Source organism: Phacochoerus africanus, chromosome 7, assembly GCF_016906955.1.
Source record: "Phacochoerus africanus isolate WHEZ1 chromosome 7, ROS_Pafr_v1, whole genome shotgun sequence".
NCBI lineage: Eukaryota > Metazoa > Chordata > Mammalia > Artiodactyla > Suidae > Phacochoerus > Phacochoerus africanus.
The window spans coordinates 24,560,070-24,632,158 of record NC_062550.1 but is presented as its reverse complement, the minus strand read 5'-3'; the positions used below and the strand labels follow the sequence as shown (position 1 = coordinate 24,632,158).

Sequence of the window (72,089 nt, the reverse complement as noted above, 5' to 3'; positions counted from 1 at the left end):
TTCTCATTGACCTGTATGACGGTCCATTTCAGCCCCTCCCAGGAGTTTTAAGCTGCCTTGTACTCTAATTTATATTATTTCAGGAATCCCATTAGAGGCTCAGGAAATTCCCCTCTCCTTCATGTCAACATTTACCTGCACAGGAGATTCATATTTCAAGCAACTTACTCTCAGGTCTCCATCCTGTAAAAGAAAATGAGTAAATGCGTTCTTACCAGGGATATCAGTTCTTTACAATAATGTAAAATACTGATCTGTAATAGGCACTAGAGTTTTATTAGGGAGGTTTATTATTATTAAAGGAGCAAATTTAGGAATAATGCAAAAGTCTGCAGGGAAACCCTACACACTTCTACATAAGAGGAAGAACTGATTTCTTATGTGTGCAAACAGTTGCTCCAACTGACCCAATGTGTGCATTCTGAGTAGAGAATAAAAAAATACTCGAGGTTCCTCTTATTTCCTATTGTCCAGTGAAACAACCTACATTTATTCATTCAAATAATTCATGAAGCTTGTTAAATTAAACAGTGCTTCTCGCATTGCAGTCAAGCCTGTGGTAACAGATCCTTTGACTATACGACTGCCTTTTTTTCGTGTTTATCCCCAGTCATACCAATATTCTGCATTGTCTTGGGAAGATTTCCCTGGGAGAATGAGAATACTTCTTTTGAATTTGGATCAACTTGGTAACTATTTCATTGAATACATGATGAATTTTACTACCTTCCTCCCATAATTAATGTTTTTCAATTAACATTAACATGGAGGGTTTGAAGACAACCTGTGCAAAACTGCCTCCTCTCACTGTCACTGTGGGACCTAGAAGAGTGATTGAGATTTGGGTTTTTCCTTCATCAATTCCCTATTTAATGAATTAAAACAATATATTTGAGACACTTTGAACTTACGTATGGAACAAAGCTCAGTCAGACTTCATTCGGGACAGAGATTCGAGAAGCGAATCTGTGCCCCCCATCCCCGCAGCTTCCACCAAACAGTGGCCAAAAGGACTTAAATAACAGGTAATAAGATGAAGTAACTTATAATACTGATATTATTTGATTTCTATGATGCTAGAGTGTATTATTGGGTCGTGGTATCTTTTCAGTCACCTCTTTTTCTTCTGTCTCTCTAGCAGTAACAGCTCCCTAACTGATGGTTATGTCTGTGCCTTCCAAAGGCTAAAGCGACCATGGCAGGAAAATTCTAATTTCATGTCCCTTCAGAATAACAACATATCAGAAATGAGTGTGGTTTACCTTTCTGCATAATTATAATAAACGGAAATTCACATTTTAAGACTGACTGAACTCACTCTCTGCCTATAGTTAGAGAATATGGAAAAAGCCATCATGACAAATTACACACTTCCTTTTCTGATAGCTTTTTAGCAGAGGCTTTTGAGGGAACCACAGTCTGAGGAGCACTGTGTTGGAGAGGAGGTTCGTGTCCACTTCTGCTTCCACTTTCACAGTCCACCTGCCCCAGCTCCCAGTCTCACCCTCCGTACAAGCCCATGTGAACACACACACACACACACACCCCCTCTCACAGGCAAGTTTGACAAACGACAGAATTCTCCTGGATTTTCAAGGCCTCTGGTGTAATGAGCCCTGTCTCCGTTTTCTCTTCCTTCACCAAGCCTAAAACTACACCTGACACTACAATTCCTAGTTTTTCTGCTAACTCAAGGGGAAAAAAAGATGGTGCAGAGATAAGGAAGCTTTCTCTTGAGTTTTGAGGGCCTAGCCGATCTTCCTGGGCAGGGAGGCAGGCCTCCCTGCAAATTCTGTAATTGCAACATTTCTTTTATAGGTTTAGTCTGCTAGGAGTGTGCAGGGAACCTCTGAGTTCACAACGAAATAGTCCTTAGTGACCCAGTTGCAAAAGGTACTAATGAATTGGCAGCAGTCTAATAAACAATGTAAAACACAGGTAGCAATGGGAACAGTGTCCTCAGAGACACTGTGGGTGGTCTGACATCTGAATGCCATTTTGATTTCTTTGTGGAATCTCTTTTGTTGTTGTTGTTGTTGTTGTTGTTGTTGTTGTTGTTGCTATTTCTTGGGCTGCACCCGAGGCATATGGAGGTTCCCAGGCCAGGTGTCGAATTGGAGCTGTAGCCACCGGACTACGCCAGAGTCACAGCAACGCGGGATCCGAGCCGCGTCTGCAACCTACACCACAGCTCACGGCAACGCCAGATCGTTAACCCACTGAGCAAGAGCAGGGACCGAACCCGCAACCTCATGGTTCCTAGTCGGATTCGTTAACACTGCGACACAACGGAACTCTATGTGTGTTCCTAGAATCAGACAGTTTGGGCATTTTCTATATGTTATTTACCTTTGACGTAAATATCAGATAAAATGAAAAATAAAAACCCCTCCCTCGTTTCACAGATGAGGAAACTAAGGATCAGAGAAATGAATGGTCAAGATGCCCCATGGGGCTGTGGCAGGTTTTGTTCAAAAGTTTATCTGAATTCAAAGATCCTGCTTCTTCCTCCATACTACCCTAGATAGGGTAGTATGCAACATTTAAGAGCCTCCATAGCATTTAATTTTCAAACTTGACGTTCTAGTGCTAACCCACCTCTATTTTCACCCTTTCTCCTTCTACTTATGACTTTCTAGATAGGCAAAGAAACTACTCCTGGTATTTGAATTAATGCAAAGTTTGTCCTCCCACATACTGGATAAAACCTGCCTGGTTCCAGGATCTGTTTCTCATTTTGCTGTGCCTTATTCCCGACCCATGAATATGAATAAAGCTTTTCCTTTGACTATCTCTGCTGTCATTTCTGAACGTTCTTGCTCTTGCTGCTCATGTTGATCCTGGTGTCAAATGATGGAGCAGAGGTAGGAACGGCCTCTAGTGGAGCAGGTGTCTCTGCTGTCCCCCTCCTCAGGCTGCTCATTACTTTACAGGGGTTTCTCACACGGAATAGACACGTCCCATCACACCTCTCTGTGATCCTTCTATTGGCCCTACTTGGCCCACATGTGCCCTACACTGAATGAAGTAGAAATTCCAGAACTTTCTCCGTATGCTATTGAGGAAAGCATCCAAAGTCTCTACTGGAGAAGATTTATTATGCAAGACTTGCTTGTCTACTCTTTAACAAAAGTCCAGGAAATTCCAAGGGATATTCCATTCAGCAGCCTTTGAGAAATACATTGTTGACCAGGGACTTGGCTTCCTGAAGTCCTCTGTAGTGACTATTCTTAAAAGTCCAGGAATGACAACTGGGAAACAGTGGTTTTGAAAAGAGCTCCTTAAATTCAGTGGGATGAGGGGACTCTAAGAGAGTAGGGGCCAGGTGGTGGCAGCACTTAAACTCGAGAGATAAGTGTGGTTGCCATGGTGTCCAATAGGGCTTGAAAGATTTGATCTGTAGTGATGTCTGGTGTTGGCTAAATTATCATGCTGCCTCTAGGACTAAAATAGATGGGCAGTCACAATGGGGAAAGAATAGTCTCTTCAATAAACTGGTGGGATAAATTGGATATCTACATGCAAAAGAATGAAACTGGACCCTTATTTTACACCATATATAAAAATCAACTCAAAATTAATTTAAGACTTAAATCTTAAGACCTGAATATATAAAACTCCCAGAATAAAATGTAGTGAAAAACTCCTTGACATTGGCTTTGGAAATAATTATGTTTGGATATGACACCAAAAGCTCAAGCAACAAAAGCAAAGTTAAACAAGTGAGACTAAACAAACTAAAAAGATTCTGCACAGCTAAGGAAACAATCAATAATAAAATGACAACATAGTCTATGGAATGGGAGAAAATAATTGCAAACCATATATCAGATATCCAATATATATAAAGATTTCTTAAAATTCAATAACAAACCCCCCAACAACCTGATTTAAATGAAGGCCAAAGAATCTGAATAGACATTTTCCCAGAGAAAACATTAAAAAGGCCATCAGAGAGTTTCCATTGTGTTGCAGCAGAAATGAATCTGACTAGGAACCATGAGGTTATGGGTTTGATTCCTGGCCTCGCTCAGTGGGTTAAGGATCCAGCATTGCCGTGAGCTATGGTGTAGGTCGCAGATGTGGCTCGGATCTGGTGTTGCTGTGGCTGTGGTGTAGGCTGGAGGCTACAGCTCTGATTCGACCCCTAGCCTGGGAACCTCCATATGCCACAGGTGCAGCCATAAAAAGACAAAAAGCCCCTCCCCCCAAAAAGGCCATCGGGTACATAAAAAGATGTGGAATATCAATAATTTTCACAGAAATGCATATGGAAACCCCAGTGAGATACAGCCACACACCTGCTGCAATAAAAATATTACAGTTGTTGATAACAAGTGTTCATAAGTATGTGGAGAAAAGGGAACCCTGGGACTCTGTTGGTGGGAATGAGTAAAATGGTACAGCCATTACAGAAAACAATGTGGAGTACTCTCTAAAAACTAAAAATAGTACTCTCATATGATATAGCAGTATTTCTTCTGGGTATATACTCTAAGGCAACAAAAATCACTATTTCAAAGAGATATCTGCCCTCCCATGTTTATTGCAGCCTTAGTAAATAAACCAAGCATGAGTAAACAGCCAAGATATGGAGACCAGTTGAGTCATAGATGGATAAATGGGTAAAGAAGAGGAAGTATATACAAAGGAATATCATTCAGCCAAAAAAATAAGAAAATTCTACCATTTTTGACAACACAACTAGATTTTGAGGACAGTATGTTAAGTAAAATAAGCCAGACAGAGAAAGACAGAATCTTAAAAAATGCATAGGAACAGAGACCAGATTTGTAGTTGCCAGTGGCTGGGGGAAATGGGTGAAGGTGGTCAAAGACACAAATTTCTGGTTATAAGATAAATAAGTCCTGAGGTTGAAATGTAAAGCATGATGATTATAGTTAATGATACTCTATTGTACTTAACGAAAGTTACCAAGAGACTAGATCTTAAAAAATTCTCACACAAGAAAAAAATTGTACAGCCATTATAGAAAACAGAGGTAACTGGTGTTAACTAAACTTATGATAATCACTTTGTAATATACACACATGTAAAATCTCTATGGAGTACACCTTAAGCTTATACAATGTTATTTGTCAATTATATCTAATAAGATTGCAAAAAATAAAGGTCTATAATGTCAAAAATAAAAAAAATGTTTCAGTTTAATAATAAATTAGTTCCATCTTAGTCTGTAGCAAGGTGGTTTGTATTAAAAAAAAGAGAGAGAGTCAAATTACATCTACCCATTATCCTGTTTTTGAAATAGTGGATTCTAGGAAAGAATCCCAAGAGAAATAATTTTTGACCTGGAAGAACTTAAATTTAAAGAAATGAATGGAAAAGGACAGCTCTTTTTTTTTTTTTTTTTTGTTACTGCATTTTTGTGTTTCAGATGTAAGGAAGATGAGGTACTACTTGGACCTTCTGGAAATTTATATTCATGCTCACTTATAAAAGTGAACAACAGTGGAAGTTCTATTTTTTAAGTTTTATTGAAGTAAAGTTGATTTACAATGTTGTGATCATTTCTGCTGAAAAACAAGTGACTCAGTTTTTATACATATACCCACAGCCATTATTTTTCAGAAAGGTCTATTTGAATTAAGGCTACAGTGCTTTCTTCAGTCCATGGTTCTCAGAGTAATAGAAAAGAAACTTTGGTGGTAAGTTAGGCTCTAAATTCAGGACTGTACGGTTGATTTGAATTAGAACACAGTAAAAGATGAAATGTTTATATGTGTAAATTTTAAATTTACACAATCATTGCCTAACTCTTTGAAAGAAAAGCCATCTTTTTTATTGAGTCCCTTGAGGCTTGTTTGACTTGCTTATTCCGTAGCGTATAAATGAAAGGGTTCATCAGAGGAATAACCGAAGTGTTGAGCAGGGACACCGCCTTATTAATGGCCACTCCTTCCTTTGCCGGTTTGATGTAGATAAAGATGCAACTTCCATAGGTGATGGAGACCACAATGATGTGGGAAGAACAGGTGGAGAAAGCCTTTTGTCTCTGCTGGGCTGAAGGGAGCCTTAAAATGGACTTGATGATGCAGGTGTAGGACACAATCACACAGACGAGTGTGACCATGAGGGTCAGCACAGCCATGATTAAAACAAGTTGTTCTACAAACTGAGTGTCTGAGCACACGATCTTTAGAAGAGGAGATGCATCACAGCCAAAATGGTCAAGGAGATTGGAGTCACAGAAATCTAGCTGAACTCCTAGGCTGAGAGGTGGGAGTACGACAATTAACCCAATCAGCCAACAGCCAAGGACAAGAGTGGTGCATATCCTTCCATTCATGATGGCGGTGTAGTGCAGGGGCTTGCAGATGGCCACGTAGCGGTCATAGGACACGGCCGTTAGGAGAAAAAATTCTGTTGCCCCGATAAGGATGACAAAAAATAACTGGATGGCACAGGCATTATAGGTCACGCTTTTGTCCCCAGTTGTCATGCTATACAGGAATCGAGGAACACAGACAGTTGTAAATATTATCTCTAGGATGGAGAAATTCCGAAGGAAAAAGTACATGGGTGTTTTAAGGTGAGAGTCCACCAGAGTGAGGAGGATGATGACCAGATTTCCAACAACAGTGAAAATGTAGGTCAGAAACAGGAATACCGAAAGAAACACCTGGAGTCGTGGGTCATCTGTTAATCCTAGTAGGATGAAGGAAGTGATAGCCGAACGATTTTTCATCACAGTCTTCAGATACATAAGAAGTCTGTATTATAAATCATAAATGTTGAATCTGAGGAATAAAATATAAAAATAATATCTCAATAAGCTATATATAGAAAAGTAGCGAAAGAAGCCTGTAGAAGCACATTTTAGAGCTTTTACTTGATCATCAATGATCACGGTGTAAGTGAGCACATCATGCTTCATTTCCCTGGACTCTGTTTTCCCTTCCTTGCTCTTCAGACTGTAGTTTATGAAAAATACTCATCTGAAATTTCATGTCTGCTCCCGCAAATTTAAATATAGATCTCACAGTCCCTGGAGATTTGGCAGCCATCCTGGTGTCTCCGGTCCTCGGTGTAGAGTAGGAGATCCACAAATGACCATTAATAGAAAAAAATGGATGAAAATTTGTTTTATCCACTTGCCATTAAAGCCTGTCAACGTATCATTCTCATACCTCAGGGTCATAAAATACCACCAATGGCTTATTCACACTATTTTCTGTGCTTTGCAACACGTGTCCCCTTCAAATGATTTCTTAATCCCTCAACATCCTAGAGAAGCTTTTATTGTTTGGGTGACTTGGGAGCAGTATCACGAGTCATCATGAAATTTCCTGAGTCCCATCCTCCTCCAGAACTTCTTCTTTGCACTCCTTTCATGATAGATAACATGCTGAAATAATAGCATATTCGTGTTTTTCTTGTGACGTTTGTGTTTCTCTTGCGAATCAGTTTGACCAGCCTCTGTTTTTTGGCCTTTCTTGAATTCCTGTTTCAACGTTCATCCATTGTCTAAGGTCCCACCTGTCCTAAGCTTTCCCAGAACCCTAACAAATTGAATGTTTTGATCGTTTTCCCCAGGGAACAGAGTCCTGCCCTTAGGCTTTGCACAATCCTTACAGAACCTCCTATTTCAGCTCCCAAATGCCTTCTGAGGCTGTTTTCCAGCTCCCTAATAACATAGAATCTATATCCTCCAAGATGTAGATGAGGGAGGATATTTCTTGGGGAAAGCGCTGCTTTCTTTGCCATGATTTCTTTCACTGAAGACACACCTTACCATTGGGAATGGCTTTAATCACTGCTACCCTATCAATGCTTGAGGACATCTCTGTTCTCAGCAGCCTGGCCCAAGAAGAGACTCACATTCTGTGCTTATTCCTTCAAAGAACGGGTATTGTCAGGCATTAACATTAACAAGGACTAAATATGACACAGAGAATAAATAAACCTTGCTATTAAGTGTGACTGTTCTTAAAAGCTGAAAACCCACAATCCATCCTTAGGCGCTTCCCTACAAGGTTGCCTCCCTGTGTTGCTTCCTTTGAGGATCATGGCAAACAGCCATCATTTCATCACCTTCCAGGAAAAAAACTGCCCTTGAGCAGTTTTTCATTTCTCACATTTCTCATCTATTCACTCACTCTCTCAGGGATGAGGGTATATTGAACTTTTAAAAAATATCAGCGCTGGAATTTAAGCCAGTTCAAATTGGATCCAAAGATTCCATGTTTCCAGGAAAGTTGTCATTTTAGGATGTGGGGCAACTGCTCATCCTTTGTCAATTCTCATAGTCACAAATTAATTAAAATGTTAGCTTTTCAAATGTTTCCTAGCTGCGAATGGTACCTCCAGGGCATATGGGTTACTTCAGTAAGTGACTAGAATGGTATTTCCTTAGGAGATAAATTCCTTTGCAATGTGAACGTTTTTTATGTGATGTTTAAGATATTCCCCACGAAATACCTTGTGTGCTGTTTCCCTCCTGGCCCGGGAAAGGTATCCTGTCTTGTCTGTTAGGCGGGTTGCCAGAATGTGATAGGACACCTTCCTAGGAAAAGTCTGCTGACCTTCGCTTACAGCATAAAGGGTTTGCCTACGTGTTGACAACATTTAAATAAGGTGTGCCTGTGCAGGGATTGCTCTCTGAGGCTGATGTGGTGGTTTCCTGAGAGCCACATATCTTCCCACTTAGTGCCTCCAAAGTTGTCCTCAGCTCCTTCTACCAGTGGACCCCAATGCTCATGCTGCCCAATACACTGACTCTCACTTAACATTGCGGGGTGGTACACCGCTGCATACCATAAAAATATATAACCTTGTGCCTCAGTTCAGAGGACATGGTGGAATGAGATTCGCAATTGAACTTCACATTACTGTTTGAATGACTGCTTTAAGAGGAAAATCATAATAGAAAGAAATTATATTTAATTCTGTAGTTTTAGGCTATGACTGTTTCACTTCCTGCTATCAAGGAATCATTTTAAATTATGGAGAATTGTTATTTATTATTTTTGTCTTTTGAGATAATAACATTACCTTAATCCCTCACAATAAAATAAAAATATGTATTTATTCTCTACATTCACCTAGAACTGAGACAAATATAAGAAAGAAAGCAAGATTTCCTAGAATCACCTCGTACAGAGTTCATCATTTTTCATATCTTGTTGAATTTATTTACAATCTGTTTGTACATATATTAGTTATGTACAAAGGCAGTTATATATAGTTTGTGAAATTAATTTCATATGTAAATAACATTTGATATTTTCCTCACTTAACCTCACCTTTATTCATGCAATTGTTTTTACAGTACTTAGAGTGTATTTCCTCATGTCATTAAATATTCTTTAAAAACACAACTTTGCTTATTATATCCAAACATATAAAGGAGAAAACGATAAAGTTAGTAGTTTTAATATTGATCATCAAAATTTCTTCCATTTGTTATAAAATAATCTTTTAGTGGGCATTCTTATATATAAAACTTTTTTTTTTTTTTAACTCATCAGATTTCACATTTAAGAACTGGTCAAAAAGAAACACTGAATAAAGGGCTCCCCATATTTACTGCTAAGCCAGTCCTTTAGGAAATTTGTCCTCATGTATAGTTCCACTATTTGTAAGTGAGAATCTCTATTTTCTGAAGCCTTAGGGATTTGAGAATTACTGCTTTGGATTTTTTTTGGTCTTTTTGCCTTTTCTAGGATTCCCAGGCCAGGGGTACAAACGGAGCTGTAGCCGCCCGCCTACACCAGAGCCACAGAAACGCGGGATCTGAGCCGCGTCTGCAACCTACACCACAGCTCATGGCAACGAACCTTAACCCACTGAGCAAGGCCATGGACCGAACCTGCAACCTCATGGTTCCTAGTCGGATTCGTTAACCACTGCGCCACGATGGGAACTCCTGGATATTATTTTCAATACTTTTACTAACAAGATAATCCTGATTTTTTTAAATTGGTATTCTTCTTGTGAAGTTTGCCACTTTATTCTAACTCATAGTCATTTCACTTCAAAATCATCACCATTATGTTTATCTGACCTTATGATGTTTTCAATTAATAACAAACATGCTTATTTTACATTCCTTTTTTTTTTTTTTTTTTTTGCGGCACTTGCTTCATTTGGAAGTTCCTGGGCCACAGCAATAACCAGAGCTACAGCAGTGACAATGCTGGATCCTTAACCCACTGAGCCACCAGAGAACTCCTTTACTTTACTTTTTTTGTTTGTTTTTATATATTTACTTATGTGAGTTATTTGAGTGCACTAGTAAAAGAACAATTAACATCAGAGGCTCTAAAATCCTAGAATGTAGTCTGACCTAATTAATGTGACTTTAATTATTATGGATTTGGACAGGACTGAGGCAGCCCAAGGGATGCACTGGAAATGTTTAAGGATAAGTTAAATAACCATTTAGCAGAGTGATGGAAAGGGGTGGTTGCCCCTTTGAGGCTGTTTCTAACCCTCATGTTGCAAGGGTCTTTGAAAACATGAGGAATGTTTTTTGAGATTCATTTTTGGCCCCTCTCCTTATGCCATGGCAGTGCCAACACTGCTGTGTACGTATCTGGTCTTACCTTTAAGTCTAATCTCTTCCAAGATCACAGCTCAAGAGTCATGTTCAGATTTATTATCATGTTATATAGAACAAAGTGGCAGCTTGAAGATTACTTTTCAAATCCTCTCTGAACACAAAGGTACTTCTTATATTCACATTTTCCAGCAGAAAGTTTTAAACTCAGTGCCTTTCCCCAAGGGCTGCTTTTACACAATTTCCGTGGTTCCAGTTTTTGAACTTTTAGGCACATAAATGACAAACATTTCATACTTACTTTCTGATGGTTCCCTATGACTTTTCAGGACATTTAACCCAAAGTTCCTTCATGAGTCTGAGAAATACTGGGTGCTAGTGCCTATAATTTTGAGCTAAGTTTGCCCTGCATACTCTTCCAGGTAAGAGTGTCTGCAAATGCAAGGTAATGGGCAGTGAGCTACCAAACATCACCACATCACAAATGGAATCTGATGAGAGTGCCTGTCTCTCATGTGACTATTATAAATACTTCTTTAAATTCTGTGATTGAAAGAATGGAAAACAATGGTAAATAAATGCTAGCAACTCTCCCTGGCTGTGAAGTGAAGATGCACTGAGCTTTTTTTGCAAAGATATGGATTACTCTATACATTTTCATTAGTAGAAATGGCAGGTGTTTTCTTGGTTTTATCTGCTTAAGTGCATGGGCATCAATTGAGGGAACAAACAAAAATGTTCTTGGTGACCCTATTCAAACCACCAATGAACCTATAGTAAAATTAACTTTGGCAGAAAAAAAAGTTAACACCTGTATGGCAGTGTCCACAGAGATGAGAAATGAAATCATAATAGCATCAGTTGCAGGGCAAAAAGAAAGTCAAATGATAAAATGACAATCAGATTCTCATAGTGTTCTTTTTACATGATTAAATGCTGGGGGTCAGCCGACGAATTTTGTTATAAGACACCCTTAAGTGATCTACTCAAGTCAGCCCTCCAGATATCTGCTTATTAATTTTTTTTTAATGGCTGCGCCTGTGTCACATGGAAGTTCCCAGGCTAGGGGTCCACATGGAAGTTCCCAGCTGCCAGCCCACACCACAGCCACAGCAACGCCAGATCTGAGCTACTTATGCGACCTATGCTACAGCTCACTGCAATGCCTGATCCCCAACCACTGAGCAGAACCAGGGATCCAACCTATGTCCTCATGGATACCAGTCAGGTTCATTTCTGCTGAGCCCCAATGGGAATTTCCTGCTCATTTTTTTTTGTTTTGTTTTGTTTTTTTTGGTAAACTGTCTTATTTCAGTGGGTAGGAGTGTTGATATTTAATTATTTCATTCTACTGATCATGTAATACAATTCATCCATTGGTCCTGTTTTAAGGTAGAACTGATTAATATTTACATATTCATTGATCACTGTAATTTCATGTTCAAAACATTCTGGGACCATGTTCAGTCCACAGGTGTCATGCTGAGTATCAAGAATGCAGGATCTGGGTGTATTAGGTTTATGCATATACACTGTTTAATCATAAATCCAGAGATGGAACCCATCTTTCCATGGTGCTCAGCAGGGCCAGCTTTTCATGAAGCTCGTTAGCTGAGAACTCAGATGTCTGAGCTGCAGTCATGTCACCACCTGTGCTGCCCTGGAGCCTCCTCCCCATCCCAAGGTGAACAGTAAAAATTCGATAGGTCCTGAATCATCACAGTCATCATACCTACTGTGGAAATAGCTTCAGATCTTTTATAAATGTGGGTCAGCTATTGACAGAGAAGGGTGGGTCCTTCCAAAGCAGCAATAGGGGAGATTTTCCTGGGCAGAGGGAAATATGGGCTGAAGTAGGAAAGGAGAGGGCAAGAGTGTCAGGGATTCAGAGAAAGACAGGCTTGGAGAAACAGAGGCAGGGGCACATTTACATGGGTGTCTTTCTGCACTTCCTGTCCTAGTCGCTCCATCTGTTTTTCTATGCTGTTATCAGTATAGTTTTCCTCTTTTTCAGGGGAGTGGCTTTGTTTGTTTGTTTGTTTGTTTTTATTCTTGGGCCTCTGTATTTCCATATAAATTTTAGAATCAGATTGTCAATTTACACAAAAATAATCTGCAAGGATTTTGGTGGAGTTTGTTTTATATCAAAGGATTGATTTGAAAACAATTTACATTTTAGAGTATTGAATCTTCAATCCATTAACATGGCATCCCCACGCATTTAATTTCTTTTAATATTTCGTAGGATTTTCTTTGAGGTGCGTATGGGTCCATGTCTGGCTGTGGGCTGTGGTGATCTGGCCACCGTCAGAGGTAACTGCCCCTTCCCTGCTCAGATGTTGCTTTGAGTCTGGGCCACCTCTGTATCTCCCGGCTGAGCTCTCTGCTCCACCATGGAGCTGCCTTGTGAAGCAAGGGGGGCTGGAGAGTTCGCTGGGCTCAGGCTAGGGCACCTGCCATCCTCAATGTGTTCTCACTCCCCCTCCCCACCCTGCCTCGGGAGCATCCACGCGTCGTGCAGGCCTCATAAGCAGAGTCTAAGCTTCCCAAAGCCTCTTGTTAGTCCCACGTGTCCTCCTAGATAGGCAAGGGCTTGTCTTCCCTGTCAGACCCCAGGGCTGGGGCCCCCAACATGTGGCTCGCACTGCCCACTCCCAGGGAGGATCTCTGCCCACGTAATCTGCCCTCTCTGAACTCTCCCAGGGGCACAGGTCCCAACCTGATGATCACTTTTCTTCCCTTCCTCCTCAATTCTGGGTGGTTCTTTCTTTAGTTTTTGTACAGGAGTCTTTCTGCCAACCTCCAGTTAGTTTTCAATGAGATTTGTTCCACATGTAGATGTGTTTCTGGTGTATTCATGGGGGAGATGAATTCTGCGTCCTCCTACTCCACCATGTGATCCAATTCCCCGTAGCAAGTAACTTCTGAATACAAGGAGAGAGCAGAGGTACTTAACAAATAGTAAAGTGGAGCCATTGAAGATGAATCCGTAAATTCTAGTATCCATGCATTGTGCTCTCCAGAGAAAGAATAGCTGGGAAAAAAATTAGATGCAATTATAGAGAAAAAATTTCCCCTTCGGTCAATAAGATTTTAATTACCAAGTGAGAATCAAAAAAAAGGAGGGGGAATGATTACATAATGGTAAATTAAGAATAAATTTAAATAGAAAAAAAAGCTAAACACTTTACAGAGAACTCTACCCAATATTCTGTGATAATCTATGTGGGAAAAGAAACTGAAAGAGAATGGATATGTGTATGTACAATTGAATCACTTTGTTGTACAGCAGAAATTATCACAACCTTGTAAATCAACTGTACTTCAATAAAACTTTAAAATATAACATTAAAAATTAAAAAAATCCCTAAACACTTCTTAAGAATAATTATCTCTCAATGTATTTTATTTCATTGCATTAATGGATCAATATATGCCATAGGTTCATCACTGGAATTCCTAGTAAAGACGAAATTGCTCCAGGAGATTATTTCTCGTAGAAAATTATACAGTTGAGAAAGGAACCATTCAAGTTTGAGACCAAATTAATTCAATTTAAGAAATAAAAACAATCAAAATGTTTTACTTTTATTGTAACCAATAGAATTAGGTAATGGTATATTCCAGCAAGAAAGAAAAAAATGCATTCACCCAAGAGAGGAAAATATATTTAGGGTAACAGGAGTAGGGTAGTTACAGATATGAATAACACTTATTCTTAAAACTAAAATAACATTGGTAATAAAAGGAAAATATTACCATCTCTCTCATAAGACATCAGTTAATAGTCTCTAATAAAACAGTCCAAAACAAGTGGAAGAAGAAAAAAAATAAGGCCAAGTGATTCACCTTATTAGCAATGGAGGCCTAGATATCAACTCTTCCTAGATATTACAAGAAAAATCAAAATTAAATATGTGTGTCAAAGTATTAAGGGTAGGAGTTCCTGTTGTGGCGCAGTGGTTAACAAATCCGACTGGGAACCATGAGGTTGTGGTTCGATCCCTGGCCTTGCTCAGTGGTTTAAGGATCCGGCGTTGCTGTGAGCTGTGATGTAGGTTGCAGACGCGGCTCAGATCCCGCGTTGCTGTGGCTCTGGCATAGGCTGGTGGCTACAGCTCCAATTCAACCCCTAGCCTGGGAACCTCCATATGCTGCAGGTGCGGCCCTAGAAAAGTAAAAAAAAAAAAAAAAAGAAATATTGCTTAGTTCCCCAAATGATGATGCGAATTTATAATTATTGAGATAAAAAAGTTTATTCAAATTTTTAATTATAAATTAGTTTGATGAACAACTTAAAAGTTTCACATTTGTGAATATACCAATTAATATGAATAATCTTACACAGGAAATTTCTAGAAAGGTATAATCCGAGATATTATGGGTGGTTATTGTATTGGGTTTACCTTTTCTATTTTTGTTAGTTTAATTTTATTTATTTCGCATTTTATTATTTTTTTATTTTTTGGCCACAACTAAGGCACATGGAAGTTCCCAGGCCAGGGATCAAATACGAACCAGAGTGGTGACCTGTGCCACATCTGTAGCAATGCTGGATCCTTAACCCACTGCCCCACAATGGGAACTCCATAAATAGCAATTTTAAACAATAAATAGAAATTACTTTACTCTTTATAATAAAAAGCAATTACTAGATATTGCAAGAAAAAATATGTGTGTTAAATATGAAGGGTAATACACAATAATAGGAATGCGCTTAATACTACTGAACTGTACCTTTAAATTGAGATAGTAAATTTTATGTTATGTATAAATTAACACAATTATAAAAAATAGAACAAGAAAGTATAAACAAAAACCAAAAAATATATATTGAGGGCAACCCCAAATAAAATAAAATTTTGTATCTACTTTATAATAAATAGCAATTACTTAAGGTAAAAATAATTAAATGAAGGAAGAGAAAATTATTCCATTAGCAGCTATTAGTTAACTATAGATGTTTTTGAACAAGAGGAAGAGAATGTAGACTTATTCTTTGTTGTTTTAGTTTTATTTTATGTAAAAGTCCTGTGTCGAATTCATCGTGGAATCTTCAGCTCTCTGAGGACACTGTCCCCATGGCTGCATGTTTCAGGATTTTTGCCAAATGATTGCTCAGAAGATTGATAAGTGATTTTAACACCCAGTTTACCCAGGATTCATGTTTATTCACTTGGTTTCATGTTTGGCACATGAAACGATCATCAATCTTCTCACTGTCAGAAATTCTCATTTTTGTCTAGGAAGGTTCAGTTATTGTGTTTCTCCAAACTGGAGAGAGTTCTCGATATTCCTCCAGACCTTGCATCCGCAATAACCTTTCAAAATAACACAAATACTTTGGTAGGAAAGTCTTGGCCACAAGGTGGACATGAAAGAATCTGATAAATCAGTGCCATCCCAGAGTTGCCTGTGAGGTGAGTATGGGTGAATGACTAAGAGTGACCCCTAGAAGTCCACATACAAGCCTATGCATAGTTTTCATCCTTCTAAACCTCAGGAATAAATAACCAAGTGAAACCATTATGTCTGTGGTCTTGGAGAGACTTAGAAAATTATTTTTTCTTTTCTTCTTTCTTTCTTTTTTAATGGATGCACCTGTAGCATATGGAATTTCCCAGGCCAGGGACAAAATCCAAGCCACAGCTGCAACCTCTGCTGTAGCTGTGGCAATGTCAGATCCTTTAACCCACTGTGCTGGGCTGGGGATGGAACCTGCACCTCTGCAGCAACTCTAGCTGCTGCAGTCTGATTCTTAACTCATTGCACCTCGGCAGGAACTCTGAAAATTATTATTTCTTAAAAACGGTTTGATGTTTATGACCAAAATTAGAAAGATGTGGATAGTTAATCAAATTTTGATTATAAGAAACAATAATTCATAATGTTGAATTGATTGAGGCGACTAAGGCTGGGTTGATGCATTAATAAATAGCAGACAACCTAAAAGCAAGTGCAACGAGGGACTTCTAGAAGCAGCCTTGAACTGGAAATTATCTGCCGATATGATTAAGAACCTTGCCTCTTTAAAATGTTCAGTAGTCTAAAAGGCAAGGGAAGTAAAACATACCAAACAATTGCGTCAACTTAATTTTCAATATATTTAGGAGCAGGGACAGGGCCTGAAGTTTTCAGAGCTGTGTAAGTCTAGAAGTCTCAAGACTGAAGCAGAGAGAGATAGGTGGGCTGTATATACAATCTTCTTCTACATTTGAGTCCATTACAGCTCACGACAACACCATTTCCTTGACCCACTGAGCGAGGCCAGGAATTGAACCCGCAACCTCATGGTTCCTAGTCGGATTTGTTAACCACTGAGCCATGATAGGAACTTCAAATAATATATATATATATTTTTTTACATCCTCTCTAGAGCATAAGGTGTGACAAAACACATAGAAAGGTCTTAATGTGGTTTGGGAGATTTGGAGACTCCTCTGAAGAGTCTAAATAGAAAACAGAGGAACAAGTCCCTGGATGCTGGGTATAGATCAGAATCAGCAGGGGGAGTGAGAGACACAAATGGTTAGATGACAATACTTTCCAGACAGGTAGTCCATGTAAGATGACTACAATCCCTGACTTTCACCATGGTGTGCTTTTAGAGCTACTCTCCATAACTTCAAGACCGACCGACCAACCAACCAACAGACAAAACCTCCCCCTGTTTGAGTCAGGGAAACAGCAAAATTAAGTGAAAGTACCTGCATTGTCAATAGAATTGCAAGATACTGTTACACAAAGAGAATGATAGCTTGTTCTCAGTTGTTAATGTAGGGCAATCAGTGTTGACTTTGGTTTTAGTGTAGTGAGCAAGGAGTATGGCAGGAGTTATGGCAAGAGGAGCAGTTGATGAGGCATTCCATTGTGAACATGTTCACTTAGAGAGAGGGTGAAATTAGCAGGTGAAGACGTTTAACATTTGAAGAGATGACATCTAAGATGCAACGGTTAGGAGTTCCCATGGTAGTGCAGTGGGTTAAGAATCTGACTGCCGTGGTTCAGGTTGCTGTGGAGGTGCAGGTTTAATCCCTCGCCCAGGAACTTCTATATGCTGCGAGTGTGGCCATAAAAAAAAAAAAGATGTATGACATTGCAACTCAATATTTTTATAGATCATATAGAAAATGTCAGAAAGCAGAACATCTAATTTTATTGACATTTTCACTTCAGACATATGTAAGTATACATTGGTGTGTGTGTGCATGTACACTGGACTGTCACATAAAATGTCTATCTTACTATATGTTGTGGTCAAAACTGTTTGAAAGCCAATTTTCTAACCTATCAAATGACATATCAACAGAGCTGAAAGCATGAATTATTTTAAACCATCAAGTAAAACAAAATGCATGTAAAATACATTGCCCGGCTTTTCTAAACAAAAGTCATTGTACACGTTTTTCTCACTCTCTTCTCAGATCTTACCTTCCTCAGTTCTACATGCAGATTGGGCAGAACTCGGGACCCAGCAATGAGAAACCACACGTCACTAACCTGTTTCATTCTCCTAGGATTGACAGATGACCTGCACATGCAGATTTTGATTTTTCTATTTCTCCTTCTCACCTACATGTTGAGTCTAACTGGCAACCTGATCATCCTCCTCCTCCTCCTCGTATTAGTGGATTCTCATCTCAAAACTGCCATGTACTTTTTTCTCCAAAATTTTTCCTTCTTAGAAATCTCCTTCTGCCTGCATTCCTAGATGCTTGTACAGTATATCAACAGGTGACAGGGCCATTACCTATAACGCGTGTGCATGCCAACTATTTTTCACAGACGTGTTTGCAGTAACAGAATTTTTTCTCTTGGCCGCCATGTCTTTTGATCGCTACGTGGCCATCTGCAAACCCCTGCATTACGTGACCATCATGAACCACAGGGTCTGCCGAAGGATCGTCTTCTGCTGTCGGATGGCCACCTTGTTGATCATCTCCCCACCGTTTAGCTTCGGACTGGCCCTGGACTTCTGTGACTCTAATGTCATTGACCACTTTGTCTGTGATGTTAATCCACTCCTGAAGATCGCCTGCTCAGAGACAAGGTTCATTGAACAGATGACTCTTGCTGGCTCTGTGCTGATCTTTATCCTGACGCTCGTGTGTGTGGTTTTGTCCTACGTGTATATCATCAGAACAATTCTAGGATTCCCCTCTGCCCAGCAAAGGACAAGAGCCTTTTCGACCTGTTCTTCCCACATGATTGTGGTTTCCATCACCTACGGCAGCTGCATCTTTGTCTACATCAAACCTTCAGCAAAAGATGAAACGACCCTTAATAAGGGAGTGACGATACTCGCTACTTCCATTTCCCCCATGTTAAACCCATTTATTTATACTCTGAGGAACAAACAAGTGAAACAAGCCTTTAATGACTCAGTCCAAAGAATTATATCACTCTCAAAGAACTAGGGGAATGCTGAAGTCAGGATCCCTAAGAAGTTTTCTTGTGTGTCTGTCCTATCCTGTCTCTTTCTGAAATATAGTTAGACTTCCATTCTATACTGATCTTGATCAAGTCACTCCTATTGTCCTCTTATAACCCAACCTCTTTGAGAATGATAACCTTTATAAAAAAATGAAAACAGTTGTTTCAGGAAATCTAAGGATGACCTCACTCTTAACCTTTCCTTATGAGTGCTGAAAGGATTACACATCATTTCTCAAAAAAAAACAAAAAACAAAAAACAAAAACCAAAAAACCAAAAAACATAAAACAAAAAAACTTACGGAATTATTTTTCCTTATGGAGAGAAATAATGTTAAAAAGAAAGAATAATTTTTTTTTTGTCTTTATCAGAATTTTCTAGGGCCATACCTGTGGCATATGTAGCTTCCCAGGCTAGGGGTCTAATTGGAACTGTAGCTGCCGCCTATGCTAGAGCCACAGCAATGCCAGATGCGAGCCCTGTCTGTGACCTACACTACAGCTCATGGCAACGATGGATCCTTAACCAACTGAGCGAGGCCGGAGATTGAACCCACAACCTCATGGTTCCTATTCAGATTCATTAACCACTGAGCCATGACGGGAACTCCAAGAAAGAATAATATTAAAGCGGGCGCTTTGCACAGGCGGCAAGAGCAGTGGCTGGGCGGTGAGGGTCTGTGTCCGGCCGAAGGCGACGAGGCGGGGACGACATGGAAGTGAAGGACGCCAATTCTGCGCTGCTCAGTAACTACGAGGTGTTCCAGTTACTGACTGATCTGAAAGAGCAGTGCAAAGAAAGCAGCAAGAATAAACACTGTTCTGGGCAGCAGAACTTGAATACTATCACATAGGAAACATTAAAATACATATCAAAAACACCATGTAGGCACCAGAGTCCTGAGATTGTAAGAGAATTTCTCACAGCAGTGAGGAACCACAAGTTGACCAAAGCTGAAAAGCTTCAGCTGCTGAATCACTCAACAGCTATGACTGCTGCTGAGATCCGGCAGCTGGTGGAGGAGAGCGAAGAACGGATGGCAGAGGAGCAGATCGAAGCTCTGCTCCACACCGTCACCAGCATCCTGCCTGCGGGGCCAGAGGCTGAGCCGAAGACAAATACCAGCGATGACGTGACAATGGACGAAGAGGACCCGGCCTAGAAGAGCACAGTTGGCTCCAGGGTCTTGTGAAGTCGAAAGGCCCAGCAGCCATTTCCCAGACATTCAAAAGATTATTTATTTGGTTTTACCTTCTGTCCCAACAGGCCTGATTTTGTGGCTGCTTTGGTAAACCGCAAAAATAAGCCTTCCTCAAAAAGAAGCTAAAAAGAAATTCTTGTGCTTTGGAGAAGAGACCTGGTAAAGACAGGCTGAGGTAGTGGTCAGGGCAGAGAGCTAAAGAAAGGAGGACAGGGTTGAGGAGGACAAGGACGGGGAACCCCCTGTGGTAAAAATCCTTCCATGGTCTTTGGCGTGCCCGGGGCAAGGTCCTTGCGCGTAGCTGGTAGAATACTTCCTTGTTGCCTCTGATGGGCTCTTGCCTAATTAATTCCATCTGCTTCCCTGGGCGCTTCCCTAAAGGCCGAGGAGCACTGCTGGGATGAAAGCTGAGTTAGGAGAATCCCAGTAGGTGGCTAAAAATGCGCAAAGCAGCAGATTTTTGCTCTAAATTAAAATAAGCTACTGACCTTGGCTTACCTCTGAGGACTCTTTTCCTTGAGAGAAACAGAGATAAAAGAACAGCCTGGCCAGCCCTTCCTCAGGTCCAAAGGCCCCTTTCCTCTCTCTGCTAGCATGGGCCCTGTGAGCCGGCTCACTAGTTAGTCCTAAGTGTTAGAGCACCGGCTCCCTCCAGTTGAAAAGAGGCGTCCAGGCCAAATGACCGCGTCGCCTGCCTTTCTGCCCACCTTCGGTTTCCTGCCCCGTGACAGGCGCTGCTTGTTGAGGCCAGCAGGTGAGCTTCATGTGCACAACGGGCACATTGCGTCTTTTTAAAGGGCACAGTTATGTCGCTCCTTTTGTGGACAGAATAGGCAGAACTAGAGGTTGATTAATAAGACTTTAAATTTGTTGGCTCTTGCAAGGTTGCATCAGTTTTTGAAAATTTAAAATATGAGAATAATTACCGTGTGAAGAACTTCTTCATGTTCATGCTTTGGAGAGTGTAGTAGCCCCAGACGTGTCGTTGCCCTTAGGTCCTAGGAATATTGTTAAAAATTAATTCCCCCATTCACTCTGCTCCCTATTTGGGGAAGAAAATGCCCATAGACATTAATTTTTCAAATTGGCACTCGTTTTGTTGTACGATTACATATTTTCAGTGCTTCTGTTAATTGGATTACTTCCCGCCTCTTGCTATTCCCAGGTTATTTCAGCCTCCCCACCACCCCTGCCAGCGGGCAGTTACGTTCATCTTAACCTTATCTTCTAAGGATCAGTTGAGATCTGCTCACAGGCAATGTTGAAATGAACAGGGCATTTATTTTTAAATCTCCTTCAAGTATCAGGAATTTTGCCAGGAGCTACTGATTTGTCAAGACAGGTATTTAGGTGCTCATATCATTGTTGTTGCATTTTTGAGGTGCTTTTTTTCTTCATGGATTTAAGGCTTGATTAGTTGATGATAAATTGTTTCCAGGTGACTGCCAACTTGTGCTATTTTTATCTCTCAAGAGTTTATTTTGCCTTGATTAGGAAAAAAAAGAAATCTGACTTAGAAAACATATATAAAATATATACATATTAGTATTTTTCTTAAATTGAATCTATTTAGATCCGAATTTAGCCTCAGCTTCTAAGTCAAACTTACTCTTTATAAGAAATATGGTCTGTGTAATATCCCCATCACATTAATAATATTTCAGAAATAAAAAGTTGTAATTTACACAGGATCACATCTGGGAAGGAGAGCTGGGAGACTGGGAGACTTGCTTTTTATTTTATATCCTTCTGTATGGTTTTAATGTTTGACCAGGTGATTGTTTTATTCTTTCAAAAGAAAAAATGTTTGTTTGCATGTTAAAAAAAAAAAAGAATATTAAAAAGAATTTAAGTGTAACAAGGAAAAAAATTTCTCAAAATCCCCAAAAAATATATATATATATATATTTTTTGTCTTTTTGTTGTTGTTGTTGTTGTTGTTGTTGCTATTTCTTGGGCCGCTCCTGCGGCATATGGAGGTTCCCAGGCTAGGAGTCTAATCGGAGCTGCAGCCACTGGCCTACGCCAGAGCCACAGCAAAGCGGGATCCGAGCCGCGTCTGCAACCTCCACCACAGCTCACTGCAACGCCGGATCGTTAACCCACTGAGCAAGGCCAGGGACCGAACCCACAACCTCATGGTTCCTAGTCGGATTCGTTAACCACTGCGCCACGACGGGAACTCCCCAAAATATATTTTAAAACTAGGAATAAGTAGAAAGATTTAGGATTTCAAAAAAGCATTTAGTAATGAGGTAACTTTAGAATCACAATTTACATATTTATCAAATGGATCCAATTCAATATAAAAGTTACTCAAAAATCATTAGCAGGATATGTATTAAATTAAAATAATCAACAAGTCAAATATACAGGAGATGGAGAAAAAAGATTATAATATGAATACTAATATCAATGAAATGATTTGCTTTTTTGAAAAAATTGAAGGGTAGTTGATTTACGATATTTCAGGTGTATATAAAAGTGATTCAGTTATATATACATCTATTCTTTTTCAGATTATTTTCCATTATATGTTATTACAACATACTGAATATAGTTCCCTGTGCTATACAGTAGGTACTTATTTTTTTAATCTATTTTATACATAGTAGTGTGTATCAGTTAATCCTGACTTGCTAATTTATCCCTCTCTCCCTTCCCCCTTTCCTAACCATAAGTTTGTTTTCTATGCCTGTGAGTCTATTTCTGTTTTGTAAATAAGTTCCTTTGTATCACTATTTTTAGATTTCACATATGTGATATCATGATAGTTGTCTTTGACTTACTTCACTCAGTATGATAATCTCTAGATCCATCAATCTTGCTGCAAATGACATTATTTCATTATTTTTTGTGGCTGCATAATATTCCATTGCATATATGTCCCACACTTTCTTTATCCATACATCTGTCAATGGACATTTAGGTTGCTTCCATGTCTTGGCTATTGTGAATAGTGCTACAATGAATTTTGGGGTGCATGTATCTTTTCGAATTAGAGTTTTCCTGTTTTTGATATATATGTCCAGAAATGCGATTGCTAGATCATATGGTAGCTATATATTTAGTCTTTTTAAGGAATGTCCATACTACTTTCCATAGTGGTTACACCAATTTACATTCCCACCGAGTGTGTATGAAGGTTCCCTTCTCTCCACACCCTCTGCAACATTTATTGTTTATAGACTTTTTTTGATGATGGCCATTTTGACCAGTGTGAGGTAACACCTCATTCCAGTTTCAATTTGTATTTCTCTAGTAATTAACCATGTTAGGCATCTTTTCATGTGCTTGTTGATCATCTGTTTGTCTTTGGAGAAATGTCTATTTAGATCTTCTGCCTCTTTTGATTTTTTTTTTTTTGTTGAGCTGTATAGGCTATTTGTACCCTTTGGAAATTAATCCTTTGTTGGTCTTATTGTTTACAAATACAAAATGATTTCTTTCTTGAAAATGAAAACTTTAGTCATTTCAAGAGTTCAAATTTGCACCCAGACACAGCCCTCAAAGAAAAATCAGCACTTAATTACTCGTTAAATTCTTCACCAACTTGAACTTCTATAGGCCAGCATATTTAAACTTCCTTTGATAGTTGCTCTCTTACTTGAGGCTCCTGATCATATGATGCCCTGGTAGGCAGGAATTTTCCACTTATTTCAAACACCCAATCTCAGGGTCCTCTGGTTTAAATGGCATTGCCACAGGGGCTCTTCGGTGTCCTTGTGTTACTAATCCTCTACCAACACTACCAGAAAGCCTGGATTAGTCCTACTCATCCACATTTACGTTATCGCTTATCTGATGCTCTCATATCGCTTACGAAACTACAATTTCATGTTTGCTTATCCTTATTCTAATTTAATATAGTAAATACCTTGGAGAAGTCTATCTAGTATACCAGGTTCTAGGATGCTTTATGCCTGACATTCAGACAAATATTAGTTATGCAATAGATAGTTTTTCAACATGATGTTTGATACTTTAAAAATTTTTTATTAAAGTATAGCTGATTTACAATGTTCTGTCAATTTCTGCTGTACAGCAAAGTGACCCAGTCATACATAGATATGATGTTTGATACTTCCGATAATGCAAAATGAGAATTTTTATGTGAAAATAAAAAATACGAACGTTAACATTTGGCATTAATCTGTGAACAAAAGATGAAAGAAAGGCATGGTAATGGTATGTATCTTATTCAATTATTTAAAAAATTTCTTTAAATTTAAATCGAAATAGAAAAAAAGCCAAAATGTATTAAAAACTCATAATAATAATTAAGCTAAAAATTATCCTAAAAGTGATGTATAGTCATAATTTACACTGGAAAAATGTGGAGAAATAAAAGTTTAAAAAAGTGAACTATTGCTAGCAAGTGGCATAACCAGGATTTATGACTCATTTTATTGATTTTGAAAGGAACCAGTTGTTCAACTAAATGTATCTGCTTCTCCAGAGGCATCGGGATGATTTCAAGGAACAGCTCAAGAAATACCTACTAGTATGAGTTCCTGTTGTGGGTCATCAGGTTGAGAATCCAACTGGCATCCATGAGGATGCAGGTTCTATCCTTGGTCTTGCTCAGTAGGTTAAGTGGCAAGCTGTGGTGTGGGCTGCAGATGCGGCTTGGATCCTGCATTTCCGTGGCTGTGTGTAGGCTGGCAGCTGCATCTCTGATTTGACCCCTAGCCCTTAACTTCCATATGCCATAAGTGCGACCCTAAAAAGAAAAACAAACAACCCCTACTTGTACTAAAATTAAGCAAGATGCATATCATAAAGTGCAAAGATAAAATTAAAATGTAATGCATTTATACACATATTAGTACTATGGTAATAACCAGTGGTATTAATTATTATAATTGAATAATATACTGTAAAACTATGATTCTATTATAAATAAGATTACCAATATTCAGAATTAAAGAGCAACTGAACATGAAAAATAAAGTAAAAGCAAGAGTAGAGGGAAAAATATAAGCTGGCCTTATAATTTGGATCTTCAACCTCATTGAGGATAGTCTGGCTTCAGGCAATTTTTTTGGTGCTAATCTGTTCTCTATGACTCAGACTTCTAATGTGAGTCCATGAACACACTAGAAAGTCCTCCAGGACTTTTTCAAAATCTTAAGAGTGCTCAAGAAAGCCATTCCAAGTTCAGGCCCCTTCTGACCAAAAATATTCAGTGGCCTTCCAGATTTCAACCAGAAAAAAAGCATGTGGGCAGGTATTCTAACCTTGTGCTTATGGCCGTAGTTTAATTTCATATTTCTAAAATGTTTAGCTTCTCTGATTCTTTTATTTATTTATTGTTTTTGTTTAGGGCTGCACATGTGGCATATGGAAGTTCCCAGGCTAGGGGTCAAATTAGAGTCACAGCTGCCTGCTTATACCACAGCTATAGCAACGCAGGATATGAGCTGCACCTGTGAGGTACACACCTCACCGCAATGCAGGATCCTTAACCCACTGAGCAAGGCCAGGGATTTCATCTGCATCCTCACAGACAATAGTCGGATTTGTTACTGCTGAGCCACAAGGGGAACTCCTGAGCTTCTGTGATTCTGCTCTAATTTATGCTACTAATCCAGTTTAAATCTAGGATTATCTATCTAGCTAGCTAGCTATCATCTATCATCTCTCTACCTATTTACACACACACTTTAGTTAAGATTTAATCTTTGCTTTTTTTTCTCCAGGAGAGAGTTCCTTAGCTTACCTACACCACTAAGATGGAAAGTATAGAATTTGCCTTCTGAATATCAAGTCCTCAGTGGTATCAGCTTATGTAACTATGGTCACACCGCTGCTTTCTGACTTTTTCTTCTTCCTTTTTTTTTTTTCCTTTTCGTGCCGCATCTGCAGCACATGGAACCTCTCAGGCTAGGGGTTGAATCAGAGCTGCAGCTGCTGGCCTACGCCACAGCCATAGCAATGCCAGATCCATGTCTGCGGCCTACCCCACAGCTCATGGCAACACTGGATCCTCTAACCCACTGAGCGAGAACAGAGATTGAACCCATGGATAAGTATCATAATTTTTTAATTTCCTTTTCTTCTGACATGTAAAGGTGTTTCAGATTCAGTTTGTGTGCCTCCTACTCCTAACCTGGAAAATTCTTCTCCTAGAAGCCCTGCTCCCTCTCAACAGGAAATAGCTTTTAGAAGCTATAACCTGCTGTCGGAATTGCTTGCAATCTAACATGAATGATGGGCCCCAATTAGTGCCAAAGAATCTACGTGTTTAGTTTCTTCCCTTAGAATGAAAATGGACTCAGAAAATGGGTTATCTTCATGCTTCTACCTATTAACAAGCAGCTCAATATGTGAGATACATATGCCAAACTTTATAGCTGCTACATTTTCAATAATTTCTGAAAATGTCTCCATTATTTATTAACTAGTATAAGGCATGGGCTGTTTCAGTTGTAAATTTTCTGCCTCTGTATATGGTCCAACTCAAGTTTGTGTGCCTAATGTGCAATCAGGCCAAACAAACAAAAAGTCAGGGGTCGGACTGAAGAAAGTTTTATTGGAGGGCCAAGCAAGAGGAACTTGGCAGCTTGAACATCAGTGGGGTTCAGGGAAGCATTTTTTTCTTTTTAGGGCTACAGATGCGGAACATGGAGGTTCCCAGGCTAGGGGTCAAATCAGAGCTGCAGCCACCAGCCTATGCCACAACCGTGCCAGATGCAAGACTCGTCTGCCACCTACACTGCAGCTCATGGCAATGCAGGATCCTTAACCCACTGAGTGGGGCCAGGGATCAAACCTGCATCCTCTTGGATACTAGTCAGGTTCATTACTACTGAGCCACAACGGGAACTACAGGGAAGCATTTTTAAAAGGCAAGGTGAAAGGTGGGTGAGTAATAAGGTGTGTGACGTGTTTGTGCTCCTCTCTGATTGGTTGATGGTGAAGTAACAGGGTAGTATGGCAGGGGTTAATAGTGTCAATCCTCAGGCACCAGTAGGTCTGGGGGCTGTGTGCTTCTGGCCATCAAGTAGTTAACTTCTTCCATTTGGTGGGGGCTTTATCACCTGTGAAGCAGCTTTGGAAATGTACATCAGATACTGTTATCTAAGTATTTCAGGGAGGAACTAAAGATTGTGTGACTGCCCTATGGCTGATTTACTGTTTAAATTCTTATCACTTCTCCTGGTACAACTGCTGTTGTTATCACTGTATGTTCACATCCTTCCAATCATTAATTCTTGAGTCAGGCTTCTGGGACTCAGGGGATACCTGGAAGGTTACAGCTTTTCTACAAATAAGTGGCAGGCAGATGACCTGGAAGGAGGGATCTGTCCTGAGACGTCCCCATAAACTCCTGCTCAGTTATATATGTAGTGTCTATATCACATTTTAATTTGCAGGATCAACAAACTGCAAATACAGAGTGACTTTGGAATCAATACTAGATTATAAGCATTTCTTTGTATCTTATATAATAATGCTCACTCTTACTGTTTGTGAAAGTGTTCAGTTGACAGTCAAACATTCAAATTTACTTGCTACAAAACACGTATTTGTCCTAACCTTCCTAGTTTTAAACAATCTTGGACAGCTATTATTTTTAATCAAATTGTGTCTTAATCTCTAAGAAAAACATGATTATAAGCATCTTTCTCTACTCTCATGATTTTAGTAATCAATCTTGGAATAATTTTAGGAAGTAGGTAAGTATGTTGGCTATTTTTTTCTCAGAATAACCATGCATAAAACACTGTAGGGAGTTCCTGTCATGGCTCAATGGTCACGAACCCAACTAGTGTCCATGAGGCCTCGCTCAGTGGATTAAGGTTCTGGCATTGTTGTGGCTGTGGTGCAGGCCAGCAGCTACAGCTCTGATTTGACCCCTAGCCTGGGAACTTCCATATCCTGCAGGTGCAGTCCTGAAAAGACAAAAACTTAAAAAAAAAAAAAAAATCCACAAACAAAAAAAAGCCACTGTCGACTGAAAAAAAGCACACCTAAAAGTTGAGAATTATACTTTATTTTGTGCCTTACTAAGGACTCTAAAGCCAGGATGCAGACTCTTAGATAACTCTAAGGGACTGTTCCAAAGAGGTAAGGAGGAGCCAGTATATATTAGTTTTTGCTGGGGGGGAAAAAAAAAAAAAGACACGGAGTTTGTTCAGTAATCAAATATTACTGCTAGTTGCAAAAAAAAAAAAAAAAAAACCCAGATATTTTGAGTTAATGATTTTAGTGCTTTTCTGTATATGGGAAGACATATACAAGCGTATATGCAAAAGTCTGGGCTCATTTACATTATCTTTTGATGTGTATCTTAACCATAGAGTGTCAGTGGAGGGGGAGCTGCAATGGCTAATGGCTTGATGGCTGCAACATCTTTTGTTTAGTGAAATGGCAGGTGACACTCTTTGTCCATAACAGTCAAGGTTAGGGCTTTAATTTTGAGAGGAATTTTATATGTCAAATCTGTAGATTTTTGAGAAATATCTTTCATCTTATCTTTATCAGTGACTAAGATACACAGTTATAGTGTGAAATACATTTTCAAACTCAGTATCATCTGTACTTTCTTTTTTGTTCTAGTAATAGAGCCAAATCGGTCAATTTCACATAATAACGTTTCCAAGGGATGGAACTAAATAAGTCTGGGAAATATTTTTTCCCACTCTCAGATATACTCCTATAAACCAATTCAAATATCCAAAGAAATATAAAGATTATATTGTAAAAACAAATAATAGAGGTCAAAAAGTAAGTACTGCTTATTTTACATAAGCCCATTTTCAACTAGATTTTAGACAAAATTCATTACCTTATTTTTTTCTGAGACTTGGAATTTGACTTCTGGCATTCATTTGATTTTTCCTTCAATAAGTTGCAAGCCTCATGATTTATCTTATGGAATTTTTATTCATGTATTCACACTTTCTTTCCCACATCTCTTTTGTTCAAGGTATAGCAATAGTTTACATTAAAATCAACTTGGTAAATAGAAAGAAAAAAATTCTACTGACTCCACTGACCTTGCTGAGATTTAGAGCCTGTATTGCTATCACTACCAGTAACATCACCAAAGGCCCCAACCTGGAATATTAAAGTACAACTTAGTATTATATGGGAAAATAATTATTACATTCAAATAAGCAAAGTTTTAGATAGAGAAAATAGCTTTATTCAACTGGGAAGATTCTGTGGAAGAAGTGAAACATACTTTAGGCTTTGAAGTAAGGCAATGAAGTAAATTCCCACCTTATAATTCAACTCACAGGCATAGACAGACAATATCTATTTCAGAAATGCAAAAATTTAGAATTTTAAAATATTTTCATTTGGGGTCAGATAGAATTTGATTACTATTTTTTCTATCTTTTTTTTTTGTCTTTTCTAGGGCTACACCTGCAGCATATGGAAGTTCCCAGGCTAGGGGTCTAATCAGAGCTCTAGCTGCCGGCCTATGCCAGTCTGTGACCTACACCAGAGCTCATGGCAATGCAGGATCCTTAACCCATTGAGCAAAGCCAGGGATCGAACCCACAACCTCATGCTTCCTAGTCGGATTCGTTCACCACTGCCCCATGACAGGAACTCCTCATGATTACTATTTTTTCTTATTCATCACATAAACAAGGATTGAAATTTATTATCTCACTGAATAAAATATTTTGTAAAATAAACTATTATAAAGTATATCTTCAACTTACTTTATAATTTGTACAATCTGCTCACACATTAAAAAATATGAACCGTGAAATTCTCGGAGCATAATATTATATCTAATATGATTGAACTATTAATTTTACTAAATAATTGATTTCATGGTTTCTTCCAAATAGTCATTTTTTGTTCTAAAAATATGATTCCAGATACAAACACTCTATTTACATGGCAAGTTCTTTTTTTTTTTCCTTGCTTATTAGGGCTGCACTCATGACATATGGACTTTCCCAGGCTAGAGTTCAAATTGGAGCTGCAGCTGCTGGCCTCCACTGCAGCCACAGCAACATGGCAATGGTGGATCCTTAACCCACTGAGTGGGGCCAGGGATCGAACCCGTGTCCTCATGGATGCTAGTCACGCTAACTACTGCTGTGCCATGACAGGAGCTCCTATGTGCCAAGTTCTAAAAGATATCTAACTATTTGTTTAGCTAAGCCTCATAAAATTTGTTTGATTTTTGCTCTTGTTGTGGTCTATAAGTTGGTTGGAAGAAAACCAGAAAACTTTTCTTTTTTGTCCTGTTTCTGTCTGTACATAACATGAAAGCTATTGCAAAACAAATGCTGTTCCAAAAGATTTTTCAAAAACAGGTCATCATTTCAGGTGCTATGCATTTAGTTCTGAGTACATCTTCCTGCTCCGACTACAGATATGGAACTGAGGCTGATTCTGTCCAGTAGAAATGTTTGGAAAATTGCGTTCAGAGTCTAGATTTGGCAATCTACTTATTAAAGCACTTTAAAAAAGTATCTAACACATGAGCTTATACAGAACCTTATCAAAAACATTGGTTTCATACAAATTTTTGATTATATAAAATTAATATAGATTTATTTATTATACAATTTTATGCAGGATTATATTATGCTAATATAATCTAAAAATATATATAGAATAAGACAAACTAAACCAAGAGTAAAAGGACATTTAGTTCATTTTTTTTTCCTTCATACTTTTTAGAATTTTCTCATTTGTTTGAACCAAACAAAAATTTTTGGACCAGGTCCTTAAAGGCCTGTTTCACTTGCTGGTTCCTTAGGGTATAAATGAAGGGATTCAATAGAGGGGCAACGGAGGTGTGGAGCATAGCTACCCCTTTGCTTAGAGTCACTCTGTCATTTGCTGATGGTTTTATGTACATGAAGATGCAGCTTCCATAAGAAATGGAAACTACAATCATGTGGGAAGAACGGGTAGAAAAGGCTTTGGTCCTCTGCTGAGCAGAAGGGAATTTGAGAATTGTCTTGATGATAGAGCCATAGGAGAGAATCACTAATGTCAATGTGACCATCAGTGTCACCACAGCCAGGAGAAAAGACATGAGCTCTAGGAAATGTGTATCTGAACAAGAGATCTGTAGGATGGGAGAAGAGTCACAAATAAAATGATCAATGATATTTGAATCACAGAATTCCAACTTGAGGGCCAAGATCACTGGAGGAAAGATGAGCAGGAATCCAGTTGCCCAGGAGCTGAGTACAAGTTGGTAGCAAACTTTGTTGCTCATAATAGCGGTATAATGTAGAGGTTTACATATAGCTGCATAACGGTCATAGGACATGGCAGCCAGGAGGTAAAATTCAGTTACTCCCAAAAAGATATAGAAAAATAACTGAGCCATACAACTCATATAGGAAATAGTCCGATCCTTTGTCACAAGGCTCATCAGGAACCTTGGAATACAAGCAGTTGTGAATGAGATTTCTAAAAAGGAGAAATTGCGTAGGAAGAAGTACATTGGTGTCTTAAGGTGGGAATCCAGCAGAGTGAGAATAATGATGATTAAATTTCCAGTCACACTCAACATGTAGGTAACAGACAGAGAGAGAAAAATTACAGTCTGCCTCACAGGGTCATCAGTCAGACCCAAAAGGACGAACTCTGTCTGCACTGAATGATTCCTCATTTCTCACTTATGGTCAAAGATAGACAAAAAGAGTTTTAAAAAAATAATGGTCAGTATTAGTGATTAGAATCAGTCAGAAAGAAAAGAAAAGACAAGAGAGAAACTAACATTCATTGATCACTGACAATGTGCTAGAAACTGGAGATGCACACAATTTTCTTTTCTTTTTTTTGTCTTTTTTTTTGCTATTTCTTGGGCCGCTCCCACGGCATATGGAGGTTCCCAGGCTAGGGGTCTAATCAGAGCTGTAGCCACCAGCCTACACCACAGCCACAGCAACTCGGGATCCGAGCCGCGTCTGCAACCTACACCACAGCTCACGGCAACGCCGGATCCTTAACCCACTGAGCAAGGGCAGGGACCGAACCCGCAACCTCACGGTTCCTAGTCGGATTCGCTAACCACTGCGCCACGACGGGAACTCCACAATTTTCTTATTAATATTTCCAACAACTCTTTGAATGGAGTATTACCATCCCCACCTTTTGGAGAAGAAAATTGAGGTTCAGATGAAAGAATTTGGGGTATATATCTAAACGCCAAAATTCTATCAGAAAGTTGGTGAATCTTTAAAGATAAATACCCAAGACACAACCAGTCTAATCCATTCGAATGCCTTGGGTGAGATGTAGGAATTTCTATTTCTACAAACTTCACAAGTTCATAGCAAAGTGGAGAAGTGCTGCATTAGTAATTTAGCAAGAAATTGAATGCAAAGCCTTTTTTGTTCTACACCTTTGCTCTTTTTTAACTTTATTCTACAAATACCCACTACAAGGTCTTAGCCTTGAGTACATGGATAGATTTCAGAATGTTTGGGAACTCCCTTAAATTCTATGGAAATTATGTGTGAGGAGGACACATATAAGTTTTTTTTTTCTTTTTAAGTGGGCAAATGATACACAATATGTTTAAGACTCACTACAAGATATATTACTGCTTCAGGAATGGCAACAATAAGAACATAATTCAAAATCCATCTCAATTGGGTGCCAAATCAGGAAATTGCAAACTGGACCTAAAATTCGTAAAACAGAGTCACAGCATCTGAGAGAATTCATAGATAATTTTTCTAATCTTGACATGAAGCTAAAATTCTCTGCAAAATTAAGGAAGGTATCTCCTTACCAAGGTCTTACTTTCAGGAATACAATTGTGATAATTGACAGCTTTTAGAAACAAAAACTTTAGAGCATAAATATAAATAAAAAGGAGAAATCCTGCTATACATTTGGAAACATACGAACTCTTGCAACTACATTTTCAATAGCAGTTTTCAATTCCCAAACATGTTTTAGAAATCAATTGCATTTTTTGTAAGACGTGTATCAAGACTTTTCCTTCTTTTTCTTTCTTTCTTTTATTTTTTTTCCTTTTCTAGGGCTGCTCCCGAGGCATATGGAGGTTCCCAGGCTAGGGGTCTAATCGGAGCTGCAGCTGCTGGTCTATGCCACAGCCACAGCAATGAGGGATCCAAGCCGAGTCTGCGACCTACACCACAGCTCACAGCAACACCAGATCCTTAACCCACCGAACAAGGCCAGGGATTGAACCTGCAGCCCCATGGTTCCTAGTCGGATTTGTTAACCTCTGAGCCATGATGGGAGCTCCTCCTTCTTTTTCAAGATGTTTTGTTAGTCAGATTGTGTTTGAGTTTGACTTTTTCCACATGGAATTTACCATTAACGTAATTCCTATGACAGGAAAAAAACCAAACCACAAATAAGTTAAAAAAAAATGCATCTTTGTTTTTTAGAACTATTTTTATCTATGAAATTGTGAATTGCTGGTGAGGACCCTTTTTCCCAATTTCTTCAGTTGTCCTTTGAAATCTTTCATGTACCTAAAATGTTTTTACCATTTTGGTTTATTTCCTTTTCTCAGGTCCCATGTCAAAATTTATGCCTACTTGGGACATTTATACATTGCTTCCTTAATAGTTTTCTCCTAGTTTGATTAAAAAAAATTTGACTTAGTCCAGAGGGTTTATCTGAATATCCCTGTGATTTCCAGAATCAAGTCAGAAATGATTTAGAATAATTAATGGTATCATATGTGTCTAAAGCTGCTTTGTGTTAATTGGCTACTAAAAGAAAACAATGAATTCTTTCTCACATCTATCCTTGTGTAATCAGCATCTTGATAATTTCTATTTATTTATTAATGAATGGAAAATATCTCTTTAGGAAGCTATAATCAGGCAAAAAGAAATTGAAAACTAAAATGTGATAAAATTATGGCCATAGAGTGAAGTTTTCTCTTTTGAGAGATTTTATTAGTCTTTTTTTCAACTTATCCATTCTCTATTAAATTTAAACAATCAATCAGAAAAAGCAATGAACAAATTTAGATGTATTTCATGCATAGGTACCCTTTATGCATTTTATATTTTTATACAAAAAGATGTAAAACAATAAACCAGAAAGAAAAAAAATCAAGCTACTTATAAATATCTGCCTTTGATTTCCACAAAATTACTTTAATTTACAATTAAAAATAAAAGATCCAAACTCCAAAGCACTTACCTTAGTTCCTGTATTTTCTTCTAGTATGTGAAAGGGAGAAAAAAAAATGCTAGCAATGAATTTCGAGTGCACTCAGTCTAGACAATATGTCATTAAGAAATTGAAAGAAAAATGACTTTTAAATTGCAACTCAAGGCAAAAATGTGGAGTGTACTCTGTGCTTCTGTAAAACTTTCACCTCCTTGTATGTACATTTGAACTTAGGCCGACATCCTAGACTTGGGCAGTAGAAACTACTTTATTTGGTTCTATCCCACATAAGATAAATCATCTAGTGTTAACTGTGAATATGTCCAAGTGGTGTCATAGGTATTGTTGGTACAATATATTCTTATATTCTTTACATTTGGAAATGAAGTAGAAAAAAATTCAGGGCTACCTGACGGAGTCTTATCATATCCTCCAAGTAGGTAGATATTTCATAGTTAATTTCACATTCTAGAAGGGGAGCTTTCTTTTATTGCTTATTTGGTTACATACTCAAGGATTCATTGAGAAGGGAAAAGAAGCAAAACAACACTGAAGAAAACTTTCCTTTGAGGTTTGTGAACAGAAGGCAAGAATTATGTGCAATAAAACTGACTTGTATAGCATCTTGTAATAGAATGTGAAGGGTCAGTATACCTACAGAGAATTGCGGCTGTTAAAAATCTGCAAGACAGTGAACAAGAGCAAAGTGTGGGTCAAGATCTCATTCATTGGGAGTTCCTGTCGTGGCGCGGTGGTTGACGAATCTGACTAGGAACCATGGGGTTGCGGGTTCGTTCCCTGGCCTTGCTCAGTGGGTTAAGGATCCGGCATTGCTGTGAGCTGTGGTGTGGGTTGCAGACATGGCTTGGATCCCACTTAGCTGTGGCTCTGGCATAGGCCGGTGGCTACAGCTCCGATTGGACCCCTTGCCTGGGAACCTCCATGTGCTGCCAGAGCAGCCCTAGAAAAGGCAAAAAGACGAAAAACAAAACAAAACAAAACTCATTCATTGTATTCTTCAGTGATTAATATTTCAGATTAAGGATATAAAATTCCATTAAATTTGCCACATTGGACAGAACTTTTCCTTCAGAAAAATCCTTGTTGAGATTTTTGAAAAGTTAATAATTTTATCATGAGTTGTGGCCTTCTCTGAGCTAATTAATTTGGGGATCAGTTACCTCAGTATATAAGACCCAACCCAGGGAGACTGGTACTTAAGACCCAAAAGAAACATTACTGAAAGAAAATAAAGGCTAAGTGATGATATGAAAATTATATCAAGGAGTATAAGGGAGTATAGGGCACTTCCAATGGCTTAAGAAAGGACAGTCAGTCATTAATAACTTTCCAGTATTTCTCTCAAGAATGTTAAAACTCTTATGTTCCAACCATGGACTTGCCATATTTGAAAGAAATAGAAACCCCCTGAAGTGGAAAAGAAATGCAGCATAATCCCACTAATGTACCTTAAGGCAGGATGGCAAGGGCTGCCTATCCCTATCCTGCCCCTCCCCCCACTGATATCCACTTGTTTGCTTTCTATATCTGTAAGTCTGTTTCTCTTTTGTTATATTCACAGGTGTCATAGGTATTGTTGATACATCTGTTCCATTTTATAGATTTCACATAGAAGTGATAATATACAGTATTGTCTTTCTCTGACTTATTTCACTAAGGATAATACCATATCATCCAGATCTTTCCACAATGAGATATCACTTCACACCTATAGGAAGAGCTGTTATCCAAAAGACCACAAGTAAACCTTGGTGAGGATATGGAGAACAGGGAACCCTAGTACACTGTTGCTGGGTTGCTGGGAATGTGAATTGGTGTATCCATTATGGAAAACAGCATGGAGGTTCCTCAAAAAACTAAAAATGGAACTCTCATATGATCTAGCAATTCCACTTTTGGGTATTTATTTGAAGAAAATGAAAACATTAATGTGAAAAGATACGTGTACCCCAATGTTCATAGCAGCATTATTTACAATAGCCAAGACCTAGAAGCCACTAAAGTGTCTATCAACAGATGAATAAAGAATATGTGGTATACATGTACAATGTAATATCACTCAGCCATAAAAAAGAGTGAGAAGGAGTTCCCATCTTGGCTCAGTGGTTAATGAATCCAAATAGGAACTATGAAGTCGCAGGGTTCGATCCCTGGCCCTGCTCAGTGGTTAAAGATCCAGCGTTGCCGTGAGCTGTGGTGTAGGTTGCAGACGTGGCTCGGATCCCCAGTTGCTGCAGCTCTGGTGTAGGCCGGAGGCTACAGCTCCGTCCGATTAGACCCCTAGCCTGGGAACCTCCATATGCTGCTGTTGTGGCCCTAGAAAAAGGCAAAAAGACAAAACAAAACAAAACCCCCAAAATCAGTGAGAAGTTGTCTTTGAAACATCAACATTTAGAAAATTAAAATGAAGAATTCTCTAATCTGTCTTTTTCTGAACAAATTTTGATGTCCAAGGGGAGGGGAGGAGGGTGGCAGGAGGTGGTAGTGAGTTGCTTTGCTCTTTTTCAGGTTTTATTTTTTCCAGCTTTATTGAGATATAATTGGCATATAAAATTGTGTAAGTCTAAGTTAGTCACATGTTGATTTGATAGGTTTATATATTGCAAAATGATTATAACGTTAGCATTAGCTAACACATCCGTCATGTCACCTAATTCCTATTTCTATTTTTGCCTTTGACAAATTCAATCTACTTCATGATTAAAATTAGTCAACAAACTGGCTGCAGAAAAAGGTACTTCACATAATAAAGGCAATATATGTGAAACCCAAAGCTAACATCATCCTCAATGGTGAAAAATGAAAAGTTTTTCTTTAAGATCAGAAACAAGACAAAGATATTTATTTTTGTCACTTCTATTCAAAATAATATGGTATGTCCTAGTCAAAGCAATTAGACAAGAGAAAGAAAGAAAAGACATTTAATAGGAAAGAAACAAGTAAATCATCTCTGCATGTTACTTGATTTTATTTGCAGCAAATGCAAAATACTCCCCTAGAAACCTGTTAGAACTAATAAGCAAATTCAATTGCTGGATAAAAAATTAATATATGCTAATATATAAAAATCAGTTATAATACTAGCAAACCAAATTCAACAATATATTAAAAATATCATATATCATGATCAAGTGAGATTTATCCTATAGATGCAAGAAAAGTTTCAATATCTGGAAATCAATCAGTGTGATACAACTCTGAAGTCAGTCTCTTGTGAGTTGTGAATATATGTGTTTTTTTTTTCATCCATTCAAACACTCTGTGTCTTCTGATCGAAGTATTTATTCCATTTTCATTTAAAGTAATTGTTAATATGTACTTAATGAATTTTTGTTGTTTTGAGGTTATTTTTCTAGTTCTCTGATCTTTTTTCTTCTTTTGTTCTCTTCTCTTGTAACTTGACAACTTTTCTTAGTGTTATGTTTATATTAGTTTCTCTTTATTTTTTCTGTTTGTTATATGTATTTTTGGTTTGTGGTTACTGCGAGGTCCATATGTAACGACTTATTTGTATAGCAGTCTATTTGAAGTTGATGGTCGCTTGAGTTTGAGCACATTTTAGAGCACCACATTTTTACTCTCCCCCACGATTAATTTTTTGACACCATATTTTACATCTTTTCATTTCGTGTTTCACTTACCTAATTTTCTGGTTATAAATTATCTTACCGCTTTTGTCTTTTTACATTCATACTGGCTTTATAGGTGGTTTATTACCATTACTCTGCCTTTACCAGTGAGATTTTTTTAATCTACTAATTTTCTTGTTTCTAGTTATGGCTTTTTCTTTTCTGTTTAAAGGAGTTCCTTTAGCATTTCTTGTAAGGCTGATTAATGGTATTAAATTCCTTTAAATTTTGCTTTTCTGGGGAACTCTATCTCTCCTTCAATTGTGAATGATAACTTTACTAGGTTATTCTTGGCTGTAAGTTTTTCCCTTTCAGTACTTTGAATATATTGTGCCAGTCCCACCTAGCCCCTGCAGTTTCTGTTGCAGAATCAGCTTGTAGTCTTATATGGGTTCTATTGTAAATGTTATTTTTTCCTTGCTGCTTTTAAGATTCTCCATCTTTCACTTTTGATCTTTTAGTTACAATGTATAATTTAATTGTAATGACCCAGTGTGGGTGTCTTTGTGGTTCTCTGTGCTTCCTGGACTTGGATGTCCGTTTCCTTTGCAAGGTTAGGGAAATTTTCAGCCGTTATTTCTTCAGATAGTTTTCCTGTCCCTTTCTCTCTTATCCGTCTATTTCCCTGACAAGAGAATGTTAGTAAGTTTGATGTCCTAGACATCCCTTAATCTATCCCTATTTAAAATGTTTTTTTTTCTTTTTGTTGTTCTACTACCCTGTCTTCAAGATCACTAATCTGTTCTTCTCTATCTTCTAATCTGCTATTGATTCCCTCTAGTGTATTTTTCAAAATTTCTTTTATTATATTCTTTAGTTCTGATTGGTCTTTTTTTTATATTTTCTGTTTGTTGAGATTCTCATGAGTGAATTCATTCTTCTCTCAAGTTCAGTGACCATCTTCATGACTATTACTTTGAACTCTTTATTTGGCAAATTACATATTTTCATTTTATTTTTAGTCTTATTCCTGGGAGTTTTGTCTTGTTCTTTCATTTGGAAAGTAGTCCTTTGTCTCTTTATTTTACCTAAGTATCTGTGTTTGTTTCTATGATTTAGATATATCAGCTATATCTCATCATCTTGAATGGGTGACATTAAGTAGAAGATGGCCTGTGATGCCCAGTGACACAATCCTCCTGGTCACTATTCAAGTGCTCCAGGGGTATTCCTCATGGGGGCTGTGTATGCCCTCATATTGTGGTGGGGTTCAATTTCTGTGGCTATGCTGATGAGTGGGGTTAGACCTCAGGTTGGCTATCTTTGAGGCTGAGCTGTGATTTTTGCAGACACCCTTGTTTTATAGGGCTGATCCTTCAGAACCAGAACCTCTTTAAAGGGGCACTGGCACTGGTCAGGGTGGCGACCTGGATAGCACAGAGTTGGAACCCCTTTCCAGGGGAGACTGGGGGAGGCAGTACTTCAGATATTGCCAGGGAAGGGCACTTGGTGATAGATTGATGGAGAATAATAGAAACGACCCTCGCCAGTGTTGGTCCAGCAAGGTGGAGAATAAAATGATGGTGCCTGTCTGCACTTCCATCCTGGAGATATTTCCACCAGATCCCTGTCCCTCTTCCATGTGCCCCAAATTTTGTCAATGAATCTCCTCATATGATTCAGGTTCTTTTCAAGCTGCTGCCTCTGCACTGGGATTTTGAGTGAGTTTGTGTAAGAGATTTTTGAGAGCAGAGTCTTGGTTTTTCACCACCCTCTGGCTCTCCTGAACATAAGCCCTGCTGGTTTTCAAAGCCAGATATTATGGAGTTTATCTTCCTGATGCATCTTCAGAGCTGGATAACTCATTAGGGTGAGCTCCAGACCCCTTTCTTCTTAGTGAGAACTTCAGCAATTGTTAGATCCTTCCTAATTGTGGGTCACCACACCAGGGATGTGGATTCTGACTGGACTGAATTTCTGCTCCTCCCACTTGTCTTGATGTGGCTTTTTCTTCATACCTTTAGTGGCAGAAAATCTGTTCTGCTATTCTTAAGGTCATTCTCAGGAGTAATTATTCTATGTGTAGCTGTAGTTTTGATGTGTCCATGGGAGAAGGGGAGCACAGGATCTTCCTAGTCTTCCATCTTAATCTGGAACCCCACCCATTTGATTCTTTTACAATTGTTTTTTCATGTAAGAGATTGGCATTTTTCTTTAATAAATAATTCTTTTTTTTCAGGCATTGTGAGACTTTTTCATTTAATATATTTGAAGGTAATGCATTCAGTATAATTTATTTGTTGCTTTTATATACACTGACTTATATATAAAGTTTTTGTATTTATGAAAGATTTTAGATACATAATATAAAAATTTTTAATGAAATTGGTGCTGTAAAAGTGAAAGCTTAGGTCAGTACAGTAGGCTGGATATAGAAATACTTCAGCCTTGTTTCGTAAGTTTGTGTGGTGGTAGTGGGGGATGGTGGAGTTGGGAAGAAGAAATGTAAATTGGGACCTAAATGAAAAGTAGAAGTATAATGGAAGAATGAGGGGAAGAGGATTTTTTTTTTTTAAATAGAGGCAATAGCAAATGTAAAATCCTGGTGATACCAAGGAAAAGTCCAATGATGGCCATAAGGCCTGCATTCCAGAAAGACTGGAGAGAACTTAGTATGATAAATTATTTAGCAGTTTTATGAGCTCTTTTGAGAAAGACTGATAGGCATTTTGCAGCCTTCTAATCCATAAGCCATTTATTTTATGAAGAAATTACCCATTACTTTAATTATAACTTTTTATTCAGAATTCCTTTTCAATTATCTTAGAATTCCATTTATAATACTGGTTAGTTTTTCTTGATTTTTTTTTTTTTTGTCTTTTTAGGGCCACACCCATGGCATATGGAAGTTCCCAGGCTAGGGGTTGAATCAGAGCTACAGCTGCCAGCCTATACCACAGCCACAGCACTGTGGGATCCACGCTGCATCTGCACACTACACCACAGCTCATGGCGATGCCAGATACTTAACCCACCAAGTAAGGCTGGGAATCGAATTTGCATTCTCATGGTTACTAGTCAGATTCATTTCCACTAAGCCACAAAAGGAATTCTGTTTTCCACGATTTAAAAAAAATTTTTTTACATGAAAATTTATTGCTTAATTTGGTTGTGTTTTGAGTTTGATTATTTATATTTTATTTTAGAAATTGAACATTTTTGACAATCTTAATAGCTTCTTTAATTTCTCAATTGCAATTAACATTTTAACACTGTACTTATAATTTCATATCCATTTAGAAAAGATTTTCTCCTTAAATTATTTGATATTATTTATCCTGTACAAATTGTGAATCTTTTAATTTTTAAATTTCAACACTTTATATGTGTGTGTGTTTTCATTTATTTATGAATAAATTGTAGGATCTTACATATCAAATTCTGCTGTCATTTAAAATGACATTTATTTGGATATGTACTTATTTAATTTTCTTTATTTTTTAAATAGAATCACATTCTTCTTGCCAATTTTTTTTAAATTAGTGATATAGGATTATTAGTGAGCTAAATATGTTCAGGGGTATTAGCAATTGAAAAGAAGTCTGGATCATGACCTGCCAAGAACAAAGCACTCAATAAATTTCAATTTAATCAATTAAAAATTTTAGCAACATTTACATTGGAAGATTGAAAGAACACTTTCAAGCATTTTTGCAAGTTTAAGAAAATATAATAAGCTTTTATATCCTTGTTTGCTTTGCATTTAAAATTTTTTCTTCACTTCAATTTTGTTTGCTAGATTAGAATAAAATGAGGGTGATTTTTAGTATAAAATTATCAGATCTTTTTTTTTTGTCTTTTGTCTTTTTAGGGCCACACCTGTGGCACATGGAGGTTCCCAGGCTAGAGGTCTAATTGGAGCTGTTGCTGCCAGCCTTCGCCAGAGCCACAGCAACGCCAGATCTGGCCGTGTCTATGACCTACACCACAACTCACAGCAACACCGGATCCTTAACCTTCCGAGTGGGGCCAGGGATCAAAGCTGCAACCTCATGGTTCCTAGTCAGATTTGTTTCTGCTGCGCCAAGATGGGAACTCCCTATGAGATCTTTTGATTGGGATCTTACCCTGCAAGAGGTTTATTTGCAGGGGGATTAAGGAGGTGAACTCATGTGGTAGAGGATGTTCATTCTGGGTACAATAAATGCTTGAGACAGATTTGGTGCATAATGGCTTACATTTGGCTTGATGTTTTATTTCTGAACTTGAACATTCTCTTACTTCTTGGCGATTAGTGCAAGTTTTTTGAATGAGTCCCTGAAGGCTCGTCTCACTTGTTTGTTTCTCAGAGTGTAGATGAAAGGGTTCAGCATGGGGGCGATGGAGGTCGTGAGCACTGTCACAGCCTTATTAATAGCCACGGATTCCTTTGCTGAAGGCTTGATGTAGATGAAAATGCAGCTGCCATAGGTGATGGAAACCACGATCATGTGAGAAGAACAGGTAGAAAAGGCCCTTTTCCTTTGCTGGGCAGAGGGGAACCTTAGAATGGTCTTGAGAATGTATACATAGGACAGAACAACACACACCAGGGTCAGAATGAAGGTCAGCACAGCACAGACAATAACCAGCTGCTCTATTAGCCAAGTATCTGAGCATGAAATCTTCAAAATAGGAGATGCATCACAGAAAAAATAATCAATGACATTGGAGTCACAGAATTTCAAATCTAGGAACAGAGTCAGTGGTGGCAGTATGATCAACAAGCCAGAGATCCAACAGCAGAGGACAAGCCTCCTGCAGACTCTGCTGTTCATGATGCTCATGTAATGCAGGGGTTTGCAGATGGCCACATAGCGGTCATAGGACATGGCGGCCAGGAGAAAAAACTCGGTTACTCCAAAGACATCGGTAAAAAACACTTGAATAACACAAATATTGTATGTAATTGACCTGTCGCCTGTTGTTATGTTGTACAAATATCTAGGGATACAAGCAGTTGTAAATGAAATTTCTAACAAGGCAAAATTTTGTAGGAAATAGTACATGGGTGTTTTAAGGTGGGAGTCCACTAAAGTGAGGGAGATGATGGTCAGATTCCCAGTTATACTCAGCACGTAAGTGAGAAACAGAAACATAAAAATCGGAATCTGAAGCTGAGGGTTATCGGTCAGTCCCACCAGGATGAAGGTTGTGATTGTGTGGTTTTTCATCACAGACTACTGAACTTTATTCATTCCCTATAAAATTTAAAGATATTTCTTTTGATATTTTATTTGAATAAATTGGTATTAAAGCTAGATAGCCATAAAGAATGACGACTAGAAACTTAATTTACATGCAGTTTCTTTTATAAAGTAGAAATTGATGAGGCCAATATTTATTGTTTCCTTACTTTTGTGGTAGATTTTAAATGCATTAAAAAAATTGTTCTACCATCCCATCTTCCTCTTTTTTCACATTTTAAATCTATATCCAAGACTGAAATGTCTTATGTAAGAAGATTTCACTCAATGTATTGTGATTCAACAAACTTAAGATTTCTTCTTATAGCTAAGATTTCTCCTCTATTTCAAAAGTGAATGTTTAAACATAATCATTCATTTCATTTCTTTCCTTGAAGATTTAATCATGATAAAATGTAAATATGCAACAACTAACCTCAGCTCTATATAGGCTTTGTGGATCTGTGACTTGTATTTTACATTTTACCACTAAGCCCAAACATGTGTTTATGTTGTTTCATCTCATGTTTTAACAAGCAGCTTCCATGTTGTCGAATGACTCCTCTGACTCTACTTATGTTTCCCTGCTAGAGTGAATTTTAAACTCAGTGTCCACTGGGTATACAATTCAGATTATTTTAAAGCACAATTTATTTGCTACCTATGAAAAAATGTTTGGTTTAGTAAGAACATCTGGGAAAAACCCCACATATTCCTCTTAAGCTTCCAGTCTCTTAAGTACTAACTCTGACACTTGTTACCACTAAGTTTGAAATCAAATTTAATTCTAAATATACTCTCCATGCACCTGTCTCAATTCTCTCCATAAGTCTAAGTTGTAAGAGCACCGTGGAGATTAAGAGCAGACCTTCTGTAGAGAGATCATCATAATTCAACACCTGGCTTTCCAACCTGTGTTGGTGTGAACTTAGGCAAGTGTCCGGACCTCTCAGGGCTTTAGTTGTTCAATCTATAAAATGAGGAAAATAGTGATATCTACCATATACAGTTAAAATGGTTAGAAGAAGTAATGCATTTATAATAAAATCTGATACATGGTAGGTGCTTCTTAAATGTCATCTATTATTTTCTGGTTTCCTACCGATAATTTATGTGATGTGCCCTGAAACCCACAAAGTCCAAAGTGGGACTTTTGCTCTGTGTAACTCATATCTTCTTTCTATTCCATGTTCCTTATGATTAAAAGAATATAATTAAAATTCCCTGTGCTGGGGATTTACCATGTGATAGGTATTCTAAGTAAGCACTTCATAATGATTATGTCTGAAAAAAAATCTCCCCTTTGATCTCTCCTTCTACTCTGATCTTTTCTTCCCAGTCTCCCAAATTGTCTGGCCACAACTATTCATTTGTGATTTTCACTTGGAGCAGTGAAACAGTGTTCTCAAACTATTGCCTGTGTTAGCTGGACCTTGTCTGTGCTCCCATAGCAAATAATTGTTACTTCCATCTTGTCACTTCCTTTAAGAAAGTAAGTTTGTTGAAATCAGGAGCCATTGTCTTTTTCACTGGCATAGGTACCAAGGCTAACACAATCCTAGACTCATAGTCAGTAGTTAGATATATTGTTGTGTAAATACATGCTTATCTTCTTCATTTGCTGCACATTCAAACCTATCTTCTGTCCTGTCTGGATTTTATCTTGAAACTGCTTTGTCACTGATTTTAATTATTTAAATTTTATATGTCCTTGTATTTAATATGGAGGTTTTTTTTTTACGCTTGAAATAGCAGTTTTGCTAATTAATAAAGTCATGTATACCACTGAATTACCACCCTCTTTGCTTATGTTATTACCTTCCATGCTGGCCAAAGTATTAACTGGCATCTCTTCCTTGTTTTAGCTGTCAGGCAGATAAATAGTTGTATTCTTCTTGGTGGCTAGTTTTGCTTTCTTGATGAATCTCTCAGTAAGATACTCGAACTGTAGGCTAAAAATGTTGCATATATGAATATATATTTTTTCCCAAGCTATTCATCTTAAAATATATTAGAAATATCTTTACATCTCTATAAGACAAATGTACTTAATTTATTTAATTTCAGTCTATTGTATTTGTGCAACTCCTGTCTTTAAATCTCTGTTTTCGGTAAATTCTTATTATTTCAATATTTCACCTATAGAGACCTTCAAATCTCTATTTCTGGTAAATTCTTATTATTTCAAAACTGTACCACAATTTTAAGCAAATTTGCAACACATTTTTATGTATTTTTGTTTTTTTAATTGATAAAATATCTACAAAAGGCATCTTTATATTAACATTATTGCATGATTTCACAATAATTCCTGGAAAAAAAATTACACGGAAAAAGGAGATATTCACTGAGAACTTTTGTATACATTTACGAGATATGATCTATACACTTTGTATCACTTTTTCCTTCAGCTCAGTGTGTGGCTGTGTAATTGTCTCCACACTGAAATTACTACAGAGTTATCATGTGCCTTTTTTTTCGAGATGATGATGATGATTGTCTTTTCGGGGCCACACCTGTGGCAGGTGGAAGTTCCCAGGCTAAGGGTTGAACTGTAGCTGACCTACATGACAGCCACAGCAACGCGGGATCTGAGCTGCACCTGCAACCAACACCATGGCAATGCTGGATCCTTAACCCACTGAGCGGGGCCAGGGATTGAACCCACATCCTCATGGATACTAGTTGGGTTCATTACCTCTGAGCCACAATGGGAATGCCTTTTTCAATATTACTGACACTTATTTGACATAGGTTTTGGGTCTTAACTCACACAATTTATACAATGGACTAGGCATGTGTTCAGTCTACATTTAAGGCTTTCATCTTTGTCTTGTGGAGATAAAGATTTTCCCCAAAGATTTCCACTCATGTTTATTCAATGCACATTTAAAAAATATTTTATAACCAGAATTTAAGAACTTTCGGATTTTCGATATAGCTCAATCGTTGTAGAGTTCTTCCTCAGCTCTTACACTAATATTTTACTAACATACTCAATTTTTTTTTTTTTAGTTTTGAACTAGTATCTGCAGTTCAAAGAGATATATAAATGTATCATATAAATGAATAGAAAGCCAATTTGCTTTTCAATTCCCTAGGGCAGTTCTCTTTGTTACATGATTGGCTCTCATTTGCTCCCTTAAAATATTCTCTTTCTTAAGAGATTTGGGCAGGATCATCTCTTACTGTATGACCAGTTACTAGAGTTAAACCTAAAGGTTCATTGTAACCCCAGTGGTTACAGTGGAAAGGAGAGATGGCAGTGCTTTTCTGAAGAACGTTGACATTCCTAGGAACTGTAGCAGCACAGCAAAATAACTACAACAGATACTTTAATTAAGGGCAAGACTATTCTTTTCAGTCTCCTAACTTCCTTGATCCATTACTCCTCAACCCTGTGAAACCCAGAGCTTTACATGATAACGTGTTCTTTCCTAAGGTAGCCCTTACACCAAAACATTCTTCAGTTATTGTATTCATTAATAATAACAGGTTTTTTTTTTTTTGGTCTTTTTTGTTGTTGTTGCTATTTCTTGGGCCGCTCCCGCGGCATATGGAGGTTCCCAGGCTAGGGGTTGAATCGGAGCTGTAGCCACCAGCCTACGCCAGAGCCACAGCAACGCGAGATCCGAGCCGCGTCTGCGACCTACACCACAGCTCACGGCAACGCCGGATCGTTAACCCACTGAGCAAGGGCAGGGACCGAACCCGCAACCTCATGGTTCCTAGTCGGATTCGTTAACCACTGCGCCACGACGGGAACTCCAATAATAACAGTTTTTAAGAAGCAAAGTTAAAAAATATTTTGCATCTTTCAGACAATCATATTTTTTAAAAGTCTGAGAAAAACTAATTTTTCAATGTTATTAAATAAGTCATCACATTGGGTGATTTTAATGTAATACCCTTTTTTTGTTCTCTTTAAAGAGGCAAGTGATAATGTGAGAAAATAGCATGTATACATGTGTGTGTAACTGGGTCACCATCCTGTACAGTAGAAAAAAAAATTTGTATTGGGGAAATAACAATTAAAAAGAGATAAATAAAATTTAAAAAAATAAAAAGGCAAGTGAGAGTGTGATAGAGATAATTTTGCGCTGCATATAAATTCACATTATCTTTACGTAAACTGTAAAAATCAACATTCAAAAAATACAACACAGAAAGATCTGTGGATCTTTATATAATAACTCAAATATTAATTACATCTGATTTTGGTAGATGACATCAAATCTGCTTCTCAGGGAAAATCCTCAAGTAAATTTCTAAAGATGGAAGTCAATGCAAAGGCCTCTCTACTCACTCTTCTGAGAGTTAATCACAGCTTGAGCTGATTCTTTAGCAAGAGTCTTAATTTGATGAAGATGTATTTGAAAAAGTTTGTGTGGGATTTACTCCGCTCTCAGTTTATGACTCCACTTACCTGACCGGTGCTGTGGGTGGGCCTAGAACTCTGAGGTTTTTCTTCTCCAATGCACTGAGAAGATTTTCAAACCTAGAACTTGCTAGCAAATATTTTCTAGCTCTCTCTTGATTGAAAGTAAGATATCGTTCAACTTCTCCTCCTCTTGCTTTGAAATAGTTGATATTATGGCTTTTCTGGATAGGGTAAGAGGCATTTACACTAGTAAGGTTTGTATTTGATTTATTTGCTAAACCTCAAACTAAATAATAAGCAACTTGGTCCTTGGTGACCCAGATTCAAATGCTATTAACGAGCCCTCTTTGCAATGAACTTGGACAAAAATCTTGAAAGATGCAGCAATGAGGGCAGTGTCCTTAGAGACATGATGCAGCAATAGCAACAGGCACAGGTCAAGATAAAATAGTAAAAAACCACAAGGTTAAGAAGTAGTGTGTTTTCCTGCGTTTCTTCCTTACCATCTATGGAAGCTGAAAGGTCACAACCCTAACACACTTGCTACTTTTTTTCAATAATTAAATAAGATAACAAAAGAGGAAATATTGGAAAACTCAAAGCAAGTGATAATTCTTTTTAATCACCTAAGGAAATATATAAATATGAATATTTAAAAAACAAAAATACTATTTTCATCTCTCTCAGCACTTCCTACGATGTGGTTTTATATATATATTCATTGAAAGAGTTTGCTTTAAATTCAAATAAAGGTACATTTTCTTTCCACAATAAACACATTTGTGGACATTATAATGTATAATTTTTACATCAAAGATACTTTTATTTTCTTTTGCAATACACACCGGTTTGGGAGTTAACTGCTGCTTTTCATTTTTCATATTATTTTCTTGGATTAATCCTTGCACTTAAAAAACCCTGTAGCATATGCGCTAGTAATTTCTTGAGCTGTGGGTTGTAAATGGTACCTTTTATTTCATCTTAGATTGTTAGAGGGAGGAAGAGAGAGAGAGAGAATGAGCCAAAGAGAGCAAATAACATATTGGTCAAATAAGAAAACATATAGCAGAGTTCCCCATCGTGACTCAGCGGAAACGAATCTGACTAGCATCCATGAGGATGCAGGTTCCATGTGCCTATTAAATGAATAATGGGTGTGAAGTGTTCAGCATTGGGAAATATAATTAATAATTTTGTGATATCTTTGTATGGTGACAGATGGTTACTAGACTTATAATGGTGATCATTTTTTAAAAAAATGCTTAAAAAAATTTTTTTTTGTATTTTTAGGGCTGCATCTGTGGCTTATGGAAGTGCCCAGGCTGGGGGTTGAATCAGAGCTACAACTACTGGCCTGTGCCATAGCCACAACAATGCCAGATCTGAGCTGCATCTGTGACCTACACCACAGCTCAGAGCAGCGCTGGATCCTTAACCCACTGAGAAAGGCCAGGGATCAAACCCACATCCTCATGGGTACTAGTCAGGTTTGATGCTGCTGCTCCACCACAGGAACTCCTGAATGGTGTTCCTTTTGAAATGTATAGAAATATATACTATGTTGTGTACCAGGAATTAACATAGTGTTGTAGGTCACTTATGCTTCAAAAACAAACAAACAGAAAAAAAAACCAAACAGACAAACTAGTAGAATAAGAGATCATATTTGTAGCTAATACACCTGGGAGTGAAAGTTGGATTAAGGCAGTCAAAAGGTAATTTTTTTTAAAAAAGTTAATTAAATTGATAAACTTCTTGCAATTTTGGCCAAGAACAAGGGAAAGAGAAAATAATGGAAATTATCATACTTAACAATTCAAAATAGGAACATCAGTACATCCCTAATAGGTATAAAGACTAATAAATATCATAGAGAACTTTAGGCCAATAAAATAAACAGTTTACATAAAATAAATATATTAATGTTTAAAACACAGCTGAAAAAACTGTGACCAAAAGAAAAAGAATGAAAGAATATTTCAATATAAATCGTTGAATCCATAATGAATAACATCACACGCACAGGCAAAATTCAGTGCAAAGTAGCTTCATTAGTAAGTTCTTCCAAGCATTTACAAAAATAAACAATACTAATTTTACACAAACTGATCCAGAGAAGAAGAAAAGGAGGAAAAATTCTCAACTTGGCTATGAGGGAAGAATAACTTTCATGCCAAAACCGGAAAAGATTTTTGTAAGAAGTTGAATTACAGGCTGATGCAGTCACAATCAACAGAAAAATCATTAAATAGGTAAACAGAGTTATAACACAGTGAAGGAGACACAGAACCATGAAGGGAGGTTTATTACAGTAATGATAAACTATACTATTCTCTCTTATAGGTTGGTTTAAATTTTGAAAATTAACAGATGTAATCCACCACATTATTCAGAACAAGGGGAAGAAAATCTTTTCATGTCAATAATGCAGAAAAAAGCATTCTATAACATGAAGTTACCATTCGCTATTAATAATTCTTGCACACTTGGAACAGAAACGCTTGTTAGTTTGGTGAAGGGAATGTAGAAAACCTCACGTTGTTTTGAATATTGAGAACTTTTCTGTTGAAATGAAGGGTGTGATGGGATGTCCGTTCCCTCCATCCCCGTTTATCATTGAACTAGAGATCCTAGGAAGGGCTATAAAGACAGGATAAATAAATATAATGGTCTGCCACTATCTGTATACTATTTGATTGTGGGTTGACATATTTAAAAGACACGACAAGTGTTTCATCGGAATATATTACTGAACTTAAAAACCAGCAATTACTAAATTTGGAAATGTTGCTCAACAAGTCAATACACAAAGCCAGTAGAACCTCTATACACTAGCCATAAAAACTAGAAAACACAAAAATCAACATGGTTTGGTGAAAACCATCTTGGAATGCATCTACCAAAATACCTAGTAAAATGCCTATCAATACTGTGCAAGGCCTCTGTACTCTTAAATGCTGAAATATTTTTGAACGTAAAGAAGACACTGGTGGGTTGGGGCCTACCGTGTGCTTTAATGAATTGGAAATCTCAATGTTGTAAAAACATGAAGTTTACCCAAATTGGCCTACATGTCAAATGCAATCTGAAAATCACTGAAGAGAATTTTTTGCTTGTTCATAAAAATCGCCCAGGTTTTTAAAGTTTTATGAACCACAAAGGGCCAAAAAGAGCCAAAGTGACCTCAAGGAAACAGAAGAAAGTTGTTTGAATTACAATACTTACTGCGCAAATTTACCTTAAAACTGCTCTCAATAAAAGAGTAGAGGACTGATTCCAAGATTAGCAGATCAATGGAACTAAATGAAGAAACCTGAAAAGACTCACTTATGAATCACTTGGTGATGACAGGGTTGTGACGAATGCAAGGAGAACAGATCAATGGTCATTCTTTTCAAAAAATAATGCTGAGGTACTTGCATAGCCACATGAAAAAATGGAGTGTTGTTCCCTACCTCGAGTCATAGATAAAGGTTAATTTCAGATGGGCAATTAACCTTCATTTGTAAGATACATGAGTGAAACTTACAGAATAGAACATTGATGTCTATCTGCCTGATATTGGGGTATGCAGATTCCTGAAACAAAAACAGCCCTAGCAGAAATGAAATCATGAATTTGACTTCACTAAAATTCAGAACTGGAGCTCCCACTGTGGCTCAGTGGGTTAAGAACCCCACATAATGCCCGTGAGGATGTGTGTTTGATCCCTGGCCTTGCTCAGTGGGTTAGGGATCTGGCATTGCCACAAGCTGTGGCATAGGTTTCATATGTGGCTCAGATCCTCTGTTGCCATGGCTGCGGCACAGGCCTGCAGCTGCAGCTGTAGCTCTGATTCGACCCCCTAGCCTGAGAACTTCCATATGCCACAGCTATGGTTGTAGAAAACAATAAATTAAAAACAAAATTAGGAACTTTTGCTTTTAAAAGTCGACGTAAAAAAACAATAGGAAAAGGAAGACACTGATGAGTTTAAAAAACATCAATCCATAGGCCTAAGCACTGATATACAGACGATTCACAAAACTCCAAAAAAAAAAAAAAAGAAAGAAATCTCATAAAAAGGGCAAATTTTTTGAATAGGCACTTCACAAAATAGGAAGTCTAATATCCAGCAAGCATTCAATAAGGTGTTCAACATCACTAGTGAAAATATGGCTAAACTGAACAAAATTAGATGTTGGCAGGAATATGGAGCAGTAATAAATTTTATGCCTTGCTGACAGAAGAATGAGTCGGCACACTATTTAAAAAAAATGTTTGACAGTATCAATTAAGCTGAGAACATGGCTACCATATAGCCCATTAATTCTCCTGCTGGCTCTATATTCTAAAGACATGAGTGCATACGTCTGCCGAAAAACATGTAAGGGGGATTCCTAGCAGCTTTCTTTATGACCCATAATGAGAACTAGCCCAGATATCCAGGAAGAGAAATGATGAAATTAATTTGCTGTATTTTTATAATTGATTACAATTTATAAATTAAAAGAACAAATTACTGCTAACATCACCCCACGTGCAGCTGTCATAGACATAATGGGAGCAAATGAAACCAGCCTCAAAAGAGCACATTCTCTGTATTCCTATTCATATGAGGATCACGAACATACAAAACCAATCTTTGGCATTTTAAGTCAGTATAGCAGATTTATTTGGAAAGACGCTGATGGAGAGGCATGAAAGAGGTTTCTATGAGGCTGAAAATATGCTGTCTCTGGATCTGTGTGATGGTTACACGAGTAGCTACACTTGCAAAAATTCATCAAGCTGTGCACATGGAATTATGTCCTTTACATTACATCTATGCTACAACTTCATGTTTAAAACGTAACTGTTTTTAGAGGCACATACTGAAATACTATAAATGAACTAATATGTGTATCTGTTTCAAATAATCAAGTAGGGGTTGTGAGGAATGGACCAGCTTGTAGATGAGACAAGATTGGCGATAGACAGATACTTGACACTGTGATGGGTACGGCAGAGTGCATCATGCCATTTTCTCAATTTATGGAAGTTTAAAATTATGAGCAAATAAGTATCCCCTTAAGCCATTGCCTGGCACAGAGGAAACACTCAAAGATATTGCTTTTTTTTTTTTTTTTTTTTTGAGTTCTCATTGTGGCTCGGTGGAAATGAACCCGACTAGTATCCATGAGGATTCAGGTTCAATCTCTGGCTTTGTTCAGTGGTTAAGGATCTGGCATTGCCACAAGCTGTTGCAGAGTGTGCAGACATAGCTCATATCTGGTGTGGCTGTGGCTGTGGCATAGGCCAGCAGCTATAGCTCTGATTCGAGCCCTAGCCTGGGAACTTCCATATGACACCCCTGTGGCCCTAAAAAAATCTTTTTTTGATATCAGGATTTTAAAAAACAATTTTGGACATTTCACGGAACTTAGGAGACTAGTTGTCTGGCATTTTGGAGCAAGGTCTGTAGGAGTAGTGACTTTTCAGTTTGGGCCCTTGGGTAAGTTCTTAGTGGGCCTGAGCAGCAAAGGCCTGTTATTCCTACAATGCAGGCCGCCCCCAAGATACCTGTTTCAAGATAGGTGAGGGGTATTCATGCCATCTAGATTTCTAGAAACACAAGTTTCTAATAACTTAGTAGTCATTAAATGTACGCTGATCTCTCCTTGGAGACACCCCATGTTTTTCAGATGAGGGTTTTAGGACAAGGAGAATATAAATACAAGGATTGTCAAAGTGGGGTGAGGGCATGGTCTAGGCTAAGTGAGAAGGTTGGGCAAAGACACAGAGATGATGTAGGACAAAATGAGTCACCCCAGAGTCACAGCTTTTGCAGCAGAATGACCTGGAGTTATTGCTGTGGAACAGCTGATACAAAGAATTGCCAAAAAGCTCAAATATTCAGATTCCTATTATTTACATTAATTTATATGTATTTCACAACTTTTTCAATGCTTTTGGAAGGAAAATTAGAGTATTCTAGTGGTCACAAAATTTATATTTTCTTTCAATAGCTCTTTTAGTTTTTATTCCACAGATTAATTTCCCTTTTCATTATCAGCCTTATACTGAAAATATGTATTGCATTTCCTAGTTTAAGCTCTCTGTGAACATTGTTATTACTTAAGTGTTACTTATACAGGTTTTAATACATGTAGAGTTTGCTTGAGGAGTTTCTTGAAAATATCTTGTTGAAAGTGTTTCTCTGGTGAAATTCCCTTAAGTTAAAAACAAAATTTGGGTCAAATAAACAGAATATGAATTGTGGGTCTGATACCCAGCTTGGTCAATCTGAAGCATTAAATAGTTACACATATAAATTTAACTTATAAATATAACATGTTTATATTTATTTATTTACTTATTTCAGAGTTTAAACTTTTTAAAATTTATTTTTAATTTTTTATTATTATTATTTTTTTGTCTTTTGTCTTTTCTAGGGCCGTACCTGTGGCATATGGAGGTTCCCAGGCTAGGGGTCTAATCAGAGCTGTAGCCGCCGGCCTACACCACAGCCATAGCAACACCAGATCCGAGCCTAGTCTGTGACCTACACCACAGCTCACGGGCAACGCCAGACGCTTAACCCACTGAGCGAGGCCAGGTATCGAACCTGCAACCTCATGGTTCCTAGTCGGATTCATTAACCACTGAGCTATGATAGGAGCTCCGTATTTTTTTATTTTTTATTTTTTATTTTTGTTACTATTATTTTTTTCATAGTTATTTCCCCAATATAATTTTTTTTTTTTTTTTAGTGTATAGCATGGTGACCCAGTTACACATACATGTACACATTCTATTTTCTCACATTATCATGGTCCATCATAAGTGACTAGACATAGTTTCCGGTGCTACACAGCAGGATCTCATTGCTAATCCATTCCACAGGCAATAGTTGGTATCTGTTAACCCCAAGCTCCCCAACCACATCAATCCATTTGCAGCAACATGGATGGAACTAGAGACTCTCATACTGAGTGAAGTAAGTCAGAAAGATAAATACCATATGATATTACTTATATCTGCAATCTAAAATAAGGCACAAATGAACCTTTCCACAGAAAAGAAAATAATGGACTTGCAGAATAGACTTGTGGTTAACATATTTATGTTTAAAATAACATACAAATATAACATATAATATATAAATATAAATTTAACATGAGCCGCATGGTAACTTAGAATTTTCTAGTAGCCATGTTATAAAACAAAAATGAATTAACTTTAGTATTATATTTTATTAAATCCAGTATATGAAAATATGATTATTTCAACCTGCTATCACTATAAAATACTTTTTGAGATATGTCACCCTCAAGTTCCTTGAAAAGCGGACTTCCCGTCATGGCTCAGCCATTAACGAACCCGACTATCATCCCCGAAGACTTGGGTTGGATCCCTGGCCTTGATCAGTGGGTTATGGATCTGGCATTGCTGTGAGCTATGGTGCAGGTCGCAGATGCGGCTCAGATCCTACATTGCTGTGGCTGTGGTGTAGGCTGGCAGCTACAGCTCCAAGTGGACCCCTAGCCTGGGAACCTGCATATGCCACAGGTGCATGCCTAAAAGATAAAAAAACCAAAAAAAAAAAAAGCAAATGGAAAAAAAATTTTTAAAGTACTTTGAAAAGTCTTGTTCTCCTTGCGTGTTCTTAAGGTATACATTGTAAAAGTTAATAAGTGGAAAACTCAACTAAAATAGATTCAAGAAGCCTCGAATGGGGTCTCCTAAGCCCTAGGACAATAGCAGAGCCCACCAAGAAGAAGAAAGACTTCTCTTCTTGCCTGGCCAGAGCTCAGCCAATGAGAGAGGGTCAGGACTCAGGCAATGAGAAACCATGCTCTCTCTGTGTACCACAGTCCTCCCAGCTTCCTCTCGAAAAATGTCTTCCTCTTCTCATGGTGTGAGGATTTGCCTGTGGATCACCACGGTTGCAGACTACAAATCAAAATTCTTTTTTTTTTTTTATTTTGGAGAAATAATTGGTAGTCTGTGTAACTCAACAAAATAAAGTTCAGCGTAGGAAGTAGTTTGCACTGTCCCACCCTTATGAATAGCCAGTCACTTCTTTACGAAGGATTAGTATGGATGAAAGTACAGTTTCCATGATTTTACTTTGAGTTGTAGCCATTTTTGTGCCCAAATTAGATGCGTTCCCCGTTTTTCACTTGCTTTCACTTTTTACATTTTTACTCTCTTCTAATTATGTTCGCTTCTTACCAGAAAATCCATATAATTATAGATAGAAATATAGAAACAAACACAGATGTAGACATATAACCATTTTCCTCACAAATTTACTTAGAGGAACTAAGCCCTTTAATATCGCATGTTTTCTGTTTATATTGATATGTTAGTCTGTGACTTTTAGGATATTCCATACTGTAGGAGACTCTGTCCATAATTCAGCTTCTACATTAAGATATGACAATTTGGAATAATTTCCTTTCCTTTTCTTTTTTTTTTTTTAATCTTTTTAGGACCACACCCATGGCATATGGAGCTTCCCAAACTAGAGGTCGAATTGGAGCTGCAGCTGCCAACCTACCCCACAGCCACAGCAACATGGTATCTGAGCAGCTGCATCTGAAACCTGCACCACAGCTCATGGCAGATCCTTAACCCACTGAGGGAGGCCAGGAATGGAACCTGCATCCTCACGGATACGAGTCAGATTCGTTTCCACTGGACCATGATGGGAACTCCTCGTTTCCCTTTTTTAACTGAAAAATATTGTTTTTGTTGTTGTTCTTTGTGTTGTTTATATTTTATTTAATGCCCTGGTCTTGGATTCTTTCTAAACTCTAGGACATTTACTGGCAATAAATTCGTGGGTTTTCTAGTCTATTTTCCAGTCCTATGTTTTGGTGCTTAGCATCAAAAACACTCTTGAAATCTAGAAAAGAAAAAGGGAACCAGCATAATTACCCTATTTGAAATGTGTAATGAACCTGTTGATTTTGCTTCTTTTGTTGTTAGCAGTTTTACTTAGCATTCTAACAAGGAAAGTCTTGTAAGGTGTAACATCGTTTTTTAGAAATGTATACCATTTTCTTTTTAAGAGAGGTACCTGAGACAGTTTCCATCCTAGGAAAGGAATGATTAGAAAACTTAAAGACACATGCTTAGAAACTAATGATCTTTTCATGAAAAACTGATCATTCTATGTTAGTGAATTCTATTAGTTCTTTGAGAATAATGCAATTCTTTTGATTGTATCATTGAAAGCTTGTTTCACTTGCTTGTTTCTCAAGGTGTAAATGAAAGGATTCAGCATGGGAGCAATGGAAGTAGTGAGAATTGTCACTCCCTTATTAACAGCCACTGATTTCTTTGCTGAAGGTTTAACATAGGTGAAGATACAGCTTCCATAGCTGATGGAGACCACGATCATGTGGGAGGAACATGTAGAAAATGCCTTTTTCCTTTGCTGGGCAGAAGGGAATTGCAAGAAGGTCTTGAGGATGTACACGTAGGATAGAACCACACACACGAGTGTCCTGATAAAGGCCAACACAGCACAGACTGTGACCGTCTGCTCTATGAGCCACGTTTCCGAGCATGAGATCTTTAGGAGGGGGGCTGCATCACAGACAAAATGGTCAATGACATTGGAGTCACAGAATTCCAGCTTTAGGCCCAGGCTGAGTGGGGGGATGATGATCAACAAGCCAGCCAGCCAGGAACCAATGATGAGTCTCCTGCAGACCGTGTGGTTCACGATGGTCACGTAATGCAGGGGTTTGCAGATGGCCACGTAGCGGTCATAGGACATGGCGGCCAGGAGGAAAAACTCAGTTACTCCAAAGAGATCAGTAAAAAATAGTTGCGTAGCACAACTGCTGTATGTGATGGTCTTATCACCTGTTGCTATGTTGTACAAGTATTGGGGAATACAAGCAGATGTAAATGCGATTTCCAAGAAGGAGAAGTTTTGTAGGAAAAAGTACAGGGCAGTTTTGAGGTGAGAGTCTGCGGAGGTGAGGGAGATGATGGTCAGGTTCCCAGTGACGCTCAGCGTGTAGGTGAGAAACAGGAAGATGAAAACCAGAGTCTTCAGCTGTGGCTCATCTGTGAGTCCCAGCAGGACAAAAGTTGTTACTGTGTGGTTTCTCATCACTGAGTCCTGCCTTCTACTCAGTCTGCATTTATGATTCAGAGACATTTGATACACAGAAAGTGGTTATCAATGAAGGGAAAAACTAGCAAACAAACTTACTTGCATTTAAAAACTATCTTTACAAATATCCTCAGATTCCTAGGTTCTACAACTGTGCATTTTTGGTCATTTTAGGGGAGATTTAAAAAAACGTCAGGACTGCTGTATCTATATCATATTCCAAAATATTATGGATGCTTTCTTCTCATCACATTTTATATTTATATACATGTATTATATGTGTATTTTACATACAATGAAAATATGTTTTATTTTATCTGTATCTTGGATCCCCTATAGGTGGATTTGACAGCTAATGTTCTGTGAGAGCAAGAGGTCACTGACTAAAATGTAAAGCTGAATCCCAAACTTTCCTTGTCGCCTTCATGTGTTTCCTTGAAGTCTTGTTATTGAAAAAGTACAAGTGTGTCATGAATAGTTGAGTCTCACTATACAGAGTCTGCATCCAATACTGAGGATACGGAGCCCTAGTATCACAATTTAAAAAGTTAGTGTTTCCTTTAAACAACTTCTTTCTTACCCATTCCCCTGACTCTGTCTCATAATTTTCTCTTTATAATTACACTAGTTCCTCTTGCAGCGCAGAAGACAAGAAGTGTGTTGATAACAAATGTATTGTATAGAATGACACTATGTGTCGGTATAAACTATACAGGGATGTAAAACAAATTACAATTTTTCTCTGTTTTGAATCCATTTTGTTAAGGTTGAAAAACATTCCAAAATAGTATTAATATCACTTATATAAAAAATTAAGGTTAAACTCAAGCATACTCTTTGAGCATGGCTAGTTTTCCCTGTGACCCAGTTGTGTCATTGACAAAACGGAAATAATTACATTATCCTTTGTATATATAAAATGTTGAAAAATCAAGTAAGTTAATGGATAAGGTCCTTATAAAAGTGCCTGGCTAGTAATGAGCAATGAGTGTATTTTACCTATTTTTATAATTTAGTCCACAATGATTTTCCTTTCAATTACCAGACTTTTTTTTTCTATCTTACTTTTTATTTTTAGAAAGTTTTCCAGCTTTGTTGAGGTATAATTAAAGTACACGCAACCACACATATTTAAAGAGTACAATCCTGTCAGTTTTGCCACATATACATGCTAGTATCATGACCTTTCAAATATTTCCATCTCCCCTTGAATTTTCCTTGGGTGCTTTTGAGTCTCAATTGCCAGACCTTTAATTATTAATATAGTATAAGAATATTTTTGTGCCCATGACTCTAATGAAACAATTTTTGCTAATGGTCATCAAACACTTTCTTTTTCCTGTTAAAGTTGAGGAACATTCTAAGTAAACTTTAACCATACAATATTCATGGCATTCTCTCAGAACTTACCTTAATAGCACATAAGTGTTTTTTACCTGTCATCTTTTTGCTTTCTAATTTCCAGACTTATTTATTTATTTTTTTTTAGCTGAACTCTATGTTGATAGTTCTAAGCATTTCTTTACTCCTATTTTTTTTTTACTGAAGAAATCTGAAAGGTATCATTGTGTAAATTTAAGGGGTATGGCATGTTACTCTGATACATTTATAACTGTGATATGATTATTGATGTAGCAATATTCATCGCATTACACAATTATAGTCTAATATGATTGTCTGTATCAGTAGACTGTGCATTATATCTCTATGACTTATTGACTACTTGTTACAAGTTTTTACCATCCAATTTTACTTCTCACCATACACACTCTCTTTGGGTGTTTTCTTAAACTCCTAAACTCCAAAATAATTGATCTTCAGTCATATACCCAAGTGTACTCCAAACACAAGTCCAAAATGAAATGCTTGATTTTCCACACTCTCATCCTATTTCTCTTCCTTTTATTAAAAAAATAATCAAAGTAGTATTTTATATTTATTGGCTCCTTACTATATGCTAGATATTGAAATAAACACTTCACATGGATGATCTACCTGGAAGCATCTTCCCTCCAGGGCTCAGTGTTTTCCCATTCCATCTCTGTCCAACATCTCCAGTTTTGCTGGAAAAGCAGGCACTCAGCCACTGGATTCTAGTTTTTCATTTTCAGGAATTGTGGAGGTTGTTAATTCATTATAGCATACAAATTATGTTACTTTTAGATGAACTATTATTAATTGCTGCTTAAGGTAATCTTACCAATGACTATACACTATCCAAGATTAAAGCACTCTAAAAATGATGTTTAATGAATACCCGTATTAGAACTTTCATTGCTAAATTTTGTAGTCAGGAAAGATTAATTCATTCGAGGCAAATATGATCCAAGTTTCAAAAAGAAATGTCAGAATATGTAATACTTACACTCTGGTAGTTAATCATAGCCTCTCTATATTAATTGTTTAACTATAGCTATTCTTGTAGCTACAACCTGAAAATGAAAATAATGTTGAATAGTAGCATGAGAATTTCTGGTTTTCCACAGATTGAATCTGGTCACTCCTGCAGTAACAGCAGCTTGAGATTTCCTTGAGATTTTTTTTTAATCTGTGGTCAAATACATCCATTTCCTCTCAATAGATTCAGGGCCATTGCAAGCCTAGCAAGTAGCTTTTTTTTTTTTTTTTTAAACTTTCAATAATTGAAAAGAAAAGCAGGTTCAAAAGAACTCCTAGTAGTTTTGGAAAAGTTGATGTTGATGTTCTGAACCATTCTGCTCAGAGAGAAGGTTTTCCAATTCCAAGCTTGGTATTTATTTCATTTGCCACATCAGCAACAAAATTAGTAAATGGAAGAGTCCTTGGTGACCCAGGTTCAAAAATCACTAATGAAGCATCTGTGTAATCATTTTGTGTCCTCTGACCTTTGGTTAAAGGAAAGAAAACAGCCCTAACACAGCGACAGTGGGGAAAGGGGCTTTAGAGATAGGAAAAGCAACAAAATTATTTCAGAGACCGGTAGGACAACTGAGCCTAATTAAAACCAAAACCTAGTCCAATTTCTTTTAGCCCATTCTTCTGAAAGGTAGTTAAAGATGAGAAATCTCTCTCTTTCTGCCTTTTCTATTTGTTATGAACAAATTGATTATATGTGAAGATGCTTTATTAGATGTACCACAAAAATTAAACTGAAAAAGAATAAAGAGTAAAGACTTGAAAGTTGACAGAACATTATAAATCAACTATATTTTAATTTTAAAAAGACTTCAGATAGAGGTCACCAGTGGTAATATTTTGGAGCCTGTCTTTCCACACTTTTCCTCCTGCAAACATACCCATGTATATCACATGTAGTAATTACAAATGCATGAGCGTTAATTTAAAAACAGTTCTGTAATAGCATCCACAGATTGACATACTTATTCTACTTAGATATGTGTGAACCTACTTTTATCCCAATAATTATTTGTCTGCATCCTTTTAAATCTGTTTAACTTCAGTCCGCTGGATTAATGTAACTTCAGCATTTAACCCCAAATTTATCCCTGTTGTAAATATATGCTTTTTCCAAAGTTTCACTATTGTAAAATATAACCCTATGGATGATTATGCAGATTCTAATTACCTTCAATCATTTTAGCTTCTTTTCTATTTTTTAGAATTATAAACATTTTACAGGAAAAAATCCTTTTGAAAATCATTTTTTGTATGTTGTCAGAAAAGTTGAAGTGAAATTTCTCGAAGATATTGATATTCATATTTAGAACTATAATCTACCAGTACAAATATTCATGTTTTCTTTGTCAATATATCCATCACTGGACACTTATGTTGTTTCCATGTTTTGAGTATTATAAATAATGCAGCAACGAATGTATGGGTGCTTATAAGTTTTCAAGTTACTGTTTTTGATTCCTTTCAATAAATGGGCAGAGGTGGAAGTGGTAGATCTCGTGTAGTTCTATCTTTAATGTTTTGAGGGGGCCTCCCTACTGGTTTCCATGGTGGCTGTGCCATTTTACATTTCCACCCTAGTGCACAAGGGTTGCCCTTTCTCCACAGCATTTTCACCAACAGTTATCTCTTGTCTTTTTTAAAACAACCACTCTGACAAGTGAGGTGATATCTCAATGTCTCAATGTGGTTTTTCTTTTCTTTTTTTTTTAAGGGCCGTACTCTCATCATGTGGAGGTTCCCGGGCTAGGGGTGGAAACAGACCTACAGCTTTTGGCCTACGCCACAGCCACCGCAACGCAGGATCCGAGCCACTTCTGCAACCTACACCACAGCTCACAGTAAAACCGGATCCTTAACCCACTGAGTGAGGCCAGGGATGGAACCCGCAACCCCATGGATACTAGTCGGATTTATTTCCACTTTGCCACAATGGGAGCTCCTCAGTGTGGTTTTGATTTGCATTTCCCTGATGAATAGTGATGTTGAGCACATTTTCATGCACCTGTTGTCCAGCTATATGTCTTCTTTGGTAAAATGTCAATTTAGGTCCTTTCCCCTTTTTAATACAGATTACATTTTTTGTTTGTTTGTTTTTTGCTCTTGAGTTGTGTGAGTTCTTTATGTATTTTTGATATTCACCCCTATCAGATACATGGTTGATAAGTATTTCCTTCCATTTGGTAGGATGTCTTTTAATTTTGTTGGTGATTTTCTTTGCTGTAGAGAAGCTTTTCAGTTTGATGTAGTGCCACTTGTTTCTTTTTGCTTTTGGTGTCAAATCTAAAAAAGTCATTGCCAAGGCCAATGTCTTAGAGCTTACCCACTATGCTTTCAAGTCTTTGATCCTTTTAGTTTTTGTTTGTTGTTTTGGCTGTGCCTGCTTCACGCAGAAGTTCCTGGGCCAGGGATAGAACCCCAACCACAGCAGTAACAATTCTGAAACTTTACTGCTAGGCCACTAAGGAACTTCTCAAGTCTTTAGTCCATTTTGAATTGATTTTTGTCCATAGTATAAGAAAGGGGTCCATTTTAATTCTTTTGCAATTGGAAATCTAGTTTTACTGAAGCAAATTCTTTGCCCAATGTCTATTTTTGGATCTTTTGTGAAATTTAATTAACCATATCTGGGTGGGTTTATTTTTGGACTGTCCTAATCCATTGACCTATGGGTCTGTTTTCACACTAATGCCATATCATTTTGATTACTATATCTTTGTAATATAGATGAAAAAACAGAAAATGTGAGTCTCCTGTTTTGTTCTTTCTCAAGAGTGCTTTGGCTACTCATAATTTTTGTGGTGCTTACAAATTTTAGGATTGCTTGTTCTATTTCAGCGAAACATTCCTCTGGAACTTTTTTAGGGATTGTGCTGACAAGGTCAATTGCTTGGGGTAATATGGACATTTCAAAAATATGAATTCTTGTCTGTGAGCATGACATATCTTTCCATTTCTTTGTACCTTCTTGAGTTTCTTTCAACAATGTCTAATAGCTTTCAGTGTCTGTATCTTCATCTCCTTGGTTAAATTTATTGCTAAGCATTTAAAGTTTTTGGTACCATTGTAAATAGGGTGGTTTTCTCAATTTCTTTTTCAGATATTTCATTATTATTGGATAGTAATACAACCGATCTTTGTATACTGGTTTTGTATAAAATTTGCTGAATTTGTTTATCATTTCTAAAAAATCTACTGGAGTTTGGAGGGTTTTCTGTATGTAATATCATGTCATGCGCACATAGAGACCATTTTCCTCCTCTGCTGCTGATTTGAGGCCTTCTATTTTTCTTGCCTGAGGTTTCTGTCTAGGACCTCCAGAAGTATGTTGAATGGGGAAGGTGAGAGTGCATGTCCTTGTCTTATTCTGATCTTAGAGGAGACGTTTCAGGCTTTCAACATTGAGGATGATGTTAGCTGTGACTTGTCATACATGGCCTTTACTTTACTGAGGTATGGTTCCTCTGTATGTAGTTTGTGGAGCGTTTTCTTCATGAGAAAGTGTTGAATTATGTTAAGTGGCCAAAGAAAGTGCTCAGTATGCATTTGTTAAGTGGATCAATGAATAAATCATTTGAAAGCTTTGGATTGTGAGAAACAAGGGTATTTATTACTTCTTCTTTCTCTGGAAAATGTGAAAAATTATCACCTTACTCTCCTCTCTCTTGTTATTTCTAATTTGGATATTTACTTCTGATTTATTTGTTGTGTTTCAATTTTTTGATATTCCTAGCTTGAAGGTGAAGCCAGGATTGAAATTTTAAAAAGCTATGAACATGCATGTTTACAGAAGAATCTTAAGAGAGGTTTGTGAGGAAGATGTCACTAGATCAGGATGAATGAGAGTGTTTTGAATAAATGAATCTGATGGCAAAAGTTGGTGAGTTCATTAGGTGTTTATTTAACTTCACTTTCTTTTATTTCTTGGACAATATCATGATTCTTTGGATTGAATTATAGAAGGCTTTTTTGACTTGCTTGTTCCTCAGTGTGTAGATGAAGGGGTTCAGCACTGGAGCGATGGAACTAGTGAGCCCTGTCGCTCCCTTGTTAATGGCCACTGATTCCTTGGCTGAAGGTTTGATGTAGAGGAAGATGCAGCTCCGTAGGTGATGGAAACCACCATCCTATGGGAAGAGCGGGTGGAAAAGGCTTTTTTCTCCTGCTGGGCAGAGGGGACTCTTAGAATGGTCTTGAAGATATTAGTGTAGGACAGAATTACACACATAAGTGTCATAAGGAGGGTCCTCACAGCACAGATTACAACAGTCTGTTCCATGTACCAAGTATTTGAACAAGAGATTTTCAGGAGGGGAGATGCATCCCAGATAAAATGATCAAGGGTATTAGAATCACAAAACTCCAGATTGAGGCCTAGGCTAAGTGGGGGGATTATAATCAATAGACCAGCTACCCAGCAACAAAAGACCAGTCTTCTGCAGACTGTACCACTCATGATGGTCGCATAATGCAGGGGTTTTCAGATGGCCACGTAGCGGTCATAGGACATGATGGCCAGGAGGAAAAAATTAGTTACACCGAAGAGGTCAGTCAAAAATACTTGACTGGCACAGTCATTATAGTTAATGACCTTGTCACCTGTTGCTATGTTATACAATATCTGGGAATACAAGCAGATGTGAATGAGATGTCCAAGAAGGAGAAATTTTGTAGGAAATAGTGCATGGCTGTTTGAAGGTGGGAATCCAGCAAGATGAGGGAGATGATAGTCAGGTCCCCAGTTATGCTTAGCAGGTAGGTGAGAAAGAGAAAGAGAAAAATCAAAGCCTGCAGTTGAGGGTCATCTGTCAGTCCCAGCAGAACGAATGCTGTTACTGTGCTGTTTCTCATTGCAGACTGCTGAGTTCTGTTAAGTCTGCATATGATATTGAGACACTTCATTATGGATTCTTTTAACAGTCTGAAATCTATCATAGTCATCTTTTGCTTATATACTGTTATTTCAAAAATATTTATAACTCAAATGCACTCTCTGTAAAGGACTACTTTTGACTCCAGTGGGTCTGTTGTGTCCTAGGAGCAAGGACATCTTTTGACTTTTCAATAATTCTGTTTGATGTACTTGCTTGACACTTTGCTCCTTATGAAAGTATTAAGATCTGTCAGACCATTTGGATTCACTGTGCACACTCTACAGACACTTGAAGTCTCTGCTCCAGCTCAATGATGAAAGAGATTTTTTTTTCTGTTATGCATACACATCCCTCGAATATCTCTAAACTCTATCATACGTGCATGTAGACACACACACACACACACACGCACACACGCGTGCACACACACACACAACTTCTTCAGCTCTGCATCTGGCACCACCTTCTACTAAGGTTTCTCTCTCTCTAACTAATCACTTCTAATTCACCGTGATGTAGACTATTGAATGTTTTCATGCACAATATACTTGTACTTATGCACAGTACACATTGATATTTTCATGAAGTGCTCTGGTAAATAAACTTCAAAGATATTACAGCTGGTGTATTTCCCTGACCCTTTTATCGTTCTGTTGGTATTCTTTCACCTTTTTCCACTTCTTTCCATACTAATATTCCCTCCATATATTCATTAATGCCTATGTTCTGAAATGTCGGCTTTCAGGTGGTCGTTTCTAAATCTGTACCTTTATTTTGTAATACTCTTTATTCTCAGATGCAACCTGACATGTCTCTTGGAACATTTTACATGGACTATGTCACGGATAAAACTCATGATCCTCTTATCTCTTCCTTCTGCTCTTCACATGTTCCTTTCAACAAAGTTAATCGATTACATTTGATGATTACAATTCCATGGGACAGATATTTTCGTAAATACTTCTCACAGAACATCCGTTTTCTGTCTTTAACTCTCCTGAACAACTTCTATCCTTCAATCGGTTTTCAGTTTGATCTTTCCCCCTGGAAAGTTTCCTGCAAGTCCGATGTCTGTGCTATCTCTAATTCCGGTTGCTGTGTTTCTGTAGAAAATAATGTTTGCTACCATTTTAACATTTAAGAAGGAATACTTATTTGTGAGGATCATTAAATACATACCTTTTTTCATCGCACCACTAACGCAGCCTCAGATAGATTGTCAGCTGTCCAGTAAATGTTTCTAAGTGAATTTATGTATCACAGGTTTTCTGGACACTCATGAAATTTTTTTCCATTCTGTTTGAACTTCTAATTCAAAGCCCCCCCCTTTTTTTTTACTTTTGGATGGAATCATCTGTTCTTTTTTAAAATTGCTTTCACTGCTTTTTTAAAAGAAAAACTGCCTTCTCTTGCTGTCTTCCAGTAAAATTGTGTTGATGTAGTTTTTAACCACTGAGCGAGTCTCTGTGAGATTTTAAATTCAGAGAGCATGGACCTTTTTGATTTGGAATGTGTGTTAATAGCTTTCCCACAGATTGTTTTAAGGCATTGACAATTAAGTACATTAGTGGGAACTCAAATTTTTTATTTTACTATCATTCCTTTGGGTTTAAAATTTCCCTAAAAAAATGATTTCTGCAAAATTTCCCCTGGACACCCCAATTTTTTATTTGTATGTGGACTCACTTTATTGTGTGAACTAATGTATTATTTTGTAGCAATATAGGGCCTGTTCAGTTCTGACTGCTTTAGCTGGCAAATCCAGTTAAGGGCTCAGGGTTACAGTACCCAACATAAGTAAGAAGAAATGAATGAGGTTCATGGGTGGCCTGACCAAACACTCTAAGAGAAGTGGAAAAACGTCAACAGCTACATCAGAACTAATTGAGACGGAGGGGAAGTGTTTCTGCTGCTCATTTCCTACCTTCCTCCAACCCTCTTTCTAATCTCTCAGGCAGCACAGGCATCGTGTTACTGAATGAAATTAGCTGTATCACTGCCATTGGCTATTACTCAATGCTCCAAAAAGTCTGTTTTCTTTTTCTCCTAAAGTATCACAAAGTATAATGAAACAAGCCTTGAATAGGATATGGTGAAATGAGAGTAACTGACTTTGGTCTGTTCTACTTTCAAAAGTTATGTTTGAAATGAAGAGAATCTAATAAGGATAGTTTCAGTCAATGTGTCTTTCTTGCGGATAAATGAGGAATATACTTATACTTACACAATTAAATGAATATATACTTTGTTTTTTTTCTTTTTAGGGCCTCACCTGTAGCATATGGAATTTCTCAGGCTTGGGGTGGAATCAGAGCTGCAGCTGCCGGCCTATATCACAGCCACAGCAATGCAGGATCTGAGCCACATCTGTGACCTATGCTGCAGCTTGTGGCAACACTGGGTCCTTAACCTACTGATTGGCCAGGGATTGAACCCACATCCTCATGAATACTGGTTGGGTTCTTAATCTGCTGAGCCACAATGGGAATACAGTATATGATATTTTTTGATGTAACCTTGATGATATGGTTAATGTGTTTCTGGATAGTTATCAAATTTTAATTTTTCAAATGCCAGAGTATTCTTATGCATAAAATATGCCAAAAGTACCACATTCTAAAAAAATGAAAAAAAAAATCTATGTTTGGCCGAATATGGAAGTTGATCCCTCACATTTCCACTTTTTAAAAGATAGGTAAAGCATAGTAGAACTTCTATCACACAAAAGCAAATACAATTGAAATGACAAATATCACTTACTCTTACAAATGTCATGGTTTCTATTGGTTGTTTAAACACATGAAGTCTTAAAACTCCTAAATTGAAAATGGTTGGGATGAAGATGAAGATTTTTTTTTTTTTTGCTTTTTTTCTTTTTCCTAGGGCTGCTTCCCATGGCATATGGAGATTCCCAAGCTAGAGGTCTAATCAAGCTGCCAGCCTACGCCACAGCAACACCAGATCTGAGCCACGTCTATGACCTACACAACAGCTCACGGCAACGCCAGATCCTTAACTCACGGAGCAAGGCCAGGGATCGAACCCACATCCTCATGGTTCCTAGTCAGATTCGTTAACCACTGTGCCACGATGGGAACTCCAAGGTGAAGATTTTCATATGAACTTCTGGTTACTTTCGTTTATGTATCCACTGTTGCATTCACCACAAATCAAAGATGCCTCTTAGAGATTCCTCTCAGAAGTATCCATCTTCAACCAATTACATGGAATTCCTTATTATACTATTAGAACCTCCCTCAAAAAAAGAAAGAAATTTAACAATCTTAGATGAGGGCTGTGGCATTTCAGAAATCTTTTTCCTCTAGTTTCAGGAAAGTGGTTATGCTGACCTCTCAGGGCTGTGAACACGTTTACTCTATCTAGGTTGACAGTTGCCTTATTTGATAAAAATACAACCAAGAGAATAAACAAAAGATTTCTACTGACCCAAGAGCAAAGCCACTAATGAATCTTTTGAGTAATAAAATTGTGGTAAGAAAATAACTTTGGCTTCTATGGCTTCTTTGGAGACAGTGTCTTTGGAGATAGGAAGGTGAAATAGATAAAGGCCAGTAGGACAACAGAAGAGTCAGGTTATAAAACCCAAATTTAGCTCCTTCTTACTGTCCCATAACATTGAAAGATACATGCCCTATAGGAGAATCATAAAGAAACTATGTTTCTTATTTACTGGTTTGTTATATAAATTACTTATTGTATTTGGGAAATTTTAATTAGACAAGAAATTTTTAAGAATGTGTTCAATCATATAACACATACAGATTTTTCTTCAAATGTATCAATATATTTACAGCTACAATAAAAAAATAAACATTAACAATGGAATATGTATAACTGGATATATAAATCAGTGTTCTAAATTGACAGAACATTGTAAATCAACTATAATGGAAAAAATAAAAATCTTTCCAAAAAACAACAAAAAAATCAATGTTGTTAAGCCACTAACCATAATCTAATATACATATAATTATATATGAATCACTTATTCTTATTAATTTATGCTCAGTATCTTAATGTTCCATCAGGTTTTAAAATCAATTTACTGTAAATTTTTGTCCTTTTAAATTTTCCATGCATTTATGGTCCACCAATTTATGACAAAGGAGCCAAGAAAATACAATGTGGAAAGGACAGTCTCTTCAATAAATGGAGTTGGGAAAACTGGATAATCACACACAGTAGAATAAAAATGGACCAGCGCTACTTTACACATTGTACAAAAATTATCTCAAATGGATTAAAGACTTGAACATAAGACCTGAAACTGTAAAGCTCTCAGAAGAAAACACTGGTGATAAGCTCCTTGATATAACCCTTGGTGGTGATTTTTTTTGGATTTGAAACCAAAACCAAAGGCAACAAAAGCAAACATAAATAAGTGGGACCTCATCAAACCAAAAGGCTTTTGGACAGGAAACCATCAACAAAAGGGAAAAGGCAGCCTACTGAATGGGAGAAAATGTTTGTCAGTCATTTCACTGATAAGGAGCGAATAGCCAAAATATATAAAGAATCCATAAAACTCCATGCCCCAAAATCTCTAAACAAATCCAACTGAAAATGGACAGAGGGTCTGAATAGACATTTTTCAAACGAAAACGTATAGATGGCCCACAGGACCCTAAAAAGATGCTCAGTATCACTAATCAACAGCAAATACAGATTAAAAATCACAATGAGACATCACCTTATGCCTTTTAGAATGGCTGTCATCAAAAAGACAAAAGGTAACACATGCTGGTGAGGATAAGGAGAAAAGGCAACACTTGTGCTTTTGGCAGGAATGTGAATTTGTGCAGCCACTATGGAACATAGTATGCAGATTTCTCAAGAATTTAGGGAGTTCCCTGGTGGCCCAGTGCTTAAGACTTGGAGCTTTTGCTGATGTGGGCCTGGGTTTAACCTCTGGTCTAGGAATGGAGATCCCACAGCAATCTGAGAAAACCATGTCTTAAAAAAGGAAAAAAAAAGGGACGAAAAGAAAAGAACAAGTATTTTCTTTCTGTAGTTTCCCAGTGGCCTAATGCTTAAGGAATTGGTGTTAACACCGCTGTGACTTGGGTTTGATCCCAGGGCCGGGAAATTCTATATGCCACAGGCATGGTCAAAAAAAAAAAAATAAATAAAAAAATAAAAAAAATATCACTATAATATGATCCAGGAATTTCACTTAAGGGTATTTCTTTTTTTTTTCTTTTTGTCTTTTTAGGGCTATACACACAGCATATAGAGGTTTCCAGGCCAGGGGTCCAATCGGAGCTGTAGCCACTGGCCTCTACCACAGCCACAGCAACTCAGGATCCGAACGGCATCTTTGACCTACACCGCAGCTCACGGCAACGCCAAATCCTTAACCCACTGAGAGAGACCAGGGATTGAACCTGCATCTCTGTGGATGCTAGTCGGGTTCGGTTAACCACTGAGCCACAATGGGAACTCCACTTAAGTGCATTTCTATGAAGGAAACAAAACCACCAGTCATAAAGGTATCTATACCCTCATGGTCATTGCAGCCTTATTTATAACAGCCAAAACATGGAAGCAACTTCTTTTTTTTTAATGATTTTTATTTTTTTTTCATTATAGCTGGTTTATAGTGTTCTACCAATTTTTTACTGTACAGCATGGTGACCCAATTACACATACATGTATATTCTTTTTTCTCACATTAGCATGCTCTATCATAAATGATCAGACATAGTTTCCAGAGCTACACAGCAGACTCTCATTGCTAATCCATTACAGAGGCGATAGTCTGCATCTATTAACCCCAAGCACCCCATCCATCCCACTCCCTCCCCCTTGGCAACCCCAAGTTTATTCTCCAAGTCCATGATTTTCTTTTCTGTGGACAGGTTCATTTGTGCCATATATTAGATTCCAGATATAAGTGATATCATATGGCATTTGTCTCTCTCTTTCTGACTTACTTCACTTAGTATGAGAGTCTCTAGTTCCATCCATGTTGCTGCAAATGGCATTATCTTGTTCTTTTTTATGGCTGAGTAGTATTCCATTGTGTATCTACACCATACCTTCCTAATCCAATCATCTGTCAATGGACATTTGGGTTATTTCCATGTCTTGGCTCTTGTGAATAGTGTTGCAATAAACATGCGGGTGCATGTGTCTTTTTCAAGGAAAGTTTGGTCCAGATGGAAGCCCAAGAGTGGGATTCCTGGGTCATATGGAAGTTGTATGTACATATTTCTAAGGTCCCTCCATACTGATCTCCATAGTGGTTGTGCCAGCTTACATTTCCACCAAGAGTGCAAGAGGGCTCCCTTTTCTCCACACCGCCTCCAGCACTTGTTATTTGTGGACTTATTCATGATGGCCATTCTGACTGGAGTGAGGTGGTATCTCATGGTAGTTTTGATTTGCATTTCTCTAATAATCAAGGATGTTGAGCATTTTTTCATGTGCTTGTTGGCCATCTGTATATCTTCCTTGGAGGAATGTCTATTCATGTCTTTTGCCCATTTTTCCACTAGGGTTGTTGGCTTTTTTGCTGTTGAGTTGTATAAGTTGTTTGTATATTTTAGAGATGAAGCCCTTGTCAGCTGCATCATTTGAAACTATTTTCTCCCATTCTGTAAGTTGTCTTTTTGTTTTCTTTTTGGTTTCCTTTGCTGTGCAAAGCTTGTCAGTTTGATTAGGTCCCACTGGTTTATTTTTGCTTCAATTTCTGTTGCTTTGGGAGACTGACCTGAGAACACATTTGTAAGGTTGATGTCAGAGAATGTTTTGCCTATGTTTTTTTCCAGGAGTTTGATGGTGTCCTGTCTTACATTTAAGTCTTTCAGCCATTTTGAGTTTATTTTCATGCCTGGTGTGAGGGTGTGTTCTAGTGTCATTGATTTGCATGCAGCTGTCCAGGTTTCCCAGCAATACTTGCTAAAAAGACTGCCTTTTTCCCATTTTATGTTCTTTCCTCCTTTGTCAAAGATTAATTGAACATAGGTGTCTGGTTATCTATCTATCATCTATGTACATATCTATAAATACGTATGTAAGAACATTTAAATTCTATTTTATTATAAAACTTCAATTATACACTATGGCGTTATCAACTATAGTCCCCTTATTGTACCTTAGATCCTCAAACATCATTCATCTTTTACCTGAAAACTTGTCCTTTTTTTTAAAACCGAACTTTCCCTATTTCTCCCACCCAGTAAATTTTGGTGGCCACTTTTCTCCTTTGTTTCTGAGTTTCACTTTATTTTTTAGATTTCACGTGTAAGT

The 72,089-nt window shown here is 37.6% G+C and overlaps 6 protein-coding genes and 1 pseudogene across 6 annotated transcripts; 2 read left to right on the top strand and 5 right to left on the bottom strand.

The window, feature by feature from the left end:
* Window positions 1-5,773: 5,773 nt before the first annotated feature.
* On the bottom strand, window positions 5,774-6,727 carry LOC125130325 (olfactory receptor 6C2-like). The gene has a single exon (XM_047785704.1). It carries the CDS (start codon window positions 6,725-6,727, stop codon window positions 5,774-5,776), a length of 954 nt encoding a protein of 317 aa, XP_047641660.1.
* An 11,272-nt stretch (window positions 6,728-17,999) lies between these two features.
* LOC125131594 (olfactory receptor 6C2-like) lies at window positions 18,000-18,939 on the top strand. The gene is given in 2 exon segments (XM_047788386.1): window positions 18,000-18,217; window positions 18,219-18,939. Coding segments are annotated over 2 exon segments (939 nt in total).
* A 675-nt stretch (window positions 18,940-19,614) lies between these two features.
* Window positions 19,615-20,205, top strand: LOC125131741 (DNA-directed RNA polymerase III subunit RPC9-like). Its single transcript, XM_047788512.1, has 2 exons — window positions 19,615-19,713; window positions 19,810-20,205. The coding sequence occupies exons 1-2, from the start codon at window positions 19,669-19,671 to the stop codon at window positions 20,116-20,118; spliced, it is 354 nt and encodes a 117-aa protein (XP_047644468.1). The 5' UTR covers window positions 19,615-19,668; the 3' UTR covers window positions 20,119-20,205.
* A 10,618-nt stretch (window positions 20,206-30,823) lies between these two features.
* On the bottom strand, window positions 30,824-31,762 carry LOC125131740 (olfactory receptor 6C75-like). Its single transcript, XM_047788511.1, has one exon. The coding sequence runs from the start codon at window positions 31,760-31,762 to the stop codon at window positions 30,824-30,826; it is 939 nt and encodes a 312-aa protein (XP_047644467.1).
* Window positions 31,763-42,124: 10,362 nt separating this feature from the next.
* On the bottom strand, window positions 42,125-43,060 carry LOC125131739 (olfactory receptor 6C2-like). The gene has a single exon (XM_047788510.1). The coding sequence runs from the start codon at window positions 43,058-43,060 to the stop codon at window positions 42,125-42,127; it is 936 nt and encodes a 311-aa protein (XP_047644466.1).
* A 13,550-nt stretch (window positions 43,061-56,610) lies between these two features.
* Window positions 56,611-57,546, bottom strand: LOC125131738 (olfactory receptor 6C2-like). The gene has a single exon (XM_047788509.1). It carries the CDS (start codon window positions 57,544-57,546, stop codon window positions 56,611-56,613), a length of 936 nt encoding a protein of 311 aa, XP_047644465.1.
* A 6,314-nt stretch (window positions 57,547-63,860) lies between these two features.
* LOC125130917 (olfactory receptor 6C2-like) lies at window positions 63,861-64,794 on the bottom strand (annotated as a pseudogene).
* Between the last annotated feature and the right edge of the window lie 7,295 nt (window positions 64,795-72,089).

Coding starts and splice junctions, on each gene's coding strand:
- LOC125130325 (XM_047785704.1), bottom strand. CDS start 6,727: ATGTATCTGAAGACTGTGATGAAAAATCGTTCGGCTATCACTTCCTTC.
- LOC125131741 (XM_047788512.1), top strand. CDS start 19,669: ATGGAAGTGAAGGACGCCAATTCTGCGCTGCTCAGTAACTACGAG. Junction 19,714..19,809: donor CGCTGCTCAGTAACTACGAG/GTGTTCCAGTTA, acceptor ACTATCACATAG/GAAACATTAAAATACATATC.
- LOC125131740 (XM_047788511.1), bottom strand. CDS start 31,762: ATGAGGAATCATTCAGTGCAGACAGAGTTCGTCCTTTTGGGTCTGACT.
- LOC125131739 (XM_047788510.1), bottom strand. CDS start 43,060: ATGAAAAACCACACAATCACAACCTTCATCCTGGTGGGACTGACCGAT.
- LOC125131738 (XM_047788509.1), bottom strand. CDS start 57,546: ATGAGAAACCACACAGTAACAACTTTTGTCCTGCTGGGACTCACAGAT.